Genomic DNA, 72,089 nt, shown 5'->3' on the forward strand with positions numbered 1-72,089 from the left:
TCATCCGATAGACAAGATTTCGTATTCTGTTCTGTCTTCTCTAGCGTGTCATATGCCATTTTTGAGGGTAACAACCACCGTTTAGAAAAGCTGCATAATATTCTGCTGGGCAGACACACTCTAACAAGCCATACTCTTTTCTTCCCATTTTTCATTACTATCAATTATACTGCAATGAGCAATGTCTTTCTGTATAAAACTTTTCCACTATTTAGTATTATTTCTATAGGTCCAACTCTTAGAAGTAAAACTACTGAATTAAAGGATAACATTTAGGTTGTTGAGATATATTGTGAAAAACTTTCCCAAAACACTACTCCAATGTATCCTCCTACATTTCCTATTAAAATTAACTTTCAATTTAAGGTGTGTCAACAGAAGAGGCAGACTTTAAATGTTTATTGTGAAAGGTATCTTCCATACAGAAAATTTATAACATACACAGTTTAAGGAAAAATAATAAACACTTGTGTACCCATCACCCAGTGTAATAGAATATTTTGAAAACCTTAGAAGCCCCCTTTGTATATTGTAGCACCTACAGACATATCTCATAATCTCATTAGCTTAAAATACGTATACAGACACATACATTTATATTCCATTCACATCACAGCCTACGCAGCCTAAGAAACACTCTTTGATATAATTTTGGGGCATTTCCATCTTACAATTTTACCCTCTGAGATCTTTTTTTCTGCCTGTAGTCAAGTGTGACAAGTAAGAGAGAGGGCACAGAGAACTGACATCCACTTTTAACTTCCTTTCTCAAGAAATGACACATCTCTGCTTTCTTTGTGAGAACTGCCACATGCCCTCAACTTCACCATAAAGGAGGCTGGCAGACATGGTCTTTCTTTACACCCAAACGGTGCTGTCTGCTGCCTCTAGCTTCTGCAACAGCACCCTTCCCCAAGACAGAACCCCTTCCTGACTTTTGTTAATCACTCCCTTGCCTTTCTTTAGTGTTAAAAAAAATTGCCTAGGAAGCACAAACCTAATTGTGTGAGGGAAACACAGAAAATCACATTCATTCCAGACAAACAGCTATTGTTGATGGAATTCTCAGATGCATTCCTTCTGTCATCATTTTTTAAATTACTGCCTTCTATATGCAAAATCTATAAGGAAAGATGCAATTAATTTTCATGATGCCACATAGTACTTGGCTCCATCGGTCCATCAGCAAAATTCCCTCATGAGAAAATTCTAACTGCAATCAAGGAAGCAAATATCTCCCAAGAGCTCCTGGGAGAAATAGCTGATTCTAGGGCTAGGGCAGGACATATACAAGATGAGCCTGGAACACCTTGTTTTGCCAGGAAGGCATAAGGAAATGTTCAAAGGGGAAATCTCAGTGATGAGAGTATGTCAAAGGGACACCGGAGCCAACTAAAAGCATTCCCAATGGCCAAAGCTGGAATAATATGAGCAACAAAATAAAGTAGTAGTGGATTAAAACCCAATGTATAAGATAGGTAAAGATCCATGAGTCCAACTGATGTAAGTAAATGATTGGAAAAATAAATGGGAAAGAAGAGACAAATATTTCATGTAGAAGAACTCTAAATAATTTATGTAGAGACTCATCTATAAAATGGTAGAGCAGACCCTACTATTTAAGTACAGGATGTACATGGTGACTTCCTTCCAAAGAGCAGAGTATGGAAAGGGAGTAACTCTACAGTGGAGAAATCTGACAAACACTGCCTCAACCAGGTGACCATGGTTAACATCAAGAGCAATAAGTCATGTTAATAGTGTGTACTCTTGATGTGATGTGAGGAAAAGGGCAATTTACCTCTGTGCTCATCCCCCTAAACACACACAACCCTACTAAAATGAGAAAAACATCAGACAAGTCCTAAATGAGGGACATCCTATAAAACACCTGACCAGTACTCCTCCGACTGTCAAGGTCATCAAAAAGAAGCAAAGCCTGAGACACTGTCACAGCCTAGAGTAGTAGGTAGACATGAATAGAAAAGGGACATTAAATAACTATTAAGGAAATTTGAATCAAGTATGGACTTAGTTGATAACGACGTATCAGTATTGGCTTCTTAACTGCAATAAATGTACCACACTAGTGTCAGCTGTTAATAACGGGGGAAACTGGGTACAAGCTGTATGGGAACTCTCTGAACTACTGTTGCAATTTTTTTCTATAAATCTAAAATTTCTAAAATTACAAGTTTACTTTTTCAAGTTAAAGAGTTAAAGATCAAGTTCAACAAAAAGATCAACAGAAACATCAAACAATTGAGGCCGCTTTTATCTATACGTTTGAGCTTTAGACGGTAATAATTAAACCCCTGTAATAAAAGATGAGGACTAAAGAAAAGTTTCTCCCAAGACAGCTGCTAAATAAGTCATGCAGCATAGACTGTTATCTCATTACCAAAAACGGTGGTCTTATTGGTGGATTTTCTGTGAATTTACCCAAAGTAGAGGCTGTCAGATTCAACCACCAAGAGCCAACTCTGAACATAGAAAGTGGGACACCAGCGCTTACTTAACTCCTTTGGGAACCACTCCTCTCTCTGGCGCCACCTAGTGCACATTAGAGTCACCTGCACAAGTGGTTATTACTCTTGGAAATTTTCTGTATGTTTGAAATGTTCCGTAATAATATTAGGTCGTGTTTTGCTAAATTTTTTTCCACTAAACTTTCAATTTTGAAATAATTTCAGACAAGTTGCAAAAACCGTGCACCCTTCACCCAGCTTCCCAAAACGTTAACATTTTACGTAGCCATAGGACAATGATCAAAACCAAGAAACTAACTTTGAAGCAATGCTATTAACTAATATACAGACTATCTTCAAATGTCACCAGCTGTCCCACTAATGTCCTTTCTCTGGTCCAGGACCACACACTGCGTTTTTACCATGTCTCCAATCTGGGGCAATTCCTCAGACTTTGTCTTTCAAATCCTTAACATTTTTGAACGGTCAAAGTAAAACAGGTAAACTATGGAGTTTATGGCAATCTCCCCAAAACAGTTTTATTGAAGGTAGCCCTTCAGATAACTGCCAGCGAATCAGGGAAGAGCCGTGATATGGGTTCTTAGCCGAGATGACTCTGTCATCTCTAGCAAGACCCTAGAAGCAATAGGAGGATAGGGAAGTGGCCGACAGGGGCAGGACTGTACCACACCAGGATTACAGAAAAACCAAGCTTTTATTTATTTTTTGGTTTTTTTTTTAATGTTTATTTATTTTTGAGAGAGACAGGGCACGAGTCGGGGAGCGGCAGAGAGAGAGAGAGGGAGAGACACACAATCCGAAGCAGCCTCCAGGTTCTGAGCTGTCAGCACAGAGCCCGATGAGGGGGCTCAAACTCGTGGACCGCGAGATCATGACCTGAGCCAAAGTTGATGCTTAACCAACTGAGCCACCCAGGTGCCCCAGACAAACCAGGTTTTTAAATCTAAGGTCCCCTGAGCATCTACCATAGTACCAAGTTCCTAGAAACCAGGAAACCTCACCTCATTTGCAGGAACTTCTGAGGTAAGGGGCCCCAATGTTGATAAGTCCACTCAGCTGAGCTTGGTGAAGGAGTTCAACACCAAGCTGTGAGAGAGACCCAGGCTGTCAGTACAATGCACCCTCGAGCTGGCAGGGGTCCCAGTCTGCAGCCTTCCCAGAGTTTAGCATCAAAGACTCTCTGGGCCAGGAGAGGGGTTCCTCTCTTGCATGCTTCCACATGCTACTGTAAAGTAGCATCCTGCCCTCCCCTGGGGCACCCAAGCTCTGACGAACCTAACTCCAGGACTCACCGCCATAGAGATATGTGGTGTCACAGCACCATCTAGTGCTGATGTAAGAAAGTGCACTAATGCTGCCCCTGCCTCTCTAGTCACCGTTACTGGGGGGCCATAACACAAGGTATTTAGCAGAGGTTGACAACCTTGAAGAAGCAACATGACAAGATTTCATGAGTTTACTAATTTCACACTATGACAAGCCAGTGAGGTTTGTTAGGAAGAGAGACTTTGGATCAGATGGACCAGGAGAGAATCCCTTCTCTGTTCTCATTCAATGTGACTTGTTTCAGTCTCTGAACATCCCTGAACTTCCTTTCCCTCATATTTAAAATGAGGCTAATAATAGTTACATTTAAGATTGTTATAACATACCTGGGTGAGCACTGGGTTCACATTAGGCCCCAATAGACACGTATTCCCTCTCACACTCCTCTAGCTCCTTGTGCATAATTTCCATGGCAACCAAGGTTGTCATTGAAATGGAAGAGGCAGTTCACGAGAGGTATGATAACATTTATCCAACAAGTCAGACACACTGTGAAATCCAGCAGCCACACTGCGGAGTGCTTAGAGCAGAGACTCTGGCACCCTCTCTTTCACAGCAGCTCTGCCAACTGCTGGGCTTTCCAGCTGTAAAACAGAAATGGTAATAAACACAACTGCGTCCTAGGCTTGTTGTGAGAATTAAATAGATGAATACCTGCAAGGCACTTAGGAGAGTAAACATTCGATGAGCGTGGTCAATTATTGATCACAGTTCTTAATGTTGTTGACTCAAAAATGCAGCGGTGGGGGTGGGGAGACTCAGGGCCAGCATTTATTTGATTTATGAAAAGAAAATGTTACATGTTAGGTTTCTTGTCCTTTTGAATGCTGCTACTCCATCCAGACTTGTGTTTTTCCCTAAACACACACACACACACACACACACACGCACGCACACACTCTGTCTTCAAATAGTCTGAGTCTAGAGCTTCTTGACTGTTGGCTTCCTGGGCCATGACCAAAGTGTGGGGGCGGAGGGGGGGGGGGCCTGGGCAGCCAACCTGGGCTTCATAAAGAGCCCAAATCCTTCAGCAAGCTGTGTATTCCTGGTAAAGGGGATCTTTTATCATTATGAAATATCCCTCTTATTCCAGCTATGCTTCTTACCTGAAAGTCCACTTTGGATACTAGATACACCAGCTTCCTGTTGGTTCATAATTGCACGGAAAGACTCTTTCCGCCCTTTTACTTTTCAACCTTCCCATATCCTTACACTGAAAGTATGTTGTTTTTAAGTCTCACAGAATTGGGCTTCATTTTTTATCCAGGCTGGCAATATTGTCTTTAATTGTGATATTTAGTCCATTTATGCTTGACGCAGATAGTGATGCATTCAGGTTTAAATCTATCTCCTTACTGTTTTCTCTATTGGTTCCCATGCTATGCTCCTTTTTTCTCCTTTCTTGCCTTCTTTTGAATTTTTGAATTTCATATTCCCCTTCTATTCTCATGTTTAACATTTTTATTATTCTTTTAGCAAATACTGTACAAATGAAATGTGCACCCTGCTTTATTTCTAATATAAATTAGTGCCTTCACCATTTCCATTTCTAAGACAATTTAAGGACCTCAAAATATTCAATTCCATTTACCTCCCGTCAGACTATAGGCTATTTACTCTGTCATGTATTTTAGTTCATTATACATGTACGACCCTATAAAGCATCAAATTACTGTTTTATGGCATTACCTTTTTAGATTTATACATATATGTACCTTTCCATTGCTTTTCAATTCCTTTCTGCACCTCCAAGTGATCTGTGATCATTTCCCTTATGTTCAAACACCCATTGGTAATTTTGGTACTTTCAAACGGTGACAAAGTCTGTTTTCACTTGCCTGAAAATGTCTCCTGAGGGATATTTTTGGCGCATATAGGCTCCCGGGTTGGCTATTGTGTTTTTTTTTTTTTTTTTAAGTTCTTTGAAAATACCATCTATTAGGCTTACTTACTATTGCTTCTTTGAAAGTTTTCCTCTGGCTACTTTTAAAACTGGTCTGTTTTTCAGCTGTTTTACTAGGAAGTAATTGGTGTGATTTTCTTTACATTTATCTTGCTTGGAGGTCAACAGCATTTCTTACATCTGTGGCTGAATATCTTTCATCAATTTTGGAAAATTCTTAGCCACTGTCCCTTCAAATATTGTGTCTGCTCTATTCTTCCCTTGTTCTCTCTCCATCAGTCACGATATTTGCTTACCTTTCAGTTCACCAATTCTCTCTTAAACTGTGACCATCAAAGCCATCTCCTGGTTTTTAAATTTCAGCTATATTATGTTTCAATTCTAGAATTTCCTTTTTATTTTTACTTTTTTTAATGTTTATTTATTTTTGAGACACAGAGAGAGACAGAAACAGAGCGTGAGTCGAGGAGGGGCAGAGAGAAGAAGACAGAACTCGAAGCAGGCTCCAAGCTCTGGGCTGTCAGCACAAGAACCCACGTGGGGCTCGAACTCATGAACTGCGAGATCATGACCTGAGCCGAAGTCAGATGCTTAACCGACTGAGTTACCCAGGTGCCCCTAGAATTTCCTTTTTATATGATTTCCAGGTCTCTGCTGAAATATCTCCATCTTGTCATTTAAACCCTTGAACATTTTTTAATTTATTTTTAAATGTTTTTAGTTGAGTTTAGTTGGCACACGATGTCATATCAGTTTCAGGTGTACAAAATAGTGACTCAACCGCTCTATACGTTACGCTCTGCTCACCTCACCTCAAGTGGAGCTACCATCTGGCACCATACACCACTATTGCAATATCAGTGACTATATTCCCTATGCTATACCTTTCATCCTCATGATGTATTCATTCCATAAGTGGAAGCCTGTAACTCCCACTCCCCTTCATCCATTTTGCCCATGCCTGCCCCCTCCACTCTGGCAACCATCAGTTTATCCTCTGTATTTATAGGTCTGATTCTGCTCTTTGTTTGTTTATTCATGTTTTTTTTTAGATTCCACATATGAGGGAAATCATATGACTTATTTCACTTAGCATAATACCCTCCAGGTCCATCCATGTTGTCACAAATGGCAAGATCTCATCCTTTTTATGGCTGTGTAATATTCCTGTAGGGTGTGTGTGTGTGTGTGTGTGTGTGTGTGTTCCGTATTCTTTTGTCTATCAAAGGACACTTAGGTTGCTTCCATATCTTGGCTATTATAAATAATGCTGTGTATAGGGGTGCATATATATTTTCAAATTAGTGTTTCCATTTTCTTTGGATAAATACTCAATAGTGAAATTATTGGATCATTTGGTATTTCTTCTTTAATTTTTTAAGGAAGGCTCCACAGTCTTCACAGTAGCTGCACCAATTTGTATTCCCCACCAATAGTGTAACCAGAGTTCCTTTTTCTCCACATCCTCACCAACAGTTGGTGTTTCTTGTGTTTTTCTATTTTAGCCATCCTGACAGGTGTGAGGTGATATTTCAGTGTCGTTTTGATTTGCATTTCCCTGATGATGAATGATGTTGAACATCTTTTCATGTGTCTGTTTGCCATCTGGATGTCTTCTTTGGAAATATGTCTATTCGAGTCCTCTACCCATTTTTTAACTGGATTGTTTTTTTCATGTTGAATTATATAAGTTCTTTATATATTTAAGATATTAACCCCTTATCAGATATATCATTTGCAAATATCTTCTCCACTTTAATAGATTTTCTTTTGTTTTATTGATGGTTTCCTTCCTAGGTTAAGGAAGTTTTCAGCTGTTATTCCTTCAAATAAGTTTTCTGCCCTTTTTTCTTTCTTCTACTCCTGGGACCTCCATAATGTGAACGCTTGTTCACTTGATGTTGTCTAAGAGATCTCTTAACCTATCCCCATGTTTTTATTCTTTTTTTTCTTTTTGATGTTTAGCCTGAGTGATTTTCATTACTGTGTCTTCCAGATTGCTGATATGTTCTTCCACATCTGCTAATCTGCTATTGATTTCCTCCAGTGTATTTATTTCAGTTTTGTATTCTTCAACTTTGGTTCTTTTTTACATTTTGTATCTCTCTAGGGAAAGTCTCACTGAGTTCTTCCACTCTTCTCTCCAGCCCAGTAAGCATCTTTACAATCATTACTTTAAATTCTTTATCAGGCATATTGCTTATCTCTGTTTATTTTAGTTCTTTTTTCTGAGGTTTTGTCTTGTTCTTTCTTTTGGAGCATATTCTTACATCTCCCCATTTTGCTTGACTTTCTGTGCTTGTTTCTGTGGATAAGGCAGAACAGCTACTTCTCCTAAACTTGAAGGAACGGTGTTGGGTGTGGTCATCCCCTATGTAGACTGTGTGTGCTTGGTGACTTTTGTTGGCTGGCTGGAGCCATGGCTGGCACGGGCTGGGGCCCCAGGGCTTTCCACATAGCAGGTGCCCTGGAAGAGCAGCTAAGGCTAAAGTGGGTACAGCCAGGGTGTCCTGAAACTGTACACACAGAGGGCACCTTGGCAGGATAACTGAAGCTGAAGTGGGTGTTATCTGGGGTGCCCTGGCAGGATGGCTGGAACAGAGCCAGGGTATTCGGGAGGTCCCAGGGCTTTCTACACAGTGGGAACCCTGCCTGGAAAAACAGCTAAAGCTGAAGTGGGTGCAGGCAGGGGAGGGGGTCCTGGAGTTCTAAGTGCTGAGGGCACCCTGGTGGGAGCTAAAGCAGGTGAAGCTAAAGCAGGTGCAAGCCGGGTGCTCTGGGGCACTCTGTGCAGGGGGCACCCTGGTGGGGCAGCTGGAGCTGAGGCAGTGTGCAGACTGGGAGATCCCTGGGCCTTCTGCACAGAGGGTGCCTCAGGAAAATAGCTAAAACTAAAGTGGGTACAAGCCAGGGGGATCCAGGGCTCTATGCACAGTGGGCACTCTGGCAGAATAGCTGAAGCTGATATAAGGGTAAACTGGGGAATTCCAGGACTCTTCACACACAGGTGGCCTGGAGAGGTTGACTGGAGCCAAGGCAGGGCACAGGCCAGAGGGTCACGGGGCACTCCGCTCAGGGGAAGCCCTGACAGGACAGCTAAGGCTACAGTGGGCACAGGCCAACGTGCCTGTGTTTGCACAGGCTCTCTGTGCAAATTGTGCCCTGGCAAGACAGCCGAAGTGGTTACAAAGGGGGTGTTCCACTGCTCTCCACACTGACGGTGACCTGATGAGACAGCTAATGCCGAATTAGGTGCAAGCAGAATGTCCCAGGGCGTCCCAGGGTGCTCAGCTCAGGGGGTACCCTGGTCTGATGACTGGAGCCAAGGCCAGTGCAGGTGGGGGTGTTCTGGGGTGCTCTGCACAGGGGGCGCCCAGGAGAGGTGGCTGGAATTGACATGGGTGTGAGCCGGGAGGGAGGTTCTCGCCGCTAGGGGGCACCCTGGCAGGGCGGCTGGATCTGAAGGGTCCCGAACGCTCTACACAGGGGGTGCTCTAACAAGCCATCTGAAGTCGAAGTGGTGTGCGGTGGAGTATTCTGGGGTGGCCAGCACCTCTGTTATCTCGGCAAGGAGGCTGGGGCTGTAGTGGGCGCTACTCAGGGGCGCCCCGGTGCGCAGCGCCCTGGGGCCACCTTGGAGGAAGGCTGAGGCTGGTGTGGGCTGGGGCCCGGGGCTCACGGAGGCGGCAGGCCCATCAGGGCGCCCAGCCTGTGCGCACCGGGCTGCATTTTCAAGGTGGGGGAGGGAAGGCTGACCCGGAGGACAGCCCCTCCCATCCGAGCACTCCAGCAGCTCCCCCCACCGGTTGGCGGCATTCAACGACTGACTTTTTTATACTAGTCGCTTTTTTTTTTTTTCCAATATAATTTATCGTCAAGTTAGCTACAGTGTATACAGTGTGCTCTTGGCTTCGAGAGTGGATTCCCATGATTCATCGCTTACGTACCGCACCCAGGGCTCATCCCAACAAGTGCCCGTCACCCCATCAGCTAGTTGCTCTTTTAAAACCAGGCTTTTTTCCCCGTGAGGAAGGACAGAGGGCTCTGCTCCCAGTCGGTCAGTACTAGCCCTCCCACCGTGGTTCCAGGCGTGGGCCTGGGGTCTCCCGCGTTACCTTGTCTCCATCTCTCTTGCTGTTCTCTTTGGCCTTCTATCTTTTGTTGTGCAGGGGCTGTTCAGGTGGTCCTCGGTTCTTCCTCTGGAGGAATTGCTCACTAAATAGGTATCATTTGGCATGTTCCCCGGAGCGCTTGGCGAGTTCAGGGTCCTTGCACGTCGCCATCTTGGGAGGGAAGCTGTGATTCCTTGAGCAATTTTATTTGGAGAGAGGCGGGTGGACAGAGACAGAGAATCCCAAGCAGGCAGGGCGCTGTTAGCACAGAACTGGGCGCCTGGCTCAATCTCTCCAAAACAGAGATCATGGCCCGAGCCCAAAATCAAAAGTGGGATGCTTAACCCACTAAGCCACCCAGGCGCCTCAAATTTCTTGGGCATTTTAATCATAGCTATTGTAAGTTCAGATAATGCTAAATATCTGAATTTTCTGAGGGTCTGTTTCTATTTACTTTCTCACTTTAGTCAAATCCTATGTTCTTCTATTCCTAGTTATTTTTTATTAATTCCTACTTACTTTTTATTGTATTCCTAGTTTATATTGTATTCTACTTTAAAGTATCCTACTTTTTATTGTATTCCTAGTTATTTTTTATTAATGAACAGATTTCAAAAACAACTATTAAAAAATTTGGGAAACTGCATAATGTTATCCTCCTTGGGTGGGGATTTATTTTCGCTTCTGGCTGTTACTAGGTTTGGTGCAAATTGCCTCATTCATTTAGGGGCTGAAGTGATTTGAGACTAGGCTTCAGTCCCTGTGAGAACAGGCCCATTTCCATTTTGTGTACTTGAAGGGTAGGTAGCCCTTTTGGGTCCTGACAGAAAGCTGGGGTATTTAAAAAGCGTTTCCACTCAGATCATCCTGGACTCTAATTTTTGTTACCTATGGGTCTTCCAAAAATTCTGCACAGCTTCCCAGTCACTACCCTTGAATGAACAAGTGGTTTGAGGTGGGGAAAAATGGCACCCAATTTAGATCACGTGTTTGCTTTCTTGGTAGTTCTGATGTCTTAATAGATAACACATGTTCTGACTTTTCTAGTTTTCTCAGCAGAAGGGTGGTGCAAAACAAGCTAATCACCTATTGCTGGAAGCTGAACTCTCCACATGCCTTACTTGAATAATTAACTTTAAAGAGTTCATGTTCTAGGGGCACCTGGGTGGCTCAGTCAGTTGGGCGTCCGACTTCACCTCAGGTCATGATTTCGCAGTTGGGAGTTCGAGCCCCGCGTCAGGCTCTGTGCTGACACAGCCTGGAGCCTGCTTTGGATTCTGTGCCTCCTTCTCACTCTACCCCTCCCCGACCTGTGCTCTATCAAAAATAAATAAATGTAAAAAAAAAAAAATTCTTTTTTAAGAGTTCATGTTCTAAAGTAAAATAGACAAGTTCAAATCTTGATTCTGCCACTAACTAGCTCTACGTGACCTTACGTGAGCCATTCAACCTCTTTGACTCTTAGTGTCCTCATCTGGAAAACAGAAGTAACAGTAGCCCCTACCTTGAGTTGTTTTAAGGATTGGTTTTTTTAGATGCAAATAGAGCACTTAGCACAGAGTCAGGAATATATTCAGATATTAGTATTACCATTTTTACCATTAATTACCATAATTACCATAATACCATAATTACCATTAATACCAGATATTAGTAATACCCATTTTTAAAGCACTATAATAATTTTATTATTAATTAATTAAAACAAAACACCAGCCTCTCTCCTATGCACCCTCTTTGAGGAGTGGTAACTGGTAAAGACCCTACACAAATCTTAATTTTTCCAACTTTCCTATGGCTTTGGAACCATTGGAAAGAATGGCTTATTGCACCACATGAAATAGTTTACGCAGGCATTGGTATGTTCATTTTGGAAAGTAGATCAATTGGAGTAAGAAAGTCAGAATTTAGCAGCAGGAACAAGAAAGTAAGCTTTAGCAAGAAGACTCATGAAACTAGCCCCCCTAGACTATGGCCCCAAGGGTGAATCCAAGTAACTTCAAGACAGTAACCACTGAGGTTTGCTCCAGAAAAGGTAGACAGATCTTTCGCTGCCCTCCCCATATTAGGGCTGAGCCCTCATTGTGCTGGGAAAAGCTTACTACTTACTATGACTCCTGGATGATAGAGAAGTCCCAGATGCTTTGGAACAAGAACCCTAATTATTCTGGGCTCTCTTTGTAAGAAAACCCTTTATTTCAAAGATTTCATAGTATCTTAATAAAAGGATTACATTGCTTCACAACACTTTAAGAAGCATCATTATTTGTCTTTCAACTGTCTTAAATGTTTTGAAATGCTACCGTATTGTGCACTTAAATCTGTGGAGACAGTGGATCTCATGTTAAATGTTCCTACGGCATAAAAAAATTTCAAAACTTTTTTTCAACTTTTTAAATTGTTGAAGTGTTAAAACATCCAAAATTAAATTTATGTAAGATACAGAATACAGTAAGCATGCTTTGTACTCACCATGCAGCCAGTTTATTTCACTTTCTCAGGTGGCAGTTAGGGCACATGTTACCACATGGCGAGGTGAGTCCAGCCAGTTCGGGGCTCCCAGGGAGACTCCATAGTTGGGAACACCACATTCCAGAGCCTCATGTGGTTTTGCAGACCCAGCAACGCAATTCCAGATACAACAGGCCTCCTGGCCTGATTTATATCAGACTTACAGAGAGTGGATATATAAACTGGCACACCTTAGTCTTTTCACAGTGAAGCAAAAACTGCCACTGGGACTGTACAAAGGAGGATCCAAACACCGTCTTTTCTCCCCCAATTTGAAAAGCCAAATTTCAATAGTGATGATGGAACCAGAGAAACCAGTTAGAATAATCACAGGTGCTGACATTTAACAATGCCACCAAACTATGGAGAAAATGTCTCCAACTCTCCAGCCCTCAGGATCACCTTTTCCTTTTACCCACCTAACATAATCTGACTCTCTCACCCATACTGTTTGGCTGTGGAAAGTCTAGTCTTTTTTGTGATGTGTAAGTAAAAGGAGTCGTAGGAAGTGTTTATATCCCAGAAATCCATCCTGGCGTTGCTAGTCAGCATATGGCCTAGAGACCAGTGTCTGGGCTTCTGTGCTGGTCTTTTGCCATCCAGAAACCATCTCCAAGCTACCACTGCCCCCTAGGCTCCATCTGGCCACAGCAGGGACACAGTTCTTCCCTTAATCATCCAAAATACAGCTGTCACTGGGCTGTAGTTTTTGATGAAGACTTACTAAAAGTGAGACTAACATGAGGGAATTAGTAACGTAGGAAAAAGAATTAAAAGCCAGCAACACATTCCAGTGTTCTTAGAACTCTCAGCACTCCCCTTCACAGGAGGAGTCTATGACCAGCATTTTTCTCCTTAGGGCCCAATCTGTGGCTGGGATACAGAGACCTGCTCATGGGTGTCCCCCGCAAAGCGGTTCCTCTCTATGAATTCTACGGCTTCCATTCTCCCATCGCAGGCTCCCAACAGAAGAAAAAAGACTAATCTGTCTCATAATTATCTCTGCATTCTTACCCTACCCACCCACTCTGTTTTAGGATCTGACCCATTGAAGCATTTCTTCCAGCTTCGACAGTTTATTTATTTAGCTCCCAGGTTAAAATCCAGACCCTCCTTCTGGATGCACTGACTCCATCAGCCTTGAAACAAGCCATCCCTAGTGTGATCTAAACAGTATACAAACAAATGTACCATAGCTCACTCTGTTGAACATCTGTCAGTTCTAATTCTTTCCTGTTAAAAGAACACAATATCTTACAAGCTAAATCTCACACATGCACCATACCCTTTCAACTTTTGCTGATTCAAAGGGTATGCACATTCTCAATCACTCATTCAGTATTGAACTAACTACTGGGCACTCTTCTAGGACTAGGGATGTAATAATAAGCATAAATACATCCCCAACTTCATAGCCCTCATATCTTGTAGGAGAGACGAATAAGGAAATAAATGTAAACTGCAACGGTGTTAACTGCAAAGAACAGTGCTACTGGGGAAAAGCTTCTCAAAGCAACTGGCCATTAGCTGAGCTCTCATGAATGATTAGTAAATGTTAATGAGGCAAAAAAAAAAAAAGAGAGAGAGAGAGAGAGAGAATAAGAGACTGTGTTGCAAGCCAAAAGAACACCAATTTTAGAAGTCCCTGGACTGGATGGAGAGAGTGCTACAACTGGAAGACCAGCCCAGCTCAAACAGAGGCATAAATTGAGGAACACAGATTAAGAGGGTGCAAGGACCCAACCTTTCAGAACTTTGTAAACAGGTTAAGGAGTCTGATCTTTATTCCAGGAACAATAAGATGACACTGAATGATTCTGTACACATTTTGAAATTTTGATACAAGTTGGAAAGGCTATATGCGATTTTATATTCCCCTGTAGTTTCATGGAGTATTCTCTTAAAATTTGATAGTTTTAGCTTGGGACTCTTTGCATTTGTTTTCACATTTATTGCCCATGTCTGTATCTGTTACAGATATAATGTTAGTGTCCCCTTTCCTGCAAAATTCATGTTGAAATCCCAACCCTCAATGTGATGGTGTTAGTAGGTGGAGTCTTTGGGAGGTAATTGGGGCATGAGGACAGAGCTCTCATGAATAGAATCAGTGCCCTTGCAAGAAGAGATGGGAGAGAGTTTGCTACTCTGCTCTCTGCCGCATGAGAACGCAGCAAGACGGCTACCTACAAGCCGGGAAAAGGGCCTTCACCAGAAACCGTATCTACCAGCACCTTGACATTGGACTTCCCAGCCTCAAAAACTGTGAGAAATAAATGTGTAAGCCAACCGGTCTATGGTAACTTGTTACAGCAGCCCCAGCTGACTAAAGAGTATCCTTGCCCATTACCTACTGGGATATTGTCTTTGTTTCTTTTTAACTAAATTTAAGACTTACTTATCGTTTTTATGTTTTTTCCCTATTTGCCTTTTAATTATGTTTGTCAAAATATTATATATATACATTGCAACCTTTTCTTTTAGAGATTCTACCATAAAGGCATTTTGTCCCCCAGTATTATATATGTATTCATCTATATTTTCTATTAGTATTTGCATGTTCAATTGCTCATATTGAATCATGACGTGTTGACTGACATCTATAAATAGAAACCTAATTTTACTTTTCTTTTTAATTTTTTTAATATACATCCAAATTAGTTAGCATATACTGCAACAATGATTTCAGGAGTAGATTCCTTAGTGCCCCTTACCCATTTAGCCCATCCCCCCTCCCACAACCCCTCCAGCAACCCTCTGTTTGTTCTTCATATTTATGAGTCTGTTTCCCCCCCCCCTGTTTTTATATTACTTTTATTTCCCTTCCCTTATGTTCATCTGTTTTGTCTCTTAAAGTTCTCATATGAGTGAAGTCATAAGATTTTTGTCTTTCTCTAATTTCACTTAGCATAATACCCTCCAGTTCCATCCACGTCATTGCAAATGGCAAGATTTCGTTCTTTTTGATTGCCGAGTAATACTCCATCGTGTATATATACCACACCTTCTTTATCCATTCATCCATAGATGGACATTTGTGTTCTTTCCATACTTTGGCTATTGTTGATAGTGCTGCTATAAACATTGGGGTGCGTATGTCCCTTCGAAACAGCACACCTGTATCCCTTGGATAAATACCTACTAGTGCAATTGCTGGTAGTTCTATTTTTAATTTTTTAAGGAACCTCCATACTGTTTTCCAGAATGGCTGCGCCAGCTTGCATTCCCACCAACAATGCAAAAGAGATCCTCTTTCTCCACATCCTTGCCAACATCTGTTATTGCTTGAATTGTTAATGTTAGCCATTCTGACAGGTGGGAGGTGGTATCTCCTTGTGGTTTTGATTTGTATTTCCCTGATGATGATTGATGTTGAGCATTTTTTCATGTGTCGGTTGGCCATCTGGATGTCTTTGGAGAAGGGTCTATTCATGTCTTTTGCCCATTTCTTCACTGGATTTGTTTTTTGGGTGTTGAGTTTGGTAAGTTCTTTATAGATTTTGGATACTAACCCTTTATCTGATATGTCATTTGCAAATATCTTCTCCCATTCTGTCGGTTGCCTTTTAGTTTTGCTGATTGTTTCCTTTGCTGTGCAGAAGCTTTTTATTTTGATGAGGTCCCAATAGTTCATTTTTGCTTTTGTTTCCCTTGCCTCCAGAGATGTGTTGAGTAAGAAGCTGCTGCAGCCAAGATCAGAGAGGTTTTTGCCTGCTTCCTCCTCGAGGATTTTGATGGCTTCCTGTCTTACATTACGTCTTTCATCCATTTTGAGTTTATTTTTGTGTATGGTGTAAGAAAGTGGTCCAGGTTCATTCTTCTGCATGTCGCTGTCCAGTTTTCCCAGCACCACTTGCTGAAGAGACTGTCTTGGATATTCTTGCCTGCTTTGTCAAAGATTAGTTGGCCATATGTTTGTAGGTCCATTTCTGGGTTCTCTATTCTGTTCCATTGATCTGAGTGTGTCTGTTCTTGAGCCAGTACCATACTATCTTGATGATTACAGTTTTGTAGTATAGCTTGAAGTCTCGGATTGTGATGCCTCCTCCTTTGGTTTTCTTTTTCAAGATTGCTTTGACTATTCGGGGTCTTTTCTGGTTCCATACAAATTTTAGGATTATTTGTTCTAGCTCTGTGAAGAATGCTGGTATTATTTTGATAGGGATTGCATTGAATATGTAGATTGCTTTGGATAGTATCGACATTTTAACAATATTTGTTCTTCCTATCCAGGAGCATGGAATCTTTTTCCATTTTTTTGGTGTCTTCTTCAATTTCTTTCATAAGCTTTCTATAGTTTTCAGTGTATAGATTTTTCACCTCTTTGGTTAGATTTATTTCTAGGTATTTTACGGTTTTTGGTGCAATTGTAAATGGAATCGATTCCTTGATTTCTCTTTCTGTTGCTTCATTGTTGGTGAATAGGAATGCAACTGATTTCTGTGCATTGATTTTATATCCTACAACTTTGCTGAATTCATGAACCAGTTCTAGCAGTTTTTTGGTGGAATCTTTTGGGTTTTCCATAGAGAGTATCATGTCACCTGTGAAGAGTGAAAGTTTGACCTCCTCCTGGCCAATTTGGATGCCTTTTATTTCTTTGTGTTGTCTGATTGCAGAGGCTAAGATTTCCAATACTGTGTTGAATAACAGTGGCGAGAGTAGACATCACTGTCTTGTTCCTGACCTTAGGGGGAAAGCTCTCAGATTTTCCCCATTGAGGATGATATTAGCGTTGGGTCGCTCATATATGGCTTCTTTGATCTTGAGATATGATCCTTCTATCCCTACTTTTTTGAGGGCTTTTATCAAGAAAGATGCTGGGGCGCCTGGGTGGCGCAGTCGGTGAAGCGTCCGACTTCAGCCAGGTCACGATCTCGCGGTTCGTGAGTTCGAGCCCCGCGTCAGGCTCTGGGCTGATGGCTCGGAGCCTGGAGCCTGTTTCCGATTCTGTGTCTCCCTCTCTCTCTGCCCCTCCCCCGTTCATGCTCTGTCTCTCTCTGTCGCAAAAATAAATAAACGTTGAAAAAAAAAATTAAAAAAAAAAAAAAAAAGAAAGATGCTGTATTTTGTCAAATGCTTTCTCTGCATCTATTGAAAGGATCATGTGGTTCTTGTCCTTTCTTTTATTGATTTGATGAATCATGTTGTTTTGCAGTTATTGAACCAGCCCTGCATTCCAGGTATAAATCCCACTTGGTCGTGGTGAATAATTTTTTTAATATATTGTTGGAGCCGGTTGGCTTATATCTTGTTGAGGATTTTTGCATCCATGTTCATCAGGGAAATTGGTCTATAGTTCGTTTTAGTGAGGTCTCTCTCTGGTTTTGGAATCAACATAATGCTGGCCTCATAGAGTTTGGAAGTTTTCCTTCCATTTCTATTTTTTGGAACAGTTTCAAGAGAATAGGTGTTAACTCTTCCTTAAATGTTTGGTAGAATTCCCCTGGAAAGCCATCTGGCCCTGGACTCTTGTTTTTTGGGAGATTTTTGATTACTAATTCGATTTCCTTACCTGGTTATGGGTCTGCTCAAATTTTCTATTTCTTCCTGTTTCAGTTTTGCTAGTGTATATGTTTCTAGGAATTTGTCTTTCTTCCAGATTGCCCATTTTATTAGCATATAATTGTTCATAATATTCTCTTATTATTTTTATTTCTGCTGTATTGGTTGTGATCTCTCCTCTTTCATTCTTGATTTTGTTTCTTTGGGTTCTTTCCTTTTTCTTTTTGACCAAACTGGCTAGTGGTTTATCAATTTTGTTAATTCTTTCAAAGAAGCAGCTTCTGGTTTCATTGATCTGTTCTACTTGTTTTGTTTGGTTTGGTTTGGTTTCGATAGCATTGATTTCTGCTCTAATATTTATTACTTCCTGTCTTCTGCTGGTTTGGGGTTTTGTTTGCTGTTCTTTTTCCAGCTCTTTAAGGCATAAGGTTAGGTTGTGTATCTGTAATTTTACTTTTCAATTTTACTTTACTTTTCAATTTATCCCTTGAAATGTCACTTTTATCGCTTTAAGTAAACAACTTAGAGAAGCATTCATGAATGTTTTCTTACTCTTCTATTTTGTTGTATTATCTAATCATATATTACTGGACCAGTACCTCATACAACTTTATAATACATTTCATGTCACATAAAGTTCTTGCATAGTAAGTTCTCCTATCCTCATTTGTTAATTTTAATTAGCTACCCTATGAGAAACTTACACCCTTCTTATAAAATACTGAATTGGCCTTCACAGGGATTTTTAAAAAGACCAGCAAGGTTTCAGACTGAGAATGAAGAGATACCCATCTGGAACATAAAGAGATGAAAATGAACTTGAAGACTTCAGCAACTTTTCCCAACAACTACTGAAATGTATACAGATTTTGGCATGTAATGGGTACATTATTAAACAATCTGAACAAATATCCCATAAGACAGTTTACCATAATTGACCTTTTATTTAAAAAAATTACAGGGAGCAATTTCCAGCATATTTTATAAAAGTACTGCCTGTATCAAACATTTATATCACTATTAATTCCATTGAAGAGCTGCCGTTTTTTTTTTTTTTAAGGTACTAATTCCAATTGATGGGATACATGCCCTTAAAATAGAAAGTTTCCATTATTTATCCAAATGTCAAAATTAAGATTATTGAGAAGTTTATTGCTTTATGGCCGGGCAAGATGCTGCTAGCACATTTTAGGTAAATAATATTCTTTATTAAAAACTATGAGGTCATTCTGTTTAAAACTTTCAGGATAATTCACAGAAAATAGATATATTTATTTAAATTACACACTGAAGGGCTGGGCTATTAGCTATAGACATTTATATGTGAAGCAGCTCTTTAAAGAAATAAGACACACAAATAGATCTGCCTTGACAGAATATACATAATTGAAATTAATAAAATCTGGAAGACCAATATTGTTATACTATGTTCTGTTAGGATCTTGAAAAAAAAAATCACACATTTAGTAGTCCATTTGTGCTTAAAATATTCATATGCATGAGAAGCTTAAAGAAAAAAACACCTCTGTACATGATGATGAAAAGAAAGTAATAAATTTTTTTGAAATTGCACTGTTATTTAAAACACTTTCCTAAAGTCAGACCCTCCTTCGGAGCTGGCACAGTTTTTCAGGTCTAATTGGCAACCTGGGGAGGCCCCTCTGGTATCAGTGAAGTAAAGAAGGTGGTGATAAAAGACCAAGCTGACGCCATTAAACCAGGCCTTTGAATTGCACTGGCATCTTCACCTGCATCTTCTCCACTCTCATCTTCAAGCCCATCATCCATAAGACGCTCCTTTCAAACAAAACAAGAAACATACTCCTAAGGGATATGAACAGCTAGCATTAACTCATGACAGAAAGAGAGAGAATTCTTCCCTACAGAGAGAAGGAACAGGAGCAATGTCACAAGGAAGTAGTATATACCTGGCCATCAGAAATCTTTGTTAAATCCAAAACTGATAAATTCCTCAGTGCTCAAGTTCAAAAGGAACTTTGAGATGAATGTAACTGCCAATGTAAAACAATAAATTCTCACTGTGTGCATCATTTTCTTTCTAGGCTATATTTAGGAAGAATAATGTTAGTTCTTCCTGACCGTATTATAGTCTGTATTATAGTCTAAGTTCTCCCAGATAAAATCACACAATTTCTATGTTAACTTTTCTTCATGTGCCATTCCACAAAAACTTGTGGAACACCCCAAGATTCTTTAATCATGTTGGTCTCTTCTGCTGAGGAAATATCTATGTTTGAAGTATACAAAAACCTCGTTAGCATACCATTTCTTCAAGTTCTAGGTTGTTGGCATTTTGCCCATCATTGTTAACTTCGGCATTATTGTTGGGAGCCTGTTGCTGACCTCCTTCTTGCCTAAAAGGAAACCATCCAGCTTGGTGTCTGTTCAGTAAAATAAAGAGAAAAGAAAATAAGTCGCAACTGTTTTTATTTGCAATGCTATAAAACATTAGTGCCCTACAACAGAAAAATGATTTCAACTATAATAAATGAAAAGACTAAATCTCCTACTTCGGGCCAAGGACTACCCCTCTCAAAGCAATGACAGCAAAACAAGAATCAACTTAAGTCTAAAAATCTACCATGGGCTTAACTGGCTCTATGCCAGATATCTTAATATCTAACCTATCTATCTTAATGTCTCCATGTACTGGGAATCATAACATCTTTTCTGATATTTTTCAAAATGAAATTCAACTACACATTTCTTTGCCTCTTGGGGGAAAGGGAGGCAAGAAAAAGTCTACTTACAAAAAGAAGTCTGGCCTATACCTATAGGATTTACTATTGATAACTATAATTAAAAAGAACATCCTTATACAATAATGCCTCAGACCCTTCAAGCTCTAAATAATTAACAGAGCATGTCTAAATGAATTAATAATTTTTATGAAAGATGGTAAAGGAAAAATCTGCTTGTACAGTTCTGATAAACATTCTTACTCAACATAACCTGCTTTGATTTTGGTGCTAGATATATGGAGTCCAAAACTCATATTCCTTCACTCAACATTCAGGACAGACCACCATATGCCAAATTCTGTGCTATTCTAGAAAGTAATTAAAAGAAACCACAAAAAGGTAATGAACACCACTCACAAATAAACCAGCAGCATGGCTCCCATTACCATGATAAAACGACTAAAAGAAGAATAGAAGTATACAATGCTAAGGAGAATTGCAGCTCGGGAGAACGTGTACATCCAGTCCAGCCAGTCTCGATTGAAGTCTTCTTCATTTAGCACTGGACCTCCCTGTGCATTCATTTGAACATTCTCATTCATGGGTCGATTTTCTTGGGCCACTAGGTTTGGAGCTGGTGGAGGTTCTTCTCCAGGAACATGTGCCAAATTTAGAGGCTGTGAAGCAGCAGGCTGGGCTGGGTTGGCATTTGATGTAGCCTGAGCTGAAACTGCAGCTTGACTGAAATATTCAACAAAAGAAGTATTAAAAAGAAAAAGAAAACTTTATCATACTATATTTTGTAAAACTTCCTTGGGGAGCCATACATTATTTTTCATAAACCTAGCACAAAGTATCACAACTCCCGTACCACATTTCTTAGGCAAGCACAAACCCCAGTGGAAAAGTAGAGCCAAGAGTGATGGTAGGAGTGAGTAGTTCAGGAAAAGATATTCTCTTAGCCTCACAAAGATGGTAGGGGAGAGGTGGAAGAGATGAGAAGGCCATGGTAATCACTGTATTTTCTCTCTTTCATTAAATTACTTTCTAAGGTAATGACCAAATCTTTTTCCAAACCTGTTCACTAACGGCCACTTTTGTTTTTCCAAATGGGATGACTACCACTGTACCCACCACCTCTCCCTTAGAGCCATGTTTTGAAACATAGGTTTAAAAAGGTACATTAATCATTTACCCTGTGTGTCCATTGTCAGTGATAAATAATTTGTATTTTAATATATTAACTAGATCTCAGATAACAACCCCCAATCCTGACTTTTGGGAAATCCATCTGGGAACCACTGGAATAGGTACTTGTAAACCTATGAATAACCGTGGTCCTGAAGTTTGCTTATAATTTGATTGCTTGAAAGAATAAATTTTCCTATAAGAGGCTCAAGTACAATAACAATGTATCTGGGATTTGCTTTAACTTATCCAGCACAGAAGGGAAAAGTTACAGAATTGATGAATATTGAAGCTGGGTGGTGAGTGCACAGGGATTCATTTTACTATTCTATACTCTCACATGCTGAAATGTTTCTACAATAAAATGTTTAAAAATCAAGATAGCAAATAAAATAAAACAGAAATTTCCTATTTAACATGCTAATACCTTGTATCTGTATAGGGCTTTTTAGTTTCCAAAACACTCCCTACTTCATAGATATTCTGATTCATAGGTGAGTTACTTCACTAAAGGAGAGAACCTAAGGCTCAGATGGTAAATAATGTACATAAGATTGTATGATTTAGGAAGCTACAATAAGCCCCACTTACCCTACACAGTTCTCAGGAGGTTATAAATGAGACTAGGGGTGGAAAGCATCTAGAATCTAGCACAGTACTAAGCACAAAGCAGTCACTCAAATGATAACTATTACCACAGCAATAGGTAAGGTACAAATAGCCTGTCTGCAGCCAAGGGATTATGCAAGAGAACATTAGGATATGAGGACCATGAAGCAGATCAGCTTAATGGGGTAAGGTCTGGAGTAAGGATAAGGATACAGACTTCACACTGTAGGTAAGGGAGTCATCAGACATTTGGGAGGATGGGGAAGGACTGGCTCAATTTTGTGTGAAGTACATTAGCCTGGGATGAAATATGGTAGAGAGTCTAAAAACAGAGAGAACAGTTGCAGTAAAGTAGGTCCAAAATGAGAAAATATCTAGGCAAAATATTAAAAGTAAGATGTAGGGGAAGAACCAAAGTTAGAAACAACATATTGTTAACTCATCTTGGTAAGTTATTGGGTTCAGGGATAAGTGAAAGCAGAGTCAAAGCTGATGAAGGTTAAGAGCCTGGAGATGAATAAAAAGAGACTCTGTCACTGACAAAGAAGTCAGGAAGGAGAAGACACTTAAGAGGATGGTGGTGTCTGAAATTCACCATTACCCCCACCTGTGCCTTGCAAGGAACAGGTAGTTAATGTATTTTGCTCCTGACTGCAGAGTGCATGTATCTTTTTTCTCTCCTCCATGTTTTCTAAACTTACACTAAAAGGACTCATCAAGTCATCTTGCTCAGATGGCTAAGGATTGTATTTCTTTCGCTTATGCTGTACTCTTGGATTCTATGGTATTTCTATAATTATGTAAGAAAAATAGTGTTGCACTATAATCTATTATATAGAGCTATATGTATGGGAAATTTTGATCAGTTTTTTAAGAAATGTATCCTGTTTGCAAAGGCACAATAAAGTCGCATCTTAGAGACTATAGGCAATAAAGCTAACAATAAACCTTATTGAACACACACACACACACACACACACACACACACACACACACAGAAGATGGTGGTGTCAAATTTTAGACATCCTGAATTTAAAGGAAAGGCAAATTGCCCTATGGAAATCTTCCAGCAACCAGGATGAAGCATAGGAGATAAAGAATAGGGGTCAATCAAAGAGAGCTAACAACTAAGGCCACAGATGAAAGAAATCCAAGAGGACTGGTCCAGGACTGAATCCTGTCTTCTTTACGAGACTGAGTGTCCTAAGGTACATGGCAAGTATACAAATATCTGTCTAACTGAACAAGGAATGTTACCATTTAGAAGGGAAAAAATGGGCCCTCAAGGACACAACATGAGTGATCAGAAAGACAAAAAGAATGAAGAGGATAACAAAATCACAGAAACAAGGAGAGGAGAACATCAAAGAGGAGCTAGAAATGTTAAATGAATGCACAGAAGTCCAGAAGAATGAAGACTGAGAAACCATACTTGGATCTAAGTAAGATCTATGCTGACCAGAAGCAAAACTTACTGAAGTACTAACAGTCTGGAAGCATACAAGCCTCCACTGAGCCCCACATCAACATGAACCTCCCTGACATATGATTCCCTTTTTCATTCAACTTCCTATCTCTTCATGTAGATTTGCTGCCTTCCAGTAAAACTTTCCTAAGTTTTCTCCTCTTAAATAAAATGTTATATTAAAGAAAGCATCTCAATACTGCTATAAATGTAGGGGAGAGAGGGAGAAGGAGAGAATAGGTTTAGCTAATGCGAACTGGATGTGAACCCTTTTCTCTGTAGCCTATTTATGTATGTATGTATGTATGTAATTTATTGTCAAATTGGTTTCCATACAACACCCAGTGCTCATCCCAACAGGTACCCTCCTCAATGCCCATCACCCACCCTCCCCTCCCTCCCACCCCCATCAACCCTCAGTTTATTCTCAGTTTTTAAGAGTCTCTTATGTTTTGGCTCCCTCCCTAACCTTTTTTTTTTCCTTCCCCTCCCCCATGGTCTTCTGTTAAGTTTCTCAGGATCCACATAGGAGTGAAAACATATGGTATCTGCCTTTCTCTGTATGACTTATTTCACTTAGCAAAACACTCTCCAGTTCCATCCACGTTGCTACAAAAGGCCAGATTTCATGCTTTCTCATTGCCAAGTAGTATTCCATTGTATATATATAAACTACATCTTCTTGATCCATTCATCAGTTGATGGACATTTAGGCTCTTTCCATAATTTGGCTATTGTTGAGAGTGCTGCTATAAACATTGGGGTACAGGTGCCCCTATGCATCAGCACTCCTATATCCCTTGGGTAAATTCCTGGCAGTGCTATTGCTAGGTCATAGGGTAGGTCTATTTTTAATTTTTTGAGGAACCTCCACACTGTTTTCCAGAGCGGCTGCACCAGTTTGCATTCCCACCCACAGTGTGAGAGGGTTCCCGTTTCTCCACATCCTCGCCAGCATCTATAGTGTCCTGACTTGTCCATTTTAGCCACTCTGACTGGCGTGAGGTGGTATCTGAGTGTGGTTTTGATTTGTATTTCCCTGATGAGGAGTGAAGTTGAACATCTTTTCACGTGCCTGTTGGCCATCTGGATGTCTTCTTTAGAGAAGTGTCTATTCGTGTCTTCTGCCCGTTTCTTCACTGGATTATTTGTTTTTCGGGTGTTCTTTAGCCAAAAATAATTTAAAAGAAAGTATCTGCTAAAATGTTGGCAAACTCATTCTCATAATAATTTTTAAAAACCAGTGAAATATATCAGTAAATGAAATCCCAAATCAACTTACTTAGGATGAAAAACGAAATAAAGCAAGTGGCACACTGAGCAAAAAACTGAACTCAAATTAACTTACTATTGCATATAATACTGATGAGCATACATCTGTTGCCACCACAGCATCTGCAGCGGGCTGAAAGCAGGATACACTGGGAATCCAGCTGGAATAGCTTGCCCAGGAAGCTGGTTGTCCACATTTCTGCAATAAAGAGATAAAGAAATGTCTTTTTATGTTCTGAAAGTTGAAGGCATATCTCTGAATTTTCATTTCTTAAGTATAAGCCACCCATTGACAAAATACATTAAATCTTACTGAAAAGAAAAATATTTTCAACATTGTTCAAATAAGACATATTTAATGTCCTACATAAAATTGCTTATATAAAATGACCCTGACTCCAAGTATATACAATGACTAACATTTCAGCCCAATTTTAAGAAGAAAATAAAGCAAATCATCCACAAAATGTGTGACAAGACTAAACATTTGCTATCTTCTCATTTCAGCAGAAAAGGACAAAAATACTTTCACTATATCTTAAGTACATTCTCCTTAAGAACCAAAAGCCCTAAAATAAACTTCATGACCAAATGTTTTGAGGAATGGGGGTCCTACCCAAATGATATTTTTTCCCCAAATGATATTTTATATTAGTAATATTATTAAAAATATAGCAGCTGTTAGCTATAAAATAAAAAATAAACATTATACAATCTGTAAAAAAAAAATCTAAGTTAAAAAACCAAGATTAGCAGTACATACTTACACACACATTCTAAAAGTATGTTAAGTGCCTATTAACTTGGTAAAATTTGTGGAAGTCATATTTAAGTTCTCTATGTGTGTTTCCTTATCTCTAAAATGGAGCTAATAACAGAATCTCCCTCACAGGGTTGTTAGTCTGTACTCAATAAATGTTAGCTATTTTTATTTTTTACTCTCCCCTACCCCTAAATCTGAATACAACTCCAAAATACATAAATATTTGTGGAAATTCACATATATCAAGACAACCACAGGGATAAGCATATGGAGTAAATGCAGAATTTGCTAATTTTCTAACTCTTCTTTTCTTCATATCACTTGAACCTTATCTTTAGCTGATATAAGTAGGGGCTAACCAGAGTGAGACAAAAATCATTAACAAATTGATAAATTTTTAATATTATATTCAAAAGACTGTTAATGTACAATTGGCAATAACTGATTATAGAAACCTAATTCAAAAGAGCTTGAGAGGCTTATCTGTTCTTAAGGCAACTTGGTGCTAGGTAAGCCACCAACCTCCCTACAGATTAACTGAACTTTTCTCATCCTTGGAGCAGTAGTGGGAGCCATATAGCGCTCTTATCCTCAGAAAATCCTCCTACTTCCTGAATAGAGCCCTGCTCCCCCCTACTTTCCAAGCTTTCCAACAAACTGAATTAAGAGGGAAAAGCAGAGAAGCCTCCATGAGAGTTCCTCCCAGCTCTTGATAAACAAGTCCCATATAAGAAAAGGAAAAGAAATTTAACTCAGCTATTCCTTTACAAAGATACCAATCACTGATTAAACCTGGAGAGAAAGCCATACCACTGGAACAGAGAAGCATTATAAAATACTTGTATAAAGATCTTAGAATCTCCATCAGTAAGCTGATACATCTAAGCAAATCTGAAAGGCACCTAAATCAAGTCTTAGCAACAAGGGGAGTCTATATCTAGGTGTACACTTTAAATGCTCTTAGTTTTCCCGACTAAGAAAAAAGAAAAAAACCCATCCCCCTGAAAGTACAGCTCTACCAATCCCTACAGCTAAGAAACAGAACCTCACACAAGTCCATTACTTCAATTGTAAAACAGAAGTCTGGGCTTTGTCACTGGTTTTAAAGATCAAGGGAAGAAAGAGCGACTAACAATCATTTGGAAGAAAGTTATTATAGCTTTCTACCTCACCCTACAGTGGTTGAGAACAGATGGTGATTATCAAAAATATGTTGCCAAAAACAAACAAACAAAAACTACTAAACTCCCCTAGATGATTCCAAAATGCTTCCTCCCTTACTCTCCAGTAAGTTAAAAACTACTGGACTATATACTTGCTAAGACACATTCCAGACCCAACCTGGCATACTACAACTTTCAGTTGTGCTGATTATCCTCAGACAAGATGTTATGTATTTATTTGGTACTCTCCAGAAAACAAGAAATAAAGGATTTACATGACACTAAATTACTAAATAATTTATTACTATAATTATTTTATTAAATATTATTTATTATATTTATAATATATTATAATTAATTTATTATTACTATTATATTGCTACTTATTAAATTCATATTTACTCAATAATAAGTTATTATTAAAATATATAGTTATAGATCAATTAAACATATTACATAAGAATTTAATATATTCCAGAGGATGCATCATTAAACAACATGATAGAGAATTATTTCATGCTGGGAAAAGTGATTACCAAATAAGTGGTGAAGAGAAAGGAGTTTAAAGCTTCCTCTCATTCCAAATGCTCAAGTAAGTTTCAAATGAACTAAAATAAAAGTATTGGGGCGCCTGGGTGGCGCAGTCGGTTAAGCGTCCGACTTCAGCCAGGTCACGATCTCTCGGTCCGTGAGTTCGAGCCCCGCATCGGGCTCTGGGTTGATGGCTCAGAGCCTGGAGCCTGTTTCCGATTCTGTGTCTCCCTCTCTCTCTGCCCCTCGCCCGTTCATGCTCTGTCTCTCTCTGTCCCAAAAATAAATAAACGTTGAAAAAAAAAAATTTTTTTTAAATAAAAGTATTAAAAGTTAAACCACAGAAAATCTAGAAGAAACTGGAATTGATTATTTATCAAGCCTTTGGAGGGAAGAAGATTCTCCTAACTTATAAGCAATATTAGAAAGCATAAAAAAGGAATCCACATTATTTGATGACATAAAATTTAAAGAGACAGAGCTTACAAAAAAATGTTTTCAATAAATAAGTTAATATATTTTCTATATAAAGAATTCATAAAACTGGAAATAATCATTAAGACATCAAATAAAGGCAAGTTAAAATAAAGACTTTTGTTTTTGTCTGCCAATATTTGGTATTGGCTCTCAAGGGTATAAGTGAAACCCAACTCTTTTGCTAACAGGATGAACTGGAATAGACTTTAAAAAACAATTTTACAAAATTAAACACCTTTAAAAATATTCACTTTTACCCAGATGCCCAAGTACTTCTGCTTCTGAAAATTAACTTAAAGAAATACGAAACACAGAAAAAATTTTCACATCTCTGCCCTAACCAAGTGACATTTTATATTAGTAATATTATGAAAAGCATAGCAACTATTAGCTATAAAATAAAAAATAAACATTATAAAAATCTTTAAAAAAAAGTGGGGGCAGGAAGGATTTAAGGATTAGAAGAGTTTTAAAAAACATCAACTAAATGCAATATGTCAACTTCTCTGAACACTGACTCAATCAAGACAACTGTAAGACATTTGAGACAATCAAGGAAAACTGAACATGAACTGGGTAGTTGATGATATTAAAGAATTTTTGAGTATTCTAATGGTATTCTGATTAAGATTTTCTTATAGTCTATATCTGTATTATCTGTTACAGATACCCAGTATTTACACATGAAATGATAAGATGTCTAGGTTTTGCTTTAGAAATAATCCAGCCCAAGAACAAAGGAGGAACAAGGGGAAACAGATGAAGAATGGTATGGTCTGTTGTTAACAGTTGTTGAAGCTGGGTGTTAGGTAAATGGGGGTTCATTATATTTTCTCTGTGAATATTTAAAAAGTATAATCAAATTTTTAAAAATTAAAAAAGCAGTGACTAAAAATATTAACTATTTAGGGGCACCTGGTTGGCTCAGTCAGTTAAGTGTCCAAGTCTTGGTTTTGGCTCTAGTCACAATCTCACAGTTCATGAAATTGGGCCCCGCATCAGGCTTCATTCTGACAGTGTGGAGCCTACTTGAGATTTTCTGTCTCCTCTCTCTCTGTCCCTTCCCAGCTCATATACACACGTGTACTCTCTTTCTAAATAAATAAATAAACATTAAAAAAAAAAAAAAGAAAACTAGAAGGTTTAAAAAAAAACCTTCTTCAAAAACATATAGTAATCTATATAATGGAAAATTGCGAACTTTACATAAAGAATGGGACAGGTCTTGTGTATTAATAGGGAATGATGTTAATATACTTAGTGAAAAAAACAAAATGTAGGCCAGTATAGGATGTACGCTACTATTTGTGTTAAATACACACACTCATGTGTGCACACACATATACCCACATATACACAGGCACACACACACACAGTTTATCACGGATAGCTTGTGTCATAGGAGACACAAGAAGGAAACTTTTGCATACTTTGTTCGCTTTAAAAATGGTACCATTCACAGGTACCACCTCTTAGAAAATAACTTAAAAAGTGAATTACCTGTTTACTTTCCTGTCTCTCTGACCAGACTCTGTGCTCCTAAGAAAAGGGAATAGGCTCTACCCTTTATAATATGTCCAGGACTTAGCACAATAAATATGTGTCTAACAACAACATATAAATAGCAAGAAAACTCTGAAATAAAGTACTGTTTATAAGCAACTAACCTAGAAACTTATAAATTTCATTTAATTTTCACAATTAAATGAAAATGTAATGTTAACAAGGCAAAAATCACAACTATATTAAAGAAAACCATTTGCAAAGAAAACAATACTAGAAGAAAACATTAAATGTTAACAAATAGCTGTCTTTAGAGGATTAGACAGGGATACTTTTTCCCCCTACTTGTTTTTTTCCCCAAACTCTTTAATATATATATATGCTTTTATAATATGATATTTAATATATATACTTTTATAATATAATATATATTATACTTATATAATATATATATATATACTTTTATAACTCAAAATAATTAAGTATTGCTTTTTTTGCAAAGAGCCAAATAAAATAGCAGGAACACAGGGAAAATGTAACTATTTGGAATCTGAAATATGCCTGTCTCCATACAAAATGTCATATTCTTTATTCAAGGAAAGTAAATGGATAACCTGGCCTCTCCCTCTGGCCTTGGCAAAGTCAGTGAGGAAACTGCTGATATACACATGTGGGAGGAAATCATTTGATAACACAAATTCTAGTAGCTTTTTTTTTCCTTTTCAGACAGACTATACCAGCTAGTACTATTCGATAAAAACACAGGAAAAAAAGGGGTCAGAGAAATTCACAGAAACACATGGAAATGGAGCACAACAGAGAAGACGACAAAAACAAAGAACTTGAAAGACTGTCATTCACAAATACATACTTGAAAAGCTATACCAAAAGACATTCATTAGTATGTTTATTTTATTTTTTTAATGTTTATTTTTGAGAGAGAGAGAGAGAGAGAGAGAGAGAGACAAAGCATGAGCGGGGGAGCAGCAGAGAGAGAGGGAGAAACAGAATCTGAAGCAGGCTCCAGGCTCCGAGGTGTCAGCACAGAGCCCAACGCGAGGCTCGAACTCACGAACCATGAGATCATGACCTGAGCCAAAGTTAGACGCTTCGTCAACTGAGCCACCCAGTCGTCCCTGTACGTTTTTTAAAGTTAAGAATTACAAAGGAGAGAAGATAAAAGGAACTGCAAACTTCAATAATCAGGAACAAATTCTTTCCAAAAAACCTGTTAAGTCAGCCCCATTCCCCTTACTACTCCACACAAAGATGTAACAACTGCATGGAATACCCACCTTGCTCCCAGAATATGCCTTTTCAAGACTCCCCACACTTGCTTTGTTCTACCTGCTGAACTTCCCCTAAAATCAGCTCCAATTACGCCCAAGAAGCCCTCCCCACTCTTTCACTCAGAGACAGTCATTTCCTCAACCAGGCTCCTGCAGAACTTTTTTCTTTTTTTTTTTTAATTTTTTTTTTCAACGTTTATTTATTTTTGGGACAGAGAGAGACAGAGCATGAACGGGGGAGGGGCAGAGAGAGAGGGAGACACAGAATCGGAAACAGGATCCAGGCTCTGAGCCATCAGCCCAGAGCCCGACGCGGGGCTCGAACTCACAGACCGCGAGATCGTGACCTGGCTGAAGTCGGACACTTATCCGACTGTGCCACCCAGGCGCCCCCTGCAGAACTTTTTTCAAGACCATGAGAGCACATCAGCACATGGTAATTTATTTGCCTATCTGACCTACTTCTATTGAGGGCAAGTACATAATTCATTTTCCTGTCTTCAATGCCTAGTATACAGCAAATTCTAAAGTAAACTTATACTGAAGAAAGTTACAAGATCCTCATACAGATTTGCTTACTCAGTCACCAATACTTAAAATCTGACCAGGAGATCTGACTAGAAAAAGGTTTTGCATGGGAGGGCGGAGAGGAGAGGGGCATTATAAATGAAGTCAAAATACAAATGGCAATCTAGGAAAAAATACTAAAACTAATGATAGACAAAACAGAGAGTCACTTCCAAAAGACTGTTAAGAACACGGACTTTCCATAAGAGACTCTTAAAAACAGAACAAACTGAGGGTTGATGGAGGATGGGAGGGAGGAGAGGGTGGGTGATGGGTACTGAAGAGGGCACATTTTAGGATGAGCACTGGGTGTTGTATGGAAACCAATTTAACAATAAATTTCATATTAAAAAAAAAACAATACAGACTTTCAGGTCAGATATGGATTTGAATTCTAGTTCCACTGCTGACCCCTTCTGTGAACTTAGGCAAGCTACATAGCTATCTTTTAAGCCTCTTTCTCCTCACCTGTAAAATGGGAGAAAATAGTACCTAGACCACAGAGTTGATATAAAATTCAATGTCTAGCACTGAATTTATAGCATGTATAAGTGCTTAATACAATGCCTAGCTTGTACTAAGTGCTCCATAAGAATTATTAATATTCTTTTACATGAAGAACTGTCACAAATCAATTTTCAAAAATAACAACACACCAACAAGTATTTCACAAACCAAAACAAAAAGAATGTCTCTTTATCATGTCTTAAAACAGGAACATTCCAATTTGTCAGACTGGCAAGTACATATCTGTAAAGGGATGGACAGCTGTTATTAGAATAAACTGGTACAAATTCACTGCACTTCTACAATAGTCTTTAAGAGTCTCAAAAAGTCTTAAGAACACTTTGACCCAGGAATTCTCTTTTTCACAACTTACCCTAAAAGAAAAACTGATAATATGTAAGTATCTAAGAATACTGATTATAGTGAGGTTTAGTGGGAAGCAATTAACCCAAAAATTTCTGATAGAATATTGTCCCAATTTGGGGCTCCTGGGTGGCTCAGTAGGCTAAGCATTCGACTTCGGCTCAGGTCATGATCTCACGGTTTATGAGTTCAAGCCCTGCGTCGGGCTCTGTGCTGACAGCTCAGAGCCTGGAACCTGCTTCAGATTCTGTGTCTCCCCCTCTCTCTGCCCCTCCCTGACTTGTGCTCTATCTCTGTCTCTCAATAACAAATAAACGTTAAAAAAAATTAAAAAAAAAAAAAGAATATTGCCCCAATTCTTCACTCTTCTGTAACAGGATTATACATGCACACTGTCTGACACACGGTGGCAAAGCTGGCCCATGCCAGCTAATACTGACTCACAAAGCTAATTGTTCAAGTTCAAGAATTTTGTAAGCCAACCCTTGGTATCTTGAATCTGCCATAGTGAAAGTATTCAAGACCAGAGAAATCAGCAAATGCTACAAATTAGCTTAAGATCCCCCCTGGAAAAGCCAGTTACTAAGCACTTGCCAGCACGGCATTGGTAACTTGGCAATACCTCTCCAATCCCAATGCTACTGAGCAGGGGCCATGTGATTCGTTTTGACTAATGAAATGTTAGTGAACATGACACATGCTGAGGTTTTAAATGTGCTCAGTGGTTAGCTTCCCCTCTTGCATTCCCGTCATTTGTCATAAGAAGAACATGTCTTGGGGAGTTTCTAGTCCAGAGAATGAGAAACATGAAACAAACCAGAACTCAACCTACAGCCTGAGGCAGAGATGTCCCAAGTGACTAACAAGACTCGTGAACAAGAAAAATGAGTATGTTGTTGTAAGCCTCTGAGTTTTGAGGTTATTTTGCAGTAAAAGCAACTAAAGACATTCTTCATCAACAGAGGAGTGGGCAAACTGGCACATCCACATAATTAAAAATCATAGATTTTTTCTTTTAATAAATGGGACACCAGATGCTGAAATGTACAGACATAAAGCTGGAAAGATAAAATGTTCTGGGTACATCAGAGTAGTCTCCCTGGAAAGAATGAGCTTTGAATTGGGTGGTGCATAATAAGAATATGATTTGGCAAAGTGCTGAACAAAGGCTGTTTCAAACAAGACGTGGGTACAGAGGAAGATCACAGGGTGGCAACCAGGATGTTAAACTAAGGCATTACTAGAATATAAACAACTGGAGAAACTTGTACTTTTTGGATCTCCTCTCAGGAGAACTACACATATGTGGAAGGACTATTTCGATAAACTGCTTGGGGTAGTGGGAAGGGGATTAAGGGCCTAGTATGCATGTTCACATTCAAATAACAATATTTGGTCTTTGAACTTCCTGGTTAGCTACAGGGCTTTCATTTTGCCATTTGGGCACAGCCTTCTCGTCCCTCTTTTTTCCCAGCCCCAAGTCTACTCCAGAGCTCAATCACCCTAAATGAATGTTGAACAAAAATCTAAAAAATATTAGTGTGTATGTAAGAACTCATCCAGAATGCCACATGTCTCAAGACTTTAAATGTGGTAGATTTATATTTGATCTGGAAATACGTCCAGGCTAAATCATGTTTTTAAAAAAAGTTTACAAAGTAAAATAGCATAATGTTTTATTTCAAAGTTTACTTAGAGGGGCGCCTGGGTGGCTCAGTTGGTTAAGCGTCCGACTTCAGCTCAGGTCACAATCTCATGGTTTGTGAGTTCCAGCCCCATGTCAGGCTCTGTGCTGATAGCTCAGAGCCTGGAGCCTGCTTTAGATTCAGTGTCTCCCTCTCTCTGCCCCTCCCCAGCTTTGCTCTGTCTTTCTGTCTCTCTCAAAAGTAAATAAACATTAAAAAAAAATTTGTTTTAAATAATAATAAAAATTTTTAAAAGTTTACTTAGAAAAGTAAAAGGATATTACAAAAATGTTAGTAATAGTTATTTCTGGGTGGTGAACTAAAGCAATTTTTACTTTAAAAAAAAAATCAGGCAATATAGAAAGGTACAATGAGTAGGCTTTCAGTTTTATTAACTATAAAACAAAGCTGTTAGTATCTCAGGGGGAAAAAGTGATGTACAAATAGTGGGTATTCTATAACCCAACCAGCAATTTTTGGAGTTAAAGTAAATGAATATGACAGCACAACAGACTGAGTCCAAAACAGTCAGGATTGATAAATGTGACATTATAAATGGACAGCCAATACGATGATGTACATGTACCGCTCTGGTCTTCTCATGTTTCTTCAAGAGCTAGATATGGGTGAATAATCACCTGTATTAGGATTTCTCAAAGCAAGGTTCCCAAAGTCTTGTTAAGTTGGCAAATTCCTGAGTACCACCACAAACCTAGTGATTCAAAATCTCAGGGAGTAGACACCAGGATTTAGCAGTTTTAACAAGCTCAATAAAGATTGAGAATACTAACCTAGGTGGTGAAAAACATGTGACTACTTATATGTAAGCTGTAGTGAATTTTGAAAAAGGAATGCAGAGCTTCTATTTTGTTGGTGAATTCATCAAGGTCACTAAATCACTGACTACTCTTGCACATTTAAGGCTAAGGCCTATGTTAAACAAAATCTACTTAAAGAGAGATTTAAAGTCTTCATTAGTAAAAAATTACAACTATGAGATTAAGTTAAATTATATTTGTTATTAAACTAAACAACCTATTTACTAAACTTTCAATAAATTGCATTGTGTATCACAAAGTGCTCTTCTCAAATATATTTATTTTCCAGCACCAAACACAGGCATTCATTCATTCAAATCTGTTTGCTGAATGTTTGTACAACATTCACTTATAAATATGAATGAATTTGTAAGTAACTACTAACACATCAGTAAAAACTTCACATACAAGAACTCTTTTAATCCACACAGAAATCCTGTATGATAAGTACTCTTATCTCCAGATAATGAGCAAACTGAAGCAAAGTAGGGAAAAGACTTGCCTAAGCTAGTCAGTAGATACATTCAAACCAAGGCAGGCTGGCTCCAGAATCTGGAGCCACTAGACTATATTGCTTTCCTGATTTAAAACCAAATGTTATTCATCTAGTAATAGATTCCTTAAATAAAGCTGTAACATCTTTAAAGTTTTATTGTTCATCATTTTAATACTTATATTTGGCAAAAAAAAAGAGCACAATTATTTCAGATTTTTCTAATCTGCTTAATACACTGCTAAGAGCTGAACGCTTTTGTCTCGTTGATTTCCTCAACAGCTTAGCTTAGAGAAATTAATCTTTTCCCACAATATCTATGGTTTTATTCTAAAGACTTGCAACCTTATAGGCTTTGTTTTGTTTATTACAAAATACATTCACTATAAGTATGAGAGTTAAAAATCTTATTATCCAGGGGCGACTGGGTGGCTCAGCTGGTTGAGTGTCCAACTTCGGCTCAGGTCATGATCTCACGGTTCACGAGTTCAAGCCCCATGTCAGGCTCTGTGCTGACAGCTCAGAGCCTGGAGCTTACTTCAGATTCTGTGTCTCCTTCTCTCTCTGCCCGTCCTCAGCTCGTGCCCTGTCTCTCTGTCTCTGTCTCTCTCTCTCTCTGACTCTCTCTCTCAAAAACATTAAAAAAAAAATTTTAGGGGCGCCTGGGTGGCGCAGTCGGTTAAGCGTCCGACTTCAGCCAGGTCACGATCTCGCGGTCCGGGAGTTCGAGCCCCGCGTCAGGCTCTGGGCTGATGGCTCAGAGCCTGGAGCCTGTTTCCGATTCTGTGTCTCCCTCTCTCTCTGCCCCTCCCCCGTTCATGCTCTGTCTCTCTCTGTCCCAAAAATAAATAAACGTTGAAAAAAAAAATTAAAAAAAAAAAAATTTTAAATCTTATTATCCAGAAATAACTATTATTAACATGTCATCATATATTCTTCCAGATTTATTATATGCATAATACTCTCACTTTCCACCAATACCACCAAATAAAATAAGTAAAATCACTGTATAAATTGAGAGGAACTGAAACTGTTTTACTCTGCAAAAAAAGACAGGAAATGAATTACTGTCATAAGATAGAAAATATTCTAAGCTACCATTCCATAACATAAACCCTGAGAACATTGCTTCTTACAAGTAACTAAGTTTTGTTTTGCAGTAATCATTTTCTAAAAACAAAAATAGTTTCATTGGTGCTTCATAAAAGTCTACAATTAGCCTTATCTAAAAACACTTACTTTCAGAGAAAAAGCTTCACATTCAAGAAATGTGACACAATGCGTTGGGATGAGCACTGGGTGTTGTATGGAAACCAATTTGATAATAAATTATATTTAAAAAAAAAGAAATGTGACACAATGAGTTTCTTACATTTTGCTATATACCCAGCTTTGGTTGTCAACATTAAGAATTAAGTTTTGCTATACACCTTAAGTTCATATAATGTTTTACATCAAATATAACTCAATATAAAAGAAAAAGAATGGAATTAAGTCTAAAGTTCTAAGTAAAAAGTACTCCTTGGTTATGTCATTTATACTACCATTCTGAGGTCCCAGCCATTTCCCTATGTCTTCTAGCTTCACAATTGTGGATCTGGAGCACTGCCACACACTGCATCCCACAGCACGATATGCCACACAAAACGATCTCAATAACCTATTACTCACGTTTCCTTTACTTCAAGAGCACCCCAGTAAAGTACCCTGGTTTCATATATAAGCCAGGTCCAAACCACATTCTCCGTGATCCTACTGAGCTGTCTGAAGGATGTGCTGTGGCTGTTGGCTGCATTTCCCCCTAGAACTGCCTAATCCAAGAGGCCTGCTACAATTGCTAAATATAAGGTAGCCATACGCAAGCTTCTTGCATAAACTCTAATAAAGACTCTAGATAACAGACAATGGTTAGTATGTCTTTATTAACACATCACAGTTTTACCCTACCTCAGATGTTACCAAGCCTAGCTGATCAGAAACACCTGTGGAACTTTTTAAGAACAGATTACCGGGCCTTCTACTCTTCCAAGAACATCCTCACTCACCCATCTGCTTCCCAGAAGGCTAATTTGAGTAGATCTACAGTGACATTGGGTTAAAAAAAAAAAAAAAAAAAAAAAGAAGTTAAGAAACTGTTTTAGTTACCTAGATCCTTGCTATTCAAAGCATGAGAAGCATCAATATCACCTGGGAGCTTGTTGGAACTACAGAATCTCAGGCCAATCAGACCTACTGAATCAGACCTGCAGCTTAACAAGATCCCCAGGTGATTAGCACAAACATTAAAGTCTGGGGGTGCCTGGGTGGCTTGGTTGGACAATATTTCTGATAGAATATTGTCCCAATTTGGGGCTCCTGGGTGGCTCAGTAGGCTAAGCATTCGACTTCGGCTCAGGTCATGATCTCACGGTCCGTGAGTTCGAGCCCCGCGTCGGGCTCTGTGCTGACAGCTCGGAGCCTGGAGCCTGTTTCAGATTCTGTGTCTCCCTCTCTCTCTGCCCCTCCCCTGTTCATGCTCTGTCTCTCTCTGTCTCAAAAATAAATAAACGTTAAAAAAAAAAAAAAGTCTGAAAAGCACTGCCCTAGATGATTCTGATGTATTGCCAGCTTTCAAAAGCACCACTCTATTTAACTCCCTAATTCTCAAAATGTTTAAGGAAGACTATGAATAAATTTCCAGTGTAGTTTGGTTATTGCAAAGGGGCTACCAAGAAAGTCAGGAGTAACAGATTTTTAAGAGCCCCACCGCTACGATTTCACTCACCCTTGCATTACATATGGGAACTGATGAGTCTGTGCTGGGTCGGTTTGTGCTTGTGGAAGGGTACGTTGCCTCAATCCTTCCGAGGAAGAACTGGCAGATAAAGACAAGGTTTCTTGACTGGATGATGGAGTTGTTGATCCTGACTGATCTGAATTCTACAACAAAAATGTAATTATTTTTCCAAGGAGATTTAATTCATTGCAATCATGAGATTCGAGACACATTGCTAAATATGTATTTATGAAATACCTCTGCAAAAAGTGAATTTTAGAAATATACTGACTTGAATCATGTGCCCATAATACGTCGATATTTTAATTCTGATGAGATTAAGAGTTCAGAAAATCAACAAACACGTTTTTTCAAAGAATGAACAAGATACCAATTAAGATTTTAAAATTCTCATGTTCTGATGATGTTATTAACTCCCAAATTCAATAACTTTAAAAAATATGACCCCTTGAAGATGACCCCAATTTACCTTTTGAAAAGTGTGTCACAAGTTTTACGTAAATGTAAAACACAATTACATTTGATATAAATTGTAGTTCTCCCACTTTAAATAGCTGGAGACAATATAATTTTAACATCCTTCCAAGCTCATTAAAATTGTATTTTACCTGTACTGCCTTCCTACTGAATGTCTTTTTATATGTCTACCTTTGTAAGTCCTGCCACGTAAAAGGTCCTAAGGACACTGGTCTTTTTGCAAAACTAACAAAGCTTTCTTTAAGAGGTTATTCCACATAAAACAGCGTCAAATATCTTACGAGAGAGTGTGATTCTTAGGGGCATAAACTGGTAAAGGCTTCCTTTTTGTCAAGATTGCTCACTAAATGGACCAGCATCATATGATACTCAGTTTAAAAAAATCATAGGAGAAAGGCATAGCCATTTGGCAGCACAGCCTAATTTTGCTAGAACTAATGATTTCTGACCTTATTAACTCTTTCATGACTAGATTTTTAAGACATTCTCAAATCCCACTGAAATTTCTCAGCCATAAAAAAAAAGGAGAATTCCACTTAAGTTTCCCTTGATACTTTTCAGATTTTCCTAACACACCTTGAAAAAACTGAATATACATACTCATGACATGAAATCATGGCTGAGGAACCACATGACAAGTTGAAAGGGGTCTTTCTGAACAAAAACTGAAGCAACACAACTGCATCCAAAGACTCTGTGCCAATGCCAATGTTTTGTCCCTTCTCATGAAAGGTAGGAAACATATGAAGACCCCTTGGCCTTTGTTGACAAACCATATCTCAGTTTAATGTAAGCTAAATTCCCACAGCTAGTACTAGAAAATACTTACCACTAAGGCCATGCTTAAGGATCTATTTTCTTAAAGAGGCAGTTAACTAGTAACTACTGAAAGATCCTCCAACTAGTTACCACCTCTGTGATCCATCCCCTCCTTAAAGTTTTGGCTAAACTCTTAACAAGAAGGAAAGTATACTTGGCAGAGTATATAAGTTCCCTGCCCATGAAATTTAAAGCAAACTTCCACTCATCCAATCATTTTCTCTCATCATCAAAGGTGTCATATAAAATAATGGGAAACCAAAAATAATTTAACATAAAGGATTTGTCTTTCAACTGGTAGAGTATGACTAGGTTGAAAAGTTCAACTATTAAAAAAAATTCCAAAACAATTTTAGTCAGATGAAAAATAAGAAGGGAAAAATGAATACCCAAATCTGAAAGAATTGAATAAGAATTTTTTTTCCTGACATTGAAATGCATGCCTAAATCCAGTCATTTTAAAAAACAAAATTCTTGAGCAATCTACTCGAAGATGACTTAGCATACTTAAAATTTAAATAATTTAATGAACCTTGAATATAATACAGTATATCAAGTACCTTTAGTATTTTTGAAACTGTACTGGTCTTACATTTTAAATTATATAACCATATCATCACTCTGTTTTCTGAGTATTTTGGTAATTAAAACCTTGAAGATTGGATCTTCAGTCTATACACAAATTATAACTCATGGAGAACAAGCTTCAAGGAGTAATACTCTACACTGGATCTCTAAAAACAAAGTTTAGATGCCTAACTCAAGCTGTTCAAAACACAGTCTCACAATGCACAAGCTCCAATCGTTCTGTTTTTCACTTAAAAGGATAATCAGAAAATTTCAACATTTACTCCTCCCAAAACAACTCACAGAATTGCTGCTGGATGCCAATGCTTCATGACTTTCTCTAGTGGTGCTGGATTTTGGAGAACTGGGAGGAGTCCGAGAAGTACACACTAGATGAACCATATGATACTCATCTTGCTAAAATTAAAGAAGATTACATTTAAAGGGTAGTATTGGAAAATGTTTAGTTCAAAAAGTCAATAGCTAAGCTGAAATATTTAACTCAAATTTTAAGTTCCTTTCTAGCACAGCCATTTTATTAGTAGTAAATTTTTGCCACTTGAAGGTACATTTACCATTTCAGTATTGGTACTAACACCCTTCTGAATTCAATACATTCTCCATGCTTAGAAAATGGTCTAACTACTCAGTACCTGCTATATGAAAAAATGATTACTTTGTATATCAAGGAATCTTGAAGCAAGAAGTGCTGTAAAGTTGCATCAATGCAATCTATTACTTCAACATAAAAACACCTAGCACCTTAGTACCAAAACTATGTAACAGTCACATTGAAGCTGAGGCCTACAAACTTTTGAGTATTGAAAATATTTCCATTACAAGAAACTCAATTTCACCATGCTCTCATATGCCTTAATCCTAGCAAGGTAATGTATAGTTTGTTTTTTTTTAATTCAAAAACTAGTTTTACCTATAACAATTATACACAGATTGAAAGGGTATATTTGAACTATATTCCTTACATATTCCATGTGTTTCCATAAACCTACAACTATGACTAAAGGAAAATATTCTAATATTGATTAGGATTGGCATTTAAGCTTAGTGATTTCATGAGTATATTTATAGTCAGACATAAAGCTAGGATAGAAGATAGAGAAAGGAAAGAAAATAAAGGAGGGCAGAGCAAAGGATGGCTCAGCAATTTAAAGACAGAAAAGAAAACCAGAGAATGATAAAGACAAGGGGGCAGGAAGAAAAGAAAGATGCCCAGTTGTGAGAAAGAGAAACAAAGCTACCAGAAACTAAAAATTTATCAACTATCTCACATAAACCCAGAATTGGGCTTAATTCTGAGGTGAATCCAAAAAAGGGTAAGAGTCAACCCCTCCCCTAAAGAGGCTCACAAACTGTTAAGAGATCAGACTAGCATATCAGAGCACAATTAGGGAATATATAAAACAGTCTCTGGCACAAAACTGAGAAGCACGAATTACAATTGCTTGAGGAGTTTAGAGAAAGGAGTTAACGGGATTGGAATGCTAGGGAAAAGGCATCCCCAGAGACAGCATGACATGAGATGTGCCTAGCAAAGTAGGTAGAAAGCATGCCTGATTTACAATGTCTTCTTAGCTTTGGAATGCAGAATACTAAAAGGCATCCAAGTATAAGATGTTTATCCTTAAAAAGAAAAAAAAAAAAAAAGATGTTTATCCTTAGAAACCTAGTTTCAAAGGTCACATAAGTCACAAGTAACAATTTTCATTCACCTTTGGGAGAAATATTTCTGCAAAACATTTTATAACTAAACAAGTAAAACTAATGGCAGGACCTATCTGAATAAAAGCAAATACACTGACTTTAACAAAAACGCTTTAAAGATCTATTCAAAATATAAACATACTGTTAAAACATTTTCTATGGGGGTACAACAGTCCTTGAACTGAAGCGTTTTTATTTGAACTCTTCTGGTCAGAAATCATTTCTGGAAGCAAAAACCTTCTAAAAGGTATTCACATGCCAAGTCTAGCCATCCTTGGTTTAAAAATAATAAATAAATTTGTATTTTTTTTAGTTTATTTATTTTAAGAAGAGAGGGTGTGCACGCACATGGATGGGCACACTAACAGGGGAGGAGCAGAAAAAGAGGAAGAGAGAGAATCCCAAGCAGGCTCCATTCCACCAGCGCAGAACCCAACGTGGGGTCCAATCTCACAAACCACGAGTTCAAGACCTGAGCCAAAATCAAGAGTCGGACACTTAACCAACTGAGCTACCCAGGTACCCCAAAAATGTGTATTTCAAAGAGCATATGGCAGAAACGTTTTTAAGCATAAACACAAGAGGGAAAATGAACAGGTGGAGCACAGTTGATTTCCAGGGTAGTGAAACTATTCTTTAGGATACTATAATGATGGATACATGTCACTACACATTTGTAAAAACCCACAGATTGTATGCACACCACCAAGAGTGAACCCTAATGTAAACTATGGACTTTTGATGATAATGCTTCATCAGTGTAAGATACTGTGCACAATGTCAATTGTAACAAATATACCACTCTGATGCAGAATTTTGTTAGTGGGGTAGCCTCTGCATGTGGAAAGACAGGAGGCATATGGGAAGTCTCTATGCCTTCTGCTCAACTCTGCTGTGAACCTAAAACTGCTCCAAAAATTCAAGTCTAGGGCACCTGGCTGGCTCAGTAGGTAGAGCATGTGACTCTTGATCTCAGAATGATGAATGCAAGCCCCAGATTGGGGCATAGAGCTTAACATTTAAAAAAAAAAAAAAAAACAACAAATCTATCAGAGAGCGAGAGAGGCAAAAAAATCTGCCACAAATTCCACTATTTTTGAGGGGGGCCAGGGAGGAGAGGTTATTAAACCACTTTGCCAACCTGAAACTACATGATTAAAATGAAAATTACAGCAAGAAGTCACACTGGCAAAGCTAAAATTTCAACTATCTAAACAAAAGGAACATACCAGTATAAGATTTTTTAAAGTTTCCCACAGATGACCATAAACATACAGGAGAGGACACAGACCTTCTAAACAGATTAGGGTTATCCAAAAGAACATTAAGAGTTAAGTCAAAAAGTTAAGTTTGTGAAACACAAAAGCTATGTATCTGATTCTGCTCAAATCACAAACAAAAAGCAGCATCTCAAATGCAGAAAAGTTATGAAAGTATAAATACCACAAATGAACATGAGCTAAGACGAGCTGCCATTAAAATTACTAGCATTCAGGGGTGCCTGAGTGGCTTAGTAGGTTGAGTATCTGACTCCAGCTCAGGTCATGATCTCGTGTTCATGGGTTCGAGCCCCCCATTGGGCTCTGTGCTGACAGCTCAGAGCCTGGAGCCTGCTTTGGATTCTTTGTCTCCCTCTCTCTCTGCCCCTGCCCTGTTTGTGCTCTCTCAAAAAATAAAATAATAATAATAATAATAAAGTTAAAAAATTACTAGCATTTAAGCTGATTGTCAAAAAATTACTTTGAAATATATTTTAGCTCTGAGCACTAGCATTCAAAGTTTGCTAATCGATGGGCCAATTGTACTTCCTTTCATCTCCTGTCCTGAAATTAAATTCCTACCTCAAGCAACTTGTATTAAAATATCATGCAGTTTGGTCAAAAGGGGATTTAAGAGAGAAGAGATTATCAATGAAAATCCTTCACCACTACTTGAACACTACTCCCGCACTACTGATAAGTCAATACTGCTTTCTAATATGACAAATACCTGAACACAAACATATAATCCTATTTTAGATTTAGCCATCAGATGGATATACAAAACTGTTTACCTAAACTAATTAGAATCTATCATTATGTTCTTTACTTTCTAGTTCAAGTTTACCTGTTATGCTCCCCAAAAGGGTTGATTTTAAGTATCTAAAAACTGAACCAGCTAAATATCAGTAAAGCTTCAGAACATATCTCCTCTCACTCTGAATTTATCTGGTATCAAATAGTTGTAGAAAAGCTTACTTTTCTGAGAATGTCTTTCAGCTGCAGATGATCGGGAAGCAGTCTGCCCGAATACACCAATCTTTGATCCTTCGTCAACTAAGAAATGGGACAAAGAAAAGATTTCAACTTTTTCTAATTATACAAATTGGAAATTGGGAATAACATGCCTAAATATGAGTAAAGTAAAACTCCCTTTAGGCACAGATAAGCAGAAAACTGACATAACTTAAAATTATTTTTTCCAAATTCGACATAAGACATTAAGAGCTCAGCAAATGGTAGTCTACCTATTGTAGGTACAATAAAATACAGGTAATTAACAATGTTTTAAAAGATAAGGAAAAAAAGGTAAATTGGAAGTTTGCCTTTCAGCCATAATGCAATGCATGTGTGACTATCATCAAAGGCCTTCAAGACTGTAAATAAGAAGGTGGTTGGCCTTCTAGCAGTAATAGCTAACAATGGGATATACCTTCAAGGTCATCACAATTAGTCTGTATTGTTTTGTCAGTATTTTTAATCTAAAAGGATACATAAGATTTATTTCCTTATTTACTAACATCATATAGAACAATTTATTGGTTTTAATTCAAGAGCCATTTGGATTTACAGTTTTACCTGATAACTATTCTAGTTTTTATTATTCCTGCCACTCTCACAAATACCTCTATATATTTTTCAAAAACACAAGACTAAAGAAAAACTAACTCAAGTGCATGGAGATTCAGCTGCCATCTCCATATGCAACCAAGAATAGGAAATAAGTTCTGGTTGTCTCTGCCTTATTTTGTACATATGATAAATCTGCTAAGTGCTCGCAATGCTAGCATTAAAGTATTTAAAATCAAAGCATTTATGTACAGTCCCCATAAGACCTCCCCAGAAAACAGGCAAAGGTTCCATGAATTCTATTAAAACAATTAAATATTAGCCATATCAACAATTGGTAAATATGCCGAATCCAAACAACTATAACAATTTTCAAACAAAACATGTATTCAACATGGCTACTAAAAAAGGGTCTTATAATAAAAAATAACCATAATAGAACCTGTCATACTGAATAAGTAAGATCTGTGGTTCAGGGGCTCCTAGGTACCAAAGATGAAGGGAAAGGTATAACTGTCTTGCCAAGATATTTAGCTGTTAGACATAATCTAGCTTCTCCTGTATTTTTGAGTGTGCCATTCCTAAAAGGCATAACGTCAAATTCCTGTATATCAACAACCAAACAGAATACAGAAGGTTTAAAAAAAATAATACATATCACAAATCTTGAAACTTCAATCAATACATTTAAATACTGAGTGAGGAATAAATAGTAAATTATATAAATAACATAAGTTAAAAGCTAAGTAGATAATAATTGATTTAACCCTTGAACTAAATGAATTCTATAATACAAGTTTCCATAATGCATTTATCAATTCAGCTGGAAGCTAAAGTTTCTTTAACAAAGACTACAGCCATCATAAGCTATCATTTTTCCACCAGTCCAAACATTTAATAGATACTTCTATGTCATATCATCATTCTGCACAAAGGACATCAGTCTTATGAATTTTTTACTTCACTATGAAAATTCTCAAACACACACAAGGTAGAGAGAACAAAATGAACCCCCAGTTATCATCATCAAAACTTCCCAAATATTCAACTCCAATAATTATCAATACTTTGCTATTCTTGTTTCATCTATCCCCCGCTGCCTTTTTGAGGGAAAAGAGTTTCAAAGCAAATATCACACATCATTTCTTTCCACCCGTAAAAACAGTATGTTTCTGGAACAGATTTCTGGGTTTTTTTTTCCAAATAACCACAATGTTACCACAATCAACAAAATAAATACTAATTTGGTCAACTTCAAATAAACTTTTATCTTTTCACAGCAAGGGAATATCAATTTTCAAAAAGGCAGAATACATAAAATAACAAAATTACACAGTACCCTCCCATAAAGTACACTGAAGCAAAAACAAGCATGGATGAGGATGTAGAGAAACTTTGGAGAACTCTCGCACACTGCTGATAGGAATGTAAAATGCAACAGCCTCTGTGAAAAAGTTTGGCACTTCCTCAGGGTTAAACAAAGAGTTGCCTGATGATTCAGGATATACCCCGTTCCATTCCGAGGTATATACCAAAGAGAACTGAAACCATGTCCACATGCCTAAGAATATCCATAACAGCATTAGTCATAATAGCCAAAAACTGGAAACAACTCAAATGCCCATCAACTGATAAATGAATAAACAAAACATGAAATATACATATAATAAATATTAGTTGGCCACTAAAAGTAATGAAGAATTGATACATGCTATATAATGTGAGTGAACCTTGTAAACATTAGGCTAAGTGAAAGGAGCCAGACAAAAAAAGACCACATATACTATGATTCCATTTATATGAAATATCCAGAATAGGCAAATCTTACAGAGACAGAAAGTAGATCAGTAGTTACAAGGAATGAGGGAACAGAGAACGGAGAGTGGCTACTAGGGGGTGTAAGTTTCCTTTTTTGAGGTAACGAAAATGTTCTGGAATTAGATAGTGGTAACAACTGCACAACTTTGTGAATTACTAAAAATCACTGAGTTGTACATGTTACAGAGCAATTTTTATACTATGTGAATTATATCTCAATTAAAAAATTGTTGCTTGAAATTATTCAAATGCCTTCAAAAAATCAGAAATTTTAAAAAGAGAAAGGAATTCTTTAATTTTACTGGGATTGAAAACAGAAAAAAAGGAATTTTCATGTGCCTAACTTAGGTGAGATGATCTGAAAATTTTTTCTATGTCACTAAAAAAAATTGCCTCTTCACTTTAAATATTAGTGAATTAATTTAGATATCTGGAAAACCAGTGGTTAGACATAGTAACAACCCAATAATCAACTGAGCTTTCAACTAGCCATTGTGGATTACAGACTACAGTATCAGGAAAAATAGAAATTTTGAGATCTCAATTCAAATTCAATTTCACTTATAAAAGTGATACAATTTTTTTTCTCCAGACCTGCTAATAACAGTACCTTTTACCTTGATTAAAAATCCATTTCTGTATTATTTAGGGTAAGTAATGCTAGCTGCTATAACAAACCCCATAATCTCAGTAGCTTGACACAATAGAAGTTCATTTTTCTCTCAATTAAAAAAAAATATTACATGGTACCCTTTCAATATAAAAATCCATAAGACTCAAGATTAGTAAATCTAAAACAAAGTACTGATTAAATTGTCAATTAAAAGTCTACTGTTAACATACTGGCTACACAGATACATCTAAATATACTTGACCATTTATGTTAACACTACCATCATTCTTCCCATTGCTCATATGCTACATCCAATAATAGGCAGCAATCCCTATCAGATATGCTATTTTCACTGCCTCCACTGTTCAATAGCAGACGAAGTCCAGGGAAATATGTATGGTACCTGGTGTTATATGGTAGAGCAGAAACAGCTAAATTACCAAGTTGGAAACATCCTGATGGTACTCTGAGGAGCCCAAAGGCAGAACTATGCCATGCCAAATAAATACCTGCTTAACTAGCTAGCCCAAAAAATTCTGCCATCCACTTAACAGACATTACTAAAAAACATGGTGAGGAAAGCTCACCTACTAGTATCATATGTAAAATCTAAAGTATCTGACTTTTTAATGTTCAATCAGATATCAGAAAGAGATAAAATTCTATGTATCCCTGGGGCAACTGGGTGGCTCAGTCAGTTAAGTGTCCACCTTTGGCTCAGGTTGTGATCTTGCAGTATGTGGGTTCAAGCCCCACATCCGGCTCCTGTGCTGACAGTTCAGAGCCTGGAGCCTGCTTCAGATTCTGTGTCCCCCTTTCTCTCTCCTCCTTCCCCACTCATGCTCTCTGTCTCTCTTTCTCTCTCAAAAATAAACATTAAAAAAATTTAATTCTATGTATCCCTAATCCCTAAAATATTCACAAGAGTCTGATAGATGAGATAAAAGGCCAACAACAGTTTCGTATTTCTAGAAAATCACCTAGTTGGTATCAAAAGACTAAATTTTTTACATGAAGAAATAGGTCTCTCAATATGCATGGCTTAAAAAAAATCATGTTTAGTATATCTAACATCAACATAATCAAATAGCTTAGTAAAAAATCTTCATCTTATATGTTAGTTCAAAGAACTATAACCCAAGTCCTTTGAAAGTGGTCATAATTAGTATTTCAGTACTTACATATAATATAGTTCAGTCACAAGTGTCCAATAGCTTTAAAGAGGTGGTTCCCAGAGGTGGGACCTTCACATTTGTGGAAAATGAATTCTCTGAATTTGTACTGCGACGTATCTTCCTCCCACTGCCACTGAATTCACCCAATTTATAGCTCCAGAGAATTCAGAAATACTGTAAAATGGAAGCTTGGTTTACCCAAACTGCCTCCACCCTTTATCTCTGTGCAACAACAGTATACAAAACCAGCATTCAGGAGCTTAAAAAGTAATTTTCTCTGGAACTCCAAAGGGACATTCCCTGCTTAGCTGTTTCCACTTATAGGCCACTTGCAAATCAGAATGCCACAATACCTGACTGCTATGGTTCAAACAGACAAGCAAGAATGTGAAAAGATAAAGCAAAACAATGTGCTTTGAAGTCTTTTAAGATGACAAGTTCCTGTATCTTCCCTACAATGTATCAAAATAAACAGAGAATCACACACTAAGATGACATACATCAGAACAGAATTAAGGCTGTGTTATTATCCATTCATTTATAGCCTTTAAATGACACACCATCTAAACGCATACACCTCCTTTTACAGTTCACTTACTTCTTTTCAATTTGCAAGTATATAAAAACTAAGATGGCCAGATCCTTAAAAGCCTTTCTTCATCTTATTACACATAACCATCATATACAATGTAAATTACAATAGTTAAGCGCTGAGGCTTGAAAGTCAGACCAACCTGGGTTCAAATTCCAGTTCTACCACTTAAGGAATTCTATGACCTTGGGAAAAAAAATCACCAAGCCTCAGTTTCCTTATCTATAAAATAGAGCTAATAATAAAACTTACCTCATAAAGTGTCTATGAAGAATAAATGTGATAAAACATATAAAGTGCCTAGTAGAATGCCTAGTACACATGGCAACCACTTAGTAAATGGAAGTTTAAAATTTCAGCACCAAATATGACGGTTAAATAAACGCATTTGAGACCATCAAATCACTATCTGTTATATAAAGGAGAAAAACTTAAACTAAAAGTTCTAGAAAAATTCTATTTTAAAAAGACTTATGCATGAGGGGCATCTGGGTGGCCCAGTCGGTTAAGCATCTGACTCTTGGTTTCAGCTCAGGTCATGATCTCACGGTTCATGACATGGAGCTCCCCATCGGACTCTGCACTGACAGCACAGATTTTTGATAAATTTTAGGGAAGATATGGGACTCTCTCCCTCTCTCTCTGCCCCTCCCCTGCTCATGCTCTCTATCTCAAAATAAGTAAATTTTAAAAAACTATTAAAAACAAAAGACTGATGCATGACTAAACAAAACACAGTACTGTTATTTCCCCAAAAATACATTAGGAAAAAGGCTACAAAGGAGTTAAATAAGTTAGCACTCATTCAAAACTTTTAACTTTTCATCAATCTTCACATTCAATTTATTATCTTTTGTTTGAAGTGTTTTAAAAATATGAACTATATTGCTAGGTGACATGAAACCCTCTTAAACACATGCAGTAAGATTTTAAAGACAAGTCTTATAAAACAAAAATTATTTATGTATATGGATTAAAGCTCCTTTAAGTCAACAGTTCTGAGATGGTTAAGTGAGTAAGTTTTAAAAATGATCTGTCTGAGGAAGGTAATAAAGAATCACAAAACTGAAACAGATATAAACCTGAAATTACATTACATAAGCTATTTCCACTGCTAATGAAAGTAATACTTCCATCTGAACTATAGGCAGTTTGGTTACAGAATGTCATATTCTCAGAGCAGAACTTATACAACTGGTTCTGTTCCTATTTCTTTAATTCCAACAGAATGGCAGAGCAGAGTAACAGTTTGAAAAAAGCACAACAAACCTCCTCAGCTGAGCAGGAGAGCTAGAAGACCTAAGCAACGAAACTGACTGCCTTAGTTTAACAGTATAAAGCACCAAGATAAAGGAAATCTACACGTTCAACAGGTATTTGCCCTCAAGACTGAAAAAAGGAGAGCCACGGCGTACAAGCCCCAGAAAGGTTTGCCTTAAAACTGAACTCAGGGTGAATCAGGTCCATCTTAGTTGTTTGTATGTGAGAGGAGAGAAAGAAAGAGATAATGAGAAGGTTGCCTAATCAGACTTAGAGATTCTTACTTTTTAAGTTTTCTCTAGGATAGTCCATTCTCTGAATAACATTAAGTCCAACCATTTTGATATTTAGATCTCTAGAAAATAAGTCTAAACTAGATCAAAGTCTGAAACTACTCAAGTAAAAGTGGCCTTCTTGACAGGCATCTTCACACCCCAATGGCAGTTACCTAAATTACAGAATAATTTCACACTACAGGCCAATTTCAGGATCTGATAATCTAAAGTCACAAAGAGAAATGTCACATTAGAACATGATTCACAATTATCTATATACACTATCAGTTTGAACCGATGTATTTTCCAGTTCCTAAACCAGGTCCTAAACCAATTATCAATACCATTCAAAGTTAAACAAAACTCCAAAAGCCTTCAATTCCAAATTTGAGGTTTTTAGTGATGACACTGTAAAGTTGTACATAAACATGGCAACTGCCTTACTTCCTAACTGGAAAACACCTTCCCCTTTTTAGCCCATTATGAATCTATAATCTTCATACATAGTACTATATTACATTTAGAATCATCAGTGCAATGTTACCTCTGAAATAACAGGGTTTAAAAAAAAAAACAAAACAGGTATCATCTTGTCTGCTTAAAACTGTTATCAACTCTTGAGGTGCGTGGGTGGCTCAGTCAGTTAAGCGGCCTTCTGCTCAGGTCATGATCTCGTGGTTTGTGGGTTCGAGCCCTGCATTGGGCTCTGGGCTGACAGCTTCAAGCCTGCTTCAGATTCTGTGTCTCCCTCTGCCCCTCCCTCACTCACACTGTCTCTCTCTGTCCCTCCAAAAATGAATAAAAACGTTAAAAAAAAAACTGTTTTAAACTGTTATCAACTCTTTGCAAAAAATGTCCCTGTGAACCTTTTCTTAAAAAGCTACACATTCCCTTACCTACACTTCAGAGTTGACCACTCCCTCCCTCTGCTCCTACACCATTCAGTACCTCCTGCTTGTGTAACACTAGTCACATAATATTACAGTTTTTTACTTACATATCTGTATACCCCACTAGACTTGAGCTTCATAACAGCAAAGGAACCATCACCACCTTCATGCTTAGCATATAGACATCCAAATGCCAGGCCAATAAAATCCTAATTAAATAAATAAATGAAGTCCAAGAAAGTATGCTTTGGTGGGAAGGAGTATATTTGCTCTGAGCTTACTGAAGAACAGAGAATTGAATTAAAATATCCAGGTGGAGATTATCTGTGATTAAGTCAAGTCAATATCTGACCATAAAGCTAGAATCTTAAGACTTAACACACTATTGCAGTTTGGCTAGAATTCTATTAACAGCAGTAGACATGTGACCTATCCTTTTAGACATCCTAAAAGGACAAATTCAAATCTCCATTCTTCTCACTCTAGTAGCTCCTATTTATTTTCCTAGAAGCCAGTGCCCACAGGGACCAAGGCCCTCCACCTACCCTTGGCTCATCAGATCTATCAGAGCCATCAACTTTTCTACTTCTTACCAGGGAACACCTGCTTCTACAAGACACTGAAATCCTACTTGGATTCCAAGTCACCCACCACCACCAGGCAGATCAGATGTACAAAGAAATCAGGCATAAGAAATAATCTCTGTTAAACACCAAATAGCGCTTGAGATTCTGTGTTTTGGTAAACACAGAATCAGTGTTAAGTAGTCATTGTGGGTGGTCATAAGAACCCAAACTTCCCCCATAATATTTTAATAATAATATTGTCTCTATTACAAAATGTCCTCTGTCCTTTGTAACCGTCTTACAAAGTTAACTTTTAGTCCCCAATCCTATGTTGAGGACTACTTAGGGGGTATCATTAAACAGTTGGTCATTAAACAGATGCTTCAAATCAGTCTTCATGTGATCAATAAATTAGAATGTAAGCCTGTCAAATCTAATAACCACAGGAAGTTTTCAGTGACATTCTAAGACAACAAACACATGGTCCTCACCCCCAGCTCCACCCACTCTCATTAACATAGAATTAAACTCCAGTTTTTACAGTTCTCTTAAGAGATGACTTTCTGGAAGAGTAGAAAAGTCAGGTTTGCCACAGGTAATTAATTGGCTGCATGTCATTTTGTACAGGCTCTGGAAGTGTGTGCCCAAGAAGCAGGTGGGTTAGGGGCAGGGGGGTGTAGGAAAGTTTGCAACTGATCTGTCCTCCAGCAGCCAAATGATCCATGTGGGCACTGGAGGTTAGTACTAGGAGGGCAGAACTGCCAAAAGCTGGCTTCTCCTGTGTGCAGGTAAGGCAAATGGGTTTCACACTCTTAGATACCTTTTGAAAAGTGATACCTCTTGGTCTATCACCGTGCAAACCAAGCCCCTTTTGGTTTAATCATACAATATAAAGATCTCACATAAACACAAATTTCAGCATATATATTTAGGAATGGTATTCATGCTATGTTATGAACAACACTATGGAAGTCTATGACTTTCAATTCTAACTATTCTGAAAAGCTGTTTTCCACTTTGAAAACATGTAAAATGGATCATATGCAATAGGAAATGTTCTGTAATGCAGAAAATTTTAAAACAAATTGTCACCCCCTATATAAATCTTAATTTTCAAACAAAAGATCTGAATAAATGAGAGTTCCAACGAGCTTGTTCCAAGTACTTAAATACCTCAGGGTTTTCATTTCCCCTACTAAAAATATTTGTATCAAAAAGTACTGACAAACATAGATAACGCCAACTGAGTTGTTTTTCTAAGCCTCCTGTTTTTGCAGTAACTGCCCTATTTCTGTACTTCTAGAAGCCTAAACGCCTAAGGAAAGCAATAAAAGCTTTTATATGGGTTGCAGTGTTTATCTTTTCTTTTTAGGGTCCATCTGTCACTCCTATACTAGGCCGATGACTTATGTCCAATGAAAATGGTCCTTTTTTATGCCTGTCAATTCTTATGTCCTTTTATATTTTTGTACACAGTACTCTCACTAATTAACTGAACCTCAGGAGGAAGATATTAATGATGGTTGGGAAACACTCAAGGGACACACATACACTTCGGAACTCAAAATACTTCGTAGTCTAGCAAGAGACCTACTTGATTCAAGAGGGCAGGGAATGAACAGAGAGACTGGAGTGCATGGCACGGAAAGTTGCTGGCCAGAGCAGCTGCGCCCAGCTTTTAGACACTTACTGGTTTGCTAGGGTACACGTTAGACAGATGCGTTTTTAGTTTCCCCACGGTCCAGTTCAAGAAGCAGCTAATAGTCTGATCACTGTATTTCTGATTCGGTGCTTTAATGATGAGGGTCACAGGAATCTCCATCCCACTTTGGTCCATGGTGCCCCCAAAGTTGAACAGAGTCAAGAGGAGCAGTACGTAAGCCCAAATGGGCCGAGGTGGTAACTGCCGGCGCGACTGGTATGGGGAGGGCGGCAAGTAGGTTCTTAATATTCCGTGTCCAAGTCAGTCACAAGTGCATCGGGTGATACAAAGGCCATTGCCGGTACCAAGGATGATGGACAGTGGCGGCGGTGGCGGCGGCGGGGTCTGGGGGGCCCGGCCGTGGGTGCAGCTTTCCCCGCCAGGTCCGGGCTCCGCCGGGCTCCGGACTGCGAAGGGAGGCCGGGAGGAAGAGAGAAAAATTGATGATAACGGAGAGAGTCACCGCCCCGCCCCCGCCGCGACCCCCAAGCTGAAACGCAACAAGGCCCCTAAGCGACGGCCCTGCCACGCGGGCCGGAGAAGGGGCCGAGCCGCTCAATGCGACCAGCCGGGGCAGGAGTACCTGAAAGAAGGCCGCGGGGCCCGCCACCGTCGCCCTTCGAGCCCGGGCAGGGCCGCCGGCAGCACAGTCCTGCCGGGCGTCCTCCGCAGCGGCCGCTCCCTTCCTGCTGCTCGACGGCGGCCACGGCACGGCCCAGGGTCTCGCGAGGTGGCGCGGTGGCCGCTGGAGAAGTTGGCCAAAGGGCGCGGCCCGCTCTCAGCCTGACCCCTCGGGCAGGACACAGCTGCGCGGCGGCGCAGGGCCGGGCGCGGTCAAGGCGGCTGCAGGTGGCGGGAGGGCGGGGACTAGAAACCGCGGCGCCCAGCGCGAGCGCGCTGGTTTTGTTGTTGTTATGAGGCAGGTCTAGCTCCCCTTTAAGCCGGAAGACGCAGGACGGAAGTGCGTCACGCGCGGCCCGCCCCGGCGCGCGGCCCTCTCTGTCCAGCAGCTACCGCCCGCCGCGCCCCCGCCGCCCCGGGTACCGCGGGCCGAGTTCCGGGTTGCCCCGAAGCCGCTAGTTGTTGGAGTCCACCTGGCCTGACCAATCGCTGGGTCCCGTCCCGCAGCGCACTCGCGCCTCGCCACTAGCCGAGCTGGCGCTAGCACATCCTGTTTTGACCACACCCTGAAGATTTGAGAAGCGTTCTTCCATCCTAGGAGTTGTCTGCAAAAGTTAGTGCCCTTCCAGATGTCGAATCAAACTACTCAAATTTTCTGGTGTCTCCTGTCTGAAAAGCAGGGTACCAGGAGCTATGGCGGAGGAGAGATCATTAGGAGCATTGACTAGAAGCACTGCATCAGGAGCAGGGGCTTTCAGTTAAACCTGAAGTCTACCTCTACTTTCCGTGTGACCCTGGCTAACCTTTCTGAGCCTCGGTTTAGTTGTCTACATAGTAAAAGCTATCTAACTGCGTGTTGATGAGCAAATGAGCTATGTATGTAAACCATCTAATACTGTTCAGGCATATGACAGTCTCTCAAATCTCAATTTCCATCTTTTTCCTCTTAGCCTTAACAGAAGTTGGCAAGTGTTTACGGAGCCCCTACTGTGTGTTTAGTACAGTGGGGGGTGTTTTACCGTTTAGGCGTAGAACGCAAAGGTTATGTCCACTGCCCAAAGCTGACTTCCTCTCCGTTTTCTGCATGGGTTTAGGAGTCAGGACAGCAAGTTAGTTAGATGTGCATTTTCATGGGCTTCCACTTACATGAGAATGCAAACACATAATATAGAGAGCAAGTCTTCTTTCCTCTCGGCTTCAGAAGGGTTAGTGAAGGTTAACTACCATTGACCATGAGTTATTGACCATGGGGAAATTCTTCCCCTCTATAGCTAATGCAGCAGGAGCCCTTATACCCGCTCTTCTTTCACCTCCTTCTTTGTGGTAGGTCATCGACCATATCTTAGCCATGCCCTCTGGATGCTCTTTGGAAGTAAGAGTGAGGTTCCCTTTATTTTTTGTCATGTGCTGAGGACAGCTTGCTATAACTCAGCTTTTCTGCAGCAGACCCTGGTCTTTTTCGATCTAGTATCTAGTCATGCTAATAGAACCTTCACATAATTCTAGCTAAAATACTTTTTCAGACCCCTTTACATCTAGGGGCAGCTGTTTGACACAGTTGTAGTCAATAAGATAAAAGCCGAGGGGCGTCCAGGCGGCTCAGTCTGTTGAGAGTCTGACTTCAGCTCAGGTCATGATCTCTCAGTTCATGAGTTCGAGCCCCAAGTCTGGTTCTGTGCTGACAGCTCAGGGCCTGGAGCCTGCTTCAGATTCTGTGTGTCCCTTTCTCTCTGCCCCTCCCCTGCTCACGCTCTGTCTCTCTCTCTCTCTCTCTCTCTCTCTCTCTCTCAAAAATAAATAAACATAAAAATATATATATGAAAGCTGAAGTTGCTACTGGCCTTTTCAGGAAAACTTTTAGAGGGGCATGTTCTACAGGCCAGAGTTCACCCTGTTCTGCACCTGTTTTTCTTGCTTAAGGAATGTGATGCCGGAGGTGCAACAGCCATAGTTCAGTCATGAAGCAATGAACAGAACAGAGGCCTGCATTCCCAGGATGGCAGAGCAGAACAATTAAAAGAGGCTAGATCCTTTATAGCATCATTGTGCAACCACAGAAGTCCTAAGCTGTCTGCCCTAAGACTTCTTTTTTGTCCAATTCCTGTTTAAGCCAGGAAGTTTCCACAACCACCACCACCTAACCCTGCAGCTCTGTCACTTAGGCTTGTGACTCAGACTTCCAAGAATCCTTTAGAGTAATGTCATCTCACTTGGTACTGTGAAATGTACATTTTTAAAGAGATATACATTAATAATTATTAATATTAAGGCAGAATGTGCATTCCACTATTTAAAGCAGAATCCATCAAAGGTTCGCCAGTGCGGACAAAAACAATTAAACGTGTAATGAACATTCCAGAGATTGAAATATATGGGTATAAAGACAAAAATTATTTTTTTTTATTTCACAGCCCCCTGAATTAAGTGCCTAGAAATGCTTTTGATGCTGTTGAATTTGGCCATAATAAATGATACAGGAATGTGATCCCATTTTTAGTAAGTTATACGTGTATAGAACAATGTATGAAAAGGTGGTCCCCAAAATATTGATAGTGTTGACCTTGGAATTTGGGGTAGGAAAAATCTTTAGCATTGAGGAGATGGAAAATTGCAGTTATTTAAAGGCTGCTATGAGCATTAAGCTGCCTATTTAGATCACTGTACGTTTTGCAAATAAATGGAAATACGAAAGAGCAGTTGCACCTCTCAGTTACCGTGTATTGCTTATAGACAGCCTCTAATGAGAATGCATAAGGGTATGATGCTAATAGATAGTAAAGGATTTGTGGTATTAAGGCTAAATCTACTTTAACAATATTAACTATCCAGTACACATAATCCTAGTAGCCAATTCGGTAGTTCAGGGTGATTTCTGCCCATGAGATAGCTTGTTAACAAAGTAAAACAAATCTAAAGAAAATCATCTGTAAATAATAAAAGTTGATTTCCAGTACTTGTGGAATATTTATTTACTTCCAGTCCTTTTCATATTTGGAGTGGGAAGGAGGATAGCTAGAAAAGCATATATTGACTCATTTTGTGAAATTCCAGTTTATTCTAAAAATTTAAGCAAAATAAAGTGCTTGTTACTGAGTTTTTCTTACTGAAACTTGGAATACCTTACAGGAAGGTAAAATATTTTATGATGTTGAATAATATGGTTTGTGGTGTTTTGGCTTTTGGGGCATTTTTTATATATATAATCTTGAGAGGAAAGACATTAGTCAAGTGATGATCTTGCAGTTGCAAATTGCAAAGATGATGTTGGCCATCTGGTTTCTGATTCCTTCTATTTCTACTTACACCAAACTTGTCTTTTTTAGTTTTTTTAAGATTCTGTGCTACAAAGCATCTAATCAAATCTTAATCAAGTTCATTGTTTAAAAACAATGAAATCCTATACTTGAAGCCTGGGAAAATTAGCTCATTTCAACACTGCATTTCCAAAATCTTAATTGGTCCCAGATGTTTGATTATAAATCATATCGTAGAAAATGGAAGGAAGAAAACCACACATGCATTAAATGCCAAATGGGTGATTTGAGGGATGTGTCATCTAATGAGTTCTCAGAACAGCCCTGAGAGGTAGTAAGGACAGTGAAACTCGGAAGTCCTGAGTGTCTTACCCAAAGTCACACAGCTAGTAACCTCCAAACAGAGTTCTAACTCTTCTATAATGCAGACCCTTCCCACTACACTGAGCTTTCTTATTTAAGGATATTCACACATACCAAGACACATTCAGGAGGAGAAGGCTTTGAGGAACAGCATCTTAGAGGTTATCTAGATAAGTGTTCCAAGTGCTGCCAGAATCACCACATCTCTGAAAGGCAATCAGCCAACTTTGGCTTAAATCCTTCTAAGGAGAAGGAGCATGACAGCATGACCCGTTGTTAAACAGCCATGGTTATTATAAGTGAAATAAAATCTGCCTTCCTATAATCTGTCATTAGGCAACTTTTCCTCCTCCACCGGAGTCTAGGTGGGAGGAGAGTACATATAAGCATGAAGACCAGGAGGGAAGGACCATGCATCTCATATTGGAAGCCAGCTACCATAATGTACTTTACCAAAGCATAGCAGGTCATGATAGACACCCCATTCCTTCTATATACAACCATCCAAGTCCAAATCCCAGTAACAGTCTTGTGATTGTTTTACAACTGCCCGCCTTTCCTCTGACATTCTTTCTCTCTCTCCCCAGAGATCTTTCACCACTTACCTACCCCCCAAAATTAGACCTATGCTTAACACTATTGGCTATATTTCTCAAATGTTTACAAATGTTTATCTTTGTGGGGCGCCTGCATAGCTCAGTTGGCTAAGCATCCATCTTCGGCTTAGGTCAAGGTCTCATGGTTTGTGGGTTCAAGCCCCGCATCCGGCTCTGTGCTGACAGCTCAGAGCCTGCAACCTGCTTCGGATTCAGATTCTGTGTCTCCCTCTCTCTCTGCCCCTCCCCCACTCAGGCTCTGTCTCTCTCTCTCTCTCTCTATATATATATAAATGTTTATCTTTGTTACTAAAAGCAAATATAGTTGAGTTTGGGGATATTACATTTGCTATTCTACATTCAAATAAAGTTAAGAATAATCACTAAATTGAACCTGGAGAATAGTCCTTAGGCCGTACTCGTGGCCTAACCTCTTAATCTGAGTTCAGAAATATACCCTGAATCATCTACAGAACTGTGCACATATGTACACATGTGCATTTATCCAGAGGGAGAGTCCATGGTTTTTATCAGCTCCTCAAAGGGGCCATTTGTAGGGGCCCCCATAAAATCCAGTCCTCTTTGTAAGGTTTTTCCAGTTAAAGGAAATGGATTATTGAGCCAATTACCACGTTTTTGCCTCAAAAGTCCAAAAATCTCTTCACTGCCTGTTTTGTGGTAATAGACCCTATAAATATTTCTCCTTCTCTAGCTGTCATGAAATTAAGCTTTGTCAGTAGAGGGCACTGGAGGGACACTGGAGGAAGAAGAAATCTCTATACCTGTGTAGTGTCCTATCTTCCTTTAGGTAGGCTCTTACAGTACACATGGCTTCTGCAGCTCCATGTTTGGGTGGTGCCTGGAGGCCGGTGCTGTGTGGGACCCCCGTGAGCAACTTCTCCAGGAGCCCTCTCGGGGCAACTTTGCAGGCAACTCCCATGAGCAGCTTCACAAGTGGTTTCACAGTGGAACACCACCAGTACGACACCCTCGAGGAAAAGTTGCCCCTCACATTCTTTAGGCAACCTTGCACCCTCAGCGAACTCTTCTGTCCTCAAATGAACCATATTCACCGGATTTCTTTTTTTTTTTTAATTTTTTTTATAATTTACATCCAAATTAGTTAGCATGTACTGCAGTAATGATTTCAGGAGTAGATTCCTTTGGATTTTTTTAATGAGGGTCAGTCTTAGGCCTAAGAGCATTTAGATGATCCCTGTATCTGATTCTCCTATGTTCTTTGCTCCTATTAACCATCTTTTTATCATTCCAATTCCCTGTTATAAGGAATAATTATTTATATTTAACCTACCGTGTTCAAAACATTGTTTGACTTCTCTCTTGATTGCACCCTGATACACAGAATTGGCATCAATAGTGGTCCCAGGAGATAAACATACAAAGAATTTAAGAATTGCTTTGGTCATGCCCTTTGGCTGAGCTCCTCCCAATAGGAAATGAGATAAGGGCATTACAATAAACTATCATGTGTGGTCGGATGTGATGACATACCAACTGAAGCAAGGGATTGCCCAAGTGTTGCTGCACTTGACCCTTATGGCGGTTAAGATACCTATCAGGACAATGGTATGGGACAGATTCTTCTGAGTCCACTATAGCACTTACAGAAAGAAAATGACAAGCTCATGTCTTTCAACTCAGCTCAAGTCAGTCTAAGACCAGAATGCTTCCATGACAGCTATAGAAGAATCTTTTAGATCTTGCAGACACAGGGATGATATTGATGTAAATTAAGCACAAAAAGAGTTGCTAATTTATAGCAATAATTGAATTCACAGTCCAATCAAATTTTTCACTTGAAAGTTAGGGTATTAAATGGGAAAGGATGGGATCCTGAAAATTAGAATGGGGACATCTGCTTGGACCCAGATGAAACTGACATTCTTGAAACTACAAGTCACTCTAAGGCTCCTTGGTTAGTAAAGTAGTTGCCCTCTAGAAACTAGCCTTCCTTTGCTTAAAAGATCTGTGATAACCTCATCTAGGGCAGATTCTTTTAAGAGGGATGTTTATTCTCCTCAAGATGCACCATAACCATCCCCTATCACCACTATACCTACAATGAGGGTCAAATCTCAGCATTTTTCATGGGGACAGGTACATATTATGACCCAGGAAGAAATGGCTTACCCACTAAAATAATAGCAAGCCTTTGCTAACCTATTATCAACAGAAGTTGGGAACATGCATGGCAGTATATTCTAAGAGTGTTAGACCAAGGAGGGTGAAATATAACACTAGATTGAGACAAATTATTCAATATGAGTGTACTTACTAGAGATTCCAGAGTAAATGTGCTAGTTCATAAAACTGAAGGTGGCTCTCACAGTTTATTGATTGATTGACTGAAACCTAGACTCAGCTATGACCTACATTTAAAACACCTGAGATATCAGAGCTTTCCTGGCATGATCTAGATAAAGGAATCCAAGGGCCTAGGGAGATAGGAATGTTAAACTGTTTCGTGTGTTACCTACACACCACCCACCCTCTCCAAGGTTCCATGAGAAGGCCCAGAAAACACTCACTTCACTAAAGCATTGAGAAATACATTAGTGAGGGGAGCACCCACATCCTTGGAAAGCTCTGTGGTTGCTCTCATTTGTAGACCAAGTGTGCCTGAAAAGGATGCTACCGCTGGAGTTGATTATAGTGCCAGATGGGAGATGGCACCCTGAATGGAGGGCGTGTGGATGCAGTTTGTTTTGAATCAGAGGCCATTATATGCAGAGAGCCGTGTGGATTCTTAGCTCAACTGCAAAAACACTTAATGTCCACCATTTACATAATAATAGTGCTAGTCACTATTGTAGAGGACACATAGAATAGTAAGATGCACTTGCCTTCAAGGAGTTTACAATTCAATAGGAAAAAAATAAGAAGCACACAAGGCAAAAAATAGAGTAAGGGGAGTGCCCCAGGCCCTTCTGCACACACCCCAGTTTATGCCTCAGCCAAAAGCAGAAGAGGAAAGTGAGGTAAAGTATGTGATCTGCTATATCAAAGTGGGCTGGGGGCAATTTGCTAAAGGCAAACAATAATTGACATGATTTTTCCTTCCCTCGGCCTTTTCCAAATTTCCTCACATTTCCCCTAGATGATACGTTTGTTAAAACCCCATCCACTGCCCTTCCTCAGGTCCAGCTGAGACTCTTGCAGTTCAGCCACTAGGGAGCTCAGAAGTTGGACCCCACACTACCAGGCCTGCAGGTCTGCTTCCCCCTTATTAATGCCTATTTTTCACTGTGCCACTTTTTTTTTTTAACGTTTATTTTTGAGACAGAGAGACAGAGCATGAATGGGGGAGAGTCAGAGAGAGAGGGAGACACAGAATCTGAAACAGGCTCCAGGCTCTGAGTGGTCAGCACAGAGCCCAACTCAAGGCTCGAACTCACGGACCGCGAGATCATGACCTGAGCCGAAGTCAGACACTTAACCAACTGAGCCACCTAGGCGCCCCTTCACTGTGCCATTCTTAAGGACAACCTCAACCCTTTTCATCACCCCCTCCACCATCCCTCCCATTTCACTTCCAGTAAGTACAGCAATCGTATTCCTAGTGACTTCCTAGTTCATTGTGTTAATATTCTAAGACCGAATAATTAACTGGTTTGGCTAACAAAAGTAACAAAAAAAGGGAATGGCAGCTAAGTCAAGTATTTCAAATACTTTACACTAGAAACCCATTTCATTCACTCCTTCATTCATTCTATGCGTTTTCACACCCCAAAGATTTTTTACTTTTTATCTTACCTTGAAAAGTATTTCCAAAATCATGTATAACAGTTTTTTAAAGCAGTTATAAAAGCAATGAGGAGAAAGGCCATAGTTCCTAAGAAAAATCTTGGCCGAGTTCATTTTTCCTCCCCCTTCTTAGTTTCTTTGTGTATTTCTCTTCATGACTCCCTATGGTTTGTCAACTAGGTGGAGTCTTTGAAACAGCAAGCTAGCTTTAACTAAGAAAATTTGTTACATTCCAGGCTTTAGAGAGTAATAGGACAGCTTCTTGAGTGTAGTCTTTGTAACACTCCTTCTCAAAGAATGCAGGATTTTTATCTCCCTGAAGGGATTTATGTTTCACAACTTTGATATTGCCCAGTGCAAAATGCTCAGTTCCTTTGCAAGAGTCTGTAACTAAAATCACTTAAGAATGAAGATAAAGCAAGTTAACATTAGCACAGTGCCTATTACAAATGTGGAGTGTGCTAAGTGATTTTATTTGGCGATCTCTTTGAATCCTCTCAAGATAAACCCTGAGCCCCATTTTCCAACTTACCTTGCCCCATTCTTGAATGCTTTCTCTATGCTTCTATGTGAAATCTACTATTGCATTTACCATGTGATAATTATCTCTTGATAAGTGTGTCTCTTTCCCTAGACTGTGAGCTCCCTGAGGCTAGATATTATGCTGTAACCATTTATTTTTATTGCTCAGCACAATCCCTATTGCATAGTAACAATAAATGTTATCAACTACATGGTAATACTCATTTTACAGAGAAAGGAGAAGAGCTGTAGAGAAGCTAAGTGATTTGCCCAAAGTCACCCAATTAATAATTGATAGAGCTGTTGACACAAAAATCCATTAACTTTATGGCATTTCCTATTTGTTCCTATTTAATACCGCTTCTAGTTTCCGATTCTATAGGATTTTTGTTAACTATCCATGTACTGTTTCATGTGTGCAATAATAGACAGTAGAGTATCCAGTAGAACTACCAGATATCTGGGCCATATTGAGGAGATGTATCATGAGATTAGCAAAAAGACTACAGAATTGTCACAGAGTTCAAAAGTGATGCGGTGATGTCACTCTTCACACATCTGCTAAGAATCTCAGGTAACTAAATGCAGCATCCCTGATTAGCCATAAATTTTGTTTGTTATCTACCCAGAGAAACAGAGGAAACAATCCCAGGAATTTCAGCATTATACCTAATTCTTCTCTTATACACTTTCTTCTATCATGTAATGATTGGCCAGACCACAAGCATTTTTCTGCTAACTCCCCTGCCAAACTCAACATTTTAATCTGTTAGTTGTTATTGTACATGTAACTGGAATCTCCTGTAATCATTATATGCTTGTAGCCTTTTCATTTTGTGTCTATGAAAGTCATTCTTTGTTTAACACAACCATCTTTTATTCACTTTTACCCCAAAGTGCAGCTTGTAGAGTAACACTTCAGGAAGGGAAAAGTTTGAGGCACTCCTTATAAACCACCCACATTTGTGAGGATTTCAAGGAACCAATGAAAATAAATAAGCTTAAAGAAGGAAAAAGGCACTCTGAATAATTTCATACTTTTTCTCAGATTCATGTGAGACACAATGTTTGTTCCCCACCTGTTATGTATTGGTTCTCCAGTTTTTTCAATATTCCCTTAGAAACCTCAGTTTGTTTCATTTTGACTTACTTTTTTTTATTTTTTTAATGTTTATTTTTGAGAGAGCGAGAGAGAGAGTGGGGGAGGGTAGAGAGAGAGGGAGACACAGAATTCAAAACAGGCTCGGCCCTGTCATCGCAAAGTCCAACGTGAAGGGACTTGAACCCACAAACCTTGGGATCATGACCTGAGCTGAAGTCGGATGCTCAACCAACTGAGCCACCCAGGCAAAACATCATTTTGACTTCTCGTTAACCGAAACTATTTTTAGATTGCTATTTCATAGAAACATCATAGAAAAATACCAGCTATGATTTTCTTTTATTTAAAACATTTTTTGACTTCATAAGAAATTTTAGTCTAATTTTTTATAATCTCACTATCTGTTAGCAACTATCATTATTTTTTATGTCTTCCAATTTTCATTGTATACGTATGCATATGTATAACGAGTTTATGCATATATATAGTTTTATACAGTTGAACTAATAGTATACATACACAATTTTAGAAATGCCTTTTTTCACTTAAAAGAGTTTCTGTAGAATCTGTGCGGACAGCGCAGAGCCCGATGTGGGGCTCAATCTCACAAACCATGAGATCATGACCTGACCTGAAATCAAGAGTTGGATACTTAACCGAGTGAGCCACCCAGGCACCCCTCACCTCTTAAATATTTAGAGAGTACTTTCTTGCTCTTAACAAAAAGTGCTGTATTGAAATACAAAGGAGTTGTAAACCCACATATTTTTTGATTCGTCTTTTATGGTAGTTTTAGTGGTTCTTATTGCTGCACCAGCTAAAATCTTTAAGGATAAAATAAAACCCTTTAATTTAAAAAGTAAAAATAAAATAAAAGCATTTCTATAAATTCTCTTTATTTCTATTTGAGTACTTTTTTATTTTATAAAATCATATTTATCAGTGCTGGAGTTTCAAAATATAACACTGCATTAATATGCCATAATTTTATTTAGTTATTTCTCAAGTGTTAGGTGAGTTCACAATTTTTTATTATTAAAAATAATGCTTCTATAAATATCTTGATATGCTTAGCCCACATTCTTGAAACACATTCCCAGGAGAATAATTACTAAGTCAAAAGTAATTATTTTGTCACTCTTGATATACATTGGCCATTATATTTTAAAATCAGTTGAAATTAAGCTTGACATGAAAGTAAGAATTTGGCATTATTTAAAACTTGCTTTAGTTCAGCTAGTAGTCATCAACGTTTTGAAATTTTCTGAAAATATGCCATTTTGTCTATTTTCTTGCAAGTGGTGCTAGCTAACTGTCAAAAAGTCATCACTGGATTCAGTTCTCTTTCCCATTCGTTACTACCCAATGACGTATTGGTATCATTCCTTAGTGGGCTTTCTCAGAGTAGAAAAATGGCCACTGGAGATCTCAAGCCTTCGTCTTTAAGACCTATGACTTCCACATATCGGATGTCATTGAAAGATTCTGATTATCCTTGCTTGGCTCTGATGCCTACCCTGGACCAATCATTATGTCCATGAAGATGTAACACTCTCATTGGCCCATCTTGGTCACTTGTTGATGGGGATGCAGGGGAGGCTACCCCCCAGCTGTCAGGCTGTGACTGACAGCCCTACTAGGAGGGCTTGGATTTGGACAGAGGTGATTTTCTTTGAGGAGTTTTTGACAGATGTGTGTATTCCCTTTCTTTTAAACTTCTTTAAATTAATAAATGTAAATGTAGACTTGACCCTATTTAAGACTGTGAAGTAAGAAGTTTTATTTTCTCACTTTCTTATCTCCCCTTTACTGTATCCTTCTTCCTCCTTTCTCCCAGACCTACCCACCACTGTCCAGTGACCTAATGTTCTTTCTAACCTGTTTCCTATCAAAGCCTACTTTCAGTTAGCAGGAGTTGAAAACAAGCTGAAAAATCTAATTAAGACCCGGGATTCAAATTACCACCTTCCTTAAAGTTGGTTTGTTTTCAATTGAGGATAGTCAGAAAGGAATAAGACAAGAATTATCAGGAGAGTGGGGACATCTGAGCACCTCCCCTTCTATTAGAAATTCATTTTCCCCCTTCCTTTTATTATTTTTTTAAGTTTATTTATTTAGTTTGAGAGAGAAAGAGACAGTGGGAGTGAGGGAGGGGCAGAGAGAGATGGAGAGACAGAAAATCCCCAGCAGGCTCCAAACACTCAGCGCGGAGCTCAACGCAGGGTTCAAACTCATGAAACCATGAGATCATGACCTTAGCCAAAACCAAGAGTCAGATGACTGAGCCACCCAGGAGCCCCCATTTTTTCTTTAGATTACTAGTCATATCTTTTGTGAAAAGGATGTAAGAGCTGCCTGGGACCCAGGATCTCAAACCCTTGAATTCTGTCCATTCAGCTAGATCCTCAGAGAAAATACACATGTAGAAGTGTATTTTCTAGTCAATACATCCTCTCTATTACCATGACACTATCGTACAACAAAGTAAAAATAGTTAAGAACTTAGGCTCTGGAGTCAGACCAACCTGTGCTCAAACGTAGCTCTATCACTTATTACCTATATGATCTTGGGCACATAAATGAACCTCTGGGAGTGTTAGTACCTTTGAATATAGCATAGGGATAGTAATTTCTACTTCATGGGGTACTGTGAGTATTAAAAGAGATAAAGCGTACAGACTGCTTAGTTCAGTGACTGGCACATAGCAAGCCCTCAATAAATGAGAGTCATTTAATAATGATGATGGTGATGACGATGATGATGATGAAGATGAAGAAGAGGGAAGAGGAAGGAGGAACACAAGAAGAAGAAAGAGGGGAAAGAGGAGAGGAAAATGGAGGGGAAGGGAAAATAGGAAGAAAAGACAAAGGAGAAGGAAGAGGGCATCATCTTCTGACTTGAAAGGCCAAATCACATGGAAACCTCCTTTTAACTTGGCTACAGGTCCTAGGGCCTAAAATAGTATAGTCTTCAAAAATGGTTGTTCTTATAGCTCCAAAATGATTTTTTTTTTAACTGTGAAACCCCTCATGCATTTTTAAGTTGACATCTAAAGTTTTCATTGTGAGTTTAGTTACAAAAAGATATTATTCCTGGAATTTTACAAATAGTGGCATTTTCAAATAAAACCTTTATGTCACTTTTAGCTACCCAGTGGTTAAAGTCATTCACTTATCACTATCACAGAGTAATCCCCCCAAAAGCCTATACCAAGACATCAAATAATTAATTACACTCATGTTTCCTTCTCTTGGAAGCAGCTTGTTTAATCTACCAGATTCAAAAAGGGAAATTGAAAATGTGTTAACTTCAATACACAATTGTCAGTGTATTGAGAGAGAGAGAGAGAGAGAGAGAGAGAGAGAGAGCATAAGCGTGAACAGGGGTGGGGCAGATACAGAGGGAGACAGGGAATCCCAAGCAGACTCCACGCTGTCAGCACAGAGCCAGACATGGAGCTCGATCTCATGAACCGAGCTTAATCTCATGAACCGTGAGATCATGACCTGAGCTGAAACCAAGAGTCAGTGGCTCAACAGACTGAGCCCCCAGGTGCCCCAAATGATATGGGGTTTTTTTCGAAGTTGCTTACTCACAAATTCTTCAAACTTGTATATGAAGACCTAATTTGTGAGTGATATTCAAGTTATGGATTTCATATTCACTATCACATTATTAAATTTCTTCTTAAAGGTACTTGGTGCCGTATCTTCAAGAGGAAATATACTCATTTGTGAAACAGGAAACAGACAAAATGAACCATGAAATGCACTGTTGCTGTGGTTAACCACATTAGCCACTGGGTGGCTCTACTATTCCACTCCATTCGCTATCTCTGACCATGGAAGTTTCCTATAAAACCAAAGATGAAGAGTAAGGCTTTATTTACAGAATGCTTAATTAGGAACTGATGCAGCATTTACATTCTCGACATTTTATTTAGAAACAGTTATGCTCGTGTATGCAGTATTTGCTTGAGTTCTTTGATAACTGGGCATTTGATTTGCCAAGGAAAGGAGGGAGAAAGCCTAATTTTTTTCCCCTTAACATTGCATCATTTCCTGTTCCAATTTTTTAATCAGAACTCAAAAACCTTCATTTGTGACATCTTAGCTACTTTCATAACTATTGTTTTCAATGTCCTATAATAAAATAATTCAAGTAAAAACAAGAAAAGTTACCACTAGATAGGAATTTAGTATCTACTTTTGGAAAGGTAGAAAGCTACATTGCTGCTAGCTTCCACCTCTAGGAGATGTCACTGTGTTCTGTTAAGGGCTAGTGAATAGAAGAAGACAGAAATCACAAAGATGTAGAATTAGTCTCTGATTAAGGGATCTGTAAGGCTAAATCTCCCTGGAATCACAGATCCACACCTTGGATCTAATCACAATTTAGAAACTTGACCTCAATTTTTGTTTCTAGATGCCATTACATTTGCATTTCATGCATTTATGATAAGCTTTTCCTCCATCCTGCCTTTTTTTAGTCTAATTTTTCAACCCCAAACTTATCACTTTCTTGTTCTCAGTTCATTTTCAATCTCCTGTCCCCTCTTTACCTTTTTTTTTTTTTTTTTTTTTTTTTTGCTGTCCCTTTTGATTTTCTAGGTTGAGTATATACTTTTTGAATGAAAGTCATTGTTTTAAAAATTCTTCTTTGGCTCTGAATCATTCCTTCAGAGGAAAGGAATTCTAGAAATCTAATATAAATGGTTCAGAGTTTCAGATGCCCCTAAACGTGAATACAATCAAATGAATACTCAAGCTAGTAATCATGTTATTTAATAAATCAGTTGTATAACTGATTTACTAATTTGCTTGGGGAAACTAATGAATGTTGGAATCAGATTTTTATTTTATTTTATTTTTTTATTATATGAAATTTATTGTCAAATTAGTTTCCATACAACACCCAGTGCTCATCCCAAAAGATGCCCTCTTCAATGCCCATCACCTACGGGAATCAGATTTTTAAAAAACATTTGCGTTGAAACAGCAGTGAAACTAGAAAAAGAACACATTTAAAAAAATTTTTTTAACGTATTTATTTTTTATTTTTGAGAGACAGAGAAAGACAGAACATGAGCGGCATAGGCACAGAGACAGAGGGAGACACAGAGTCCGAAGCAGGCTCCAGGCTCTGAGCTGTCAGCACAGAGCCCAATGGGGGGCTCGAACCCACAAACCCTGATATCATGACCTGAGCCAAAGTCGGATACTTAACCGACTGAGCCACCCAGGCGCCCCAAAAGAGAACATATTTTTGATTCTACACACTATAAATAGAGTAATTAAAACATAATTTGGTGTAGATGACAGGACTCCAAGGGAGAAAGTAGAAATTAAATAACAAGGTCACCTTATCAGGAGAAAAAAATACAGTCATAACTTAGAGAATACATCATTTTAAGCATATTCAAATAGACAAGGAAGAAGTAATGTAGGATCTTGGATCCTATGTTTGGGAATGATTTAATATCGTGTAATTCACAGAGTTCTCTGCAGAAAGGGAAAGGAGCAAGGAACCTGATTGTTGATCAGGGAGAGAGAGTGAATCAGTTACCATCCTACCCAAAGAAGATAAATCTACACGAAAACTCTGGAAGCCCAGTCATACCATATATCTATCTTAAGGGTGGGTCAAATCCCTATGCTGGCTGTCACATATGTCAATAATCCTATCTCCCCAGTCACAAGCAAGCATATTTCTATAGCGTGGGAGCCAAATGGCAGCAACCACACCCACGCCAGAGCCTTCATGATTTCCCGTCTTCTGAGATGAGACTTATGTTTTTTTTGAATGAGACTCTGCAGTGGCTGGATCTCATAGCACACCAGTTTACATATAAATTACAACTCTTGAATGGGGCTAAATCTATAATTCTCTTCATCCATAAATAGACTTGTGTTAACAAAGTTTGAGATCAAAAATGTATTTAAATATTCCTAAATGTGTAATGTGTTTGTGCAAATACTCAATTTCCTTTTGCTTAAACTTGAATTATTCTTTCTTTCCTTTTATGTGAATAGTGAGGTGCATCCAGAATATAAAAAAATTATGAGGAACCATAGAATGAACTTCCAGGTGCCCATTATACAGCCAAGTCAAATTTTAACATTTTCCTTATTTGCCTGAGCACTTTCCTCAGAATTTTTTTACACAATTAAAATATTTCAGATGCAGATGAAATCCCTGGCACCACCTCCCCCAATCCCACTGTCCATCATCCTTCCCTTCAAGTAACCACTACCATGAATTTGGTGTTTATCATCCCATGCGTGTTTTTATAGCTTGAGAATATATGTATGCATTCCTAAACAAAATATACATAAATGAACATTTTAACCTTTTATAAAAAGTAGCGCCATATTGCATATCGCCTTCTGCAATTTGCTTTTTTTACTTAACATTGTATTTTTAAGATTTATCCATTTTGAGAATGTTACTGAGCCATAAAAAAGAATGAAATCTTGCCATTTGCAACAACACGGATGGATCTAAAGGGTATAATGCTAAGTGAAAGAAGTCAAAGAAAACAAATACCATATGATTTCATTCATACCTTCAATTTAAGAAACAAAACAAGCAAGCGAAGAAAAAAGACAAACTTAAAAACAAACTCTTAACTACAGAGAACAAACTGATGGTAACAGAGGGGACATGGGTGGGGGGATGAGTGAAATAGGTGAAGGGGATTAAGAGTACACTTGCCATGATGAACACTGAGTAATGTACAGAATTGCTGAATCACTATATTGTACACCTGAAACTAATGTAACACTATATGTTAATTATGCTGGAATTAAAAATAGATAGATAGGCGATAGATAGATAAATGATTTACCCATTTTTGCTGCATTCACCATCAATCTGCATTTGTTTTAATTTAGACCCGGAGCTCAGTTTTCTCTGATTTTGTTTTCACTGGGCTATTTGGCCATACAGAAGTTTACTATTTAGTGGAGAGAATGAGAGGTTGCAAACGATTTTTGAAACAGCAATGATTTCAATCCTATCTGCTTACCATGGAAAAATGGATTAAGAAAAATAGTCTGTTTTCAGACTTTCTCATATAGTTTCTAAAGATGACCTGGGCTATTCAAGTAATTAATACCCCCAAAGTTTTTCGATATGTTATGAACACCAGTAAGCCATCACTGAGCTGCTGGGCTGCAAAATAAAGTAGAGAGGTCTTGTCCTAGGAGTTAGTGGTCTTACAGTCTTGTCCTGACTCGACTAACTTTGGCAATTTATCTAACTCCTCTGGGGTCTCATTCTTCTCATCTATAAAATGAATCTCTTGGATCAGGTCCTCTTGCTAATTTCAACGATCTCTGAAAGAGTTAAATAAAAATTATGAAGACTTAACATTTATTTTAAATCATATGCTTTCATAGAATTTTGTTTTCTGTCTGAAATAAAATTTTATTATAGCACTTTGAGAAGGAAACTGCATAATGTATGAATACCCATTTTTTAGGACATAGAGTATATTTAGCTATTTAAATTAGTGTATGTAGGTGTATAGTTATAGCTTTGCCTTCATTGCACACCTTGTTCACGTCTATAATCTATTTAGTCCTTCTGAGTCCTTGATGAAAGGACCCCAATTATTGACACTGCTGTTGTGGAGAGATAGGATTCACTTCCACGATCCATTTCCTGATGCAAATCCAGGAGCACATTGTCAGCAAATTGTAAGGACTGCAGATGGGAATGTATGGTATCAGAGTCACCTGCGGATTATTTGGCAGTTTCAGTTACTATTCCTGGACCCTTCAAACACAAGAGTAAGGCTCTTTTATTAAAGCTGCAACCTGCAGAATCCTCCTTCAATTCTTTATTAGAAAAATAGAATAAGTCATTTTAGAGGGTTTTTGAATTCCTAATTGCAGATATAAATAGCTATCAGGCTGGAAAATACCTGAGCATAATCAAAAATATAATCTCACTTACAACACTGGAAGCTTTATAATAACACAAAAGTGCCCCTTCTTCTATCTCCCTCATCCTCCCACTTTTACCAACTTCTGTCCACAATTTCAAGAGAGATATTAGAAAATCCTTTTAAATCACCCAGGTGCCTGGGTGGCTCTGTTGGTTGAGCATCTGACTCTATTTCGGCTCAGGTCATGATCCCAGGGGCGTGGGATCGAGCCCTGTAGCCAACTCTACGCTGAGTGGAGCCTATTCAAGATTCTCTCTCTCTCTCTCTCTCTCTCTCTCTCTCTCTCTCTCTCTCTCTCTCTCCCTCTGCCCCTCTCCCCAGCTTGCACACACTCTCTCTCTAAAATAAATAAAATGAAAAAAAAAATTAAACCACCACTTACCTTGAAGTAAATTTAAAAGTGTGATCAAGGATAGAGACGACATAGGTGTTAAAGTGTGAAAACAAATCTTGATGATTGCCCAAGTATCTAATAACTTGTTCACCAATACTCTATTTAAAAAATATAAACTTTCGGGGTGCCTAGGTGGCTCAGGCGGTTGAGCATCTGACTTCGGCTCAGGTCATGATCTGGCAGTTCACAGATTCAAACCCCA

At 38.6% G+C, this 72,089-nt stretch overlaps 1 protein-coding gene across 2 annotated transcripts; it reads right to left on the bottom strand.

The window, feature by feature from the left end:
* Positions 1 to 18,767: 18,767 nt before the first annotated feature.
* Positions 18,768 to 54,111, bottom strand: HERPUD2 (HERPUD family member 2). 2 transcript variants are annotated; one of them, XM_030308219.1, is made up of 9 exons: positions 53,902 to 54,107; positions 53,307 to 53,725; positions 43,837 to 43,914; positions 40,181 to 40,294; positions 38,003 to 38,157; positions 25,156 to 25,278; positions 20,963 to 21,286; positions 20,128 to 20,245; positions 18,768 to 19,640 (listed from the first exon to the last, which is right to left on the bottom strand). In XM_030308219.1, the coding sequence occupies exons 2-9, from the start codon at positions 53,451 to 53,453 to the stop codon at positions 19,479 to 19,481; spliced, it is 1,221 nt and encodes a 406-aa protein (XP_030164079.1). In that variant the 5' UTR covers positions 53,454 to 53,725; positions 53,902 to 54,107; the 3' UTR covers positions 18,768 to 19,478. The 2 variants fall into 2 exon arrangements, with proteins under 2 accessions (XP_030164079.1, XP_030164080.1); XM_030308220.1 differs by lacking the exon at positions 43,837 to 43,914 and having other exon boundaries at positions 53,902 to 54,111.
* Positions 54,112 to 72,089: the final 17,978 nt, after the last annotated feature.

The sequence above is a fragment of the Lynx canadensis genome, chromosome A2 (assembly GCF_007474595.2).
Source record: "Lynx canadensis isolate LIC74 chromosome A2, mLynCan4.pri.v2, whole genome shotgun sequence".
Lineage (NCBI taxonomy): Eukaryota > Metazoa > Chordata > Mammalia > Carnivora > Felidae > Lynx > Lynx canadensis.

Coding starts and splice junctions, on each gene's coding strand:
- HERPUD2 (XM_030308219.1), bottom strand. CDS start 53,453: ATGGACCAAAGTGGGATGGAGATTCCTGTGACCCTCATCATTAAAGCA. Junction 21,287..25,155: donor CATCAGTATTATATGCAATA/GTAAGTTAATTT, acceptor TGAATATTTCAG/TCAAGCTGCAGTTTCAGCTC. Junction 20,246..20,962: donor GCCATGCTGCTGGTTTATTT/GTGAGTGGTGTT, acceptor TTTACTGAACAG/ACACCAAGCTGGATGGTTTC.